We start from the raw sequence: 72,089 nt of genomic DNA on the forward strand, positions 1-72,089 counted from the left end.
GCAATTAACCCATCTGCAGCGCAGAATGACTCAAAATCCCTGAAAAGTCCCTGTGAACCCATTTTAGGCAGCTTTGGTGCATTCCATTTGCCCTGGGAACTCGTATTCCGAGTCAAATTCTGAGTTTTGAAGCCGGAAGTGACAACATGCACGCTCCCCTTTCTTAGAGATCCGAGAAATATCTCGGACAGAACAGAGGATCACAAGTTCAGAATCCAAGATGGCTGCGCCTACAGAAGGGAAAGTTGTAGTTTTATACTATTTAAGCACTACTTCTCATTTGTGGCATATTAAATTGGTCGCACACACTATACCATCCAACTTATCTGTGGACGTGTTGCTACAGAGATTTATACGTAAAGCACCACGCGTAATATGTTATCAACTGATATTGCTTACAATGGAAATTAACCGGGCTAGAATCGGATTTCATGATTAGTCGGATTATTTGTCGGATTTACGGTAGTTCGGGCTAATTGTAAGTGAACTAAGATAAAGACTATTTAAACTGAGGTACCTTAAATCCAACAAGTTGTCTGGCTAAGCAAAAAATCTTGCTTTTTGATATGGGTCCATGGTATTGCATCCGACTCGTGTTCAAGATGTTCAATAAACATGCTAAGTGCATATATATTCCCCTTTTTCTTGAGTCTGTTTTGCTCATGCAAAATGAAATGCGATTAATATAGATTAAAAATGAATGATATTTAGTCATGATTAATCGAAATGAATCCACAGCAACCCTGTGATTAATCTGATTAAAAATTTTAATCGTTTGACAGCACTAAAAAAAATAGATTGAAATTTGTGAAGGGTGGAATGCAACTGACGGCGACTGGCCGTCTGTCCCTGGGCCTAGAGGAATGCAGAGGTGTACGAGGATATCACCACTGAGACCATCACGCACCCGGCATGAAGAAAGGAGCCACTGTCTTAACCCGCTATATGCCGCGGATTTCCGGTCTGACGTTTCAGCCAGCTGCAGTATTTCCGGTACGCACTACCTATGGCGTTTTTCACTCGATCGCTGCAGGACCTGCCAAGGATAACTGTGAACGACGTTAATCGCATCATTCATGCCACATCCAAGACACCTATGTCAAAAAAGGACAAAGGCTTTAAATTGTATGTGTCCAGCTACATACACAACTATGAAGGTAAGTGTCTGTTTTGAGTTCTAAACTATCTCTGATACTTACTGTACTAGCCGAAGTTAGCACCTTGATAGAGTAATGTTTATTTACTAGCTAACGTTAGCATATTGATAGGTAGGTTAACGTCATGAATATGTTGTTTTTGTGCATTGTACTATCCTAACCCCAATGTTAATCTCAGTTTCAAACAAGGTGTCAGGAGAGGTGACAGTTAGGTCTGAGCGCTTCAGGTCTATGAGGAAAAGCGAAAAGCCTCACTGTCTGAGTGTAAGGGAAAGTCATCCTGCAGGTTCAGTTCAGTTCATAAGAAACAGGCTCCTGTTTGTCAGATCAAGTTTCTGAATCATTACTGTGAATTAAATAAGGTTTAAGACTCTCATTGAACTACATATTAGGGTATGAACTACATATAAGTTATGGAAAAGTGTTACTTTCAGTTTCTTTGTTCTGCGGAACCTGAAAATATTAACCTATTTCAAAGATATTTTGCATGTTTAATAACGAGGTCCAGTGACAACTTTTCCGCGCTATTGCAAATTGCTATTGGAAATTTAAATTTTTTCACCCCACCCTACTACATATTTCTATGTACTTGTTTTTTCCATAACACTTTTTAAAATTCACTAACAGAGTTCCACTAACAAAAGTTCACTAATTTATTATGTGAAGGATTGTCTTTAACTGTACTTGCAGCAGGTACAATTTGTTCTCTAACAGATTTTTTTATTGTAACAGATTGTCCTAAGGGATTCAACTCCTGTGGAGTTACAGGAGTGCCAGTGTACCTGTGTGGCTGGTACATCCTTGTGCAGCCACGTGGCAGCTCTTCTTTTTCAAACTGCCCACTATTCCCAGCTGAGGCTCACATCAGTTCCCCCAGTGTTCAGCTGCACAGAGACTGAACAAAAGTGGCATAAACCAAGGACTTTATTTATGGATATCTGTTCAATGTTTATAGAAAAACTGTTTTGTTTGTATACAGGGTATTAAACCTGGTCCAGTAAACAAGATGGTTATCCTGTCAGCCAGACCAAGAGAAAGAAGACTGGTAGAAGGAATCAGGTTTGTGTTGCTATCAATACTACCCACAGATACTAAAAAATTAAAAACTAATAGTGACTATGTTTGTAACACAGCACACCACAGCACACGGTGCACAGCGAAATTTGACTGTTGGAGTAGTGAGTGGGTACAGTACCTTACTCAAGAGCACCTCAGTGGCAACTAGGTGGGAAATCAAACTCACAACCCTCCAGTCATGAGTCCCATTCCTTGAAATGATAGGCCACCAATGCCCCACAGTGACATTTGGCATGCACAACTACACATGCATATGTATGCACTCTTGTCCCCATCTACCCACACACATATTTACATACATCTATGGACATAAACACACACTCAAACATGCAGACCCACAACCACACATGCTCACACGTAATACTCACACGTAATACTCATTGTTATATACATGCATGCATGCCTACACACATGGTTTTGCACACATATATTTCTTATTTATAGCACACTTGTTTCCTTTTTTGTCTTTTTCACAGAAGCAACTTACAGTATGTAAAAATACACCTTATGTTGATAGGTGTTAGCTCATCTCTGTCGGAAATATCAATGCTTAAAGTTCATGATGTGAACCATGACCTTCCTGCTGATGAAGCTCCCATGATCACAACAATGGCTGTTTCCAGTGATGTACCTCTGGTTGACTCTATGTTCGGAGAGGTGCAAGAGGGAAGTGTGCTGTCTTATCAGATGCCAACAAAGACTGTCCCAAGGACCCGTCCGCACACAGACGCCCCTTCTCCTCCACAGCTGCCACTCTCCGATTACAGCTTGGGACCCTCTACATGTGCATTAGTCTGCTCTGAACATCAGCACCATCACATGGCGTCCCTTGAGACATCTTTGGAGACAGCACACAAAATTGAACACTGCACACGAGAACAGAGTTTTGTGCTGAATGGCAGCAACTAAGGAGGTGCCGCATCACCTCTTCCAAATTCCGAGAGGTCTGTCACACCAGGGGGGAAAGCTCTGCTGAAAACCTTGCCAAAAGGCTTCTGAGACCTTGCCATCAGACTGCTAACATGCGGCGGGGGCTTGACATGGAGCCTATAGCAATAGAGGAGTACTGCAAGGTAAGGGAGGTGAACCACTATTCATGTGGGTTTCTGATACACCCTGATGCACCATGGATGGGTTCATCACCTGATGGGATTGTGTACGATCCTGAGGGGCAGCCTGTGTTTGGCCTATTGGAGATCAAATGCCCAAATGTAATAAGCTATGTGGACTGCCCTTACTTTCAGATCAGGGAGGGTACACAGACACTGAGGCGATCTCATCCTTATTACTGGCAGATCCAGGGCCAGATGTTAATTTCGGGGGGTGTGACTGGTGTGACTTTGTTACTTACACACAAGATGACATGTTTAGTTCCCCGTGACATGGAAGTCATTGAAACCATTAAAGAAAAAATTGACCGTTTTTTTTTTTATTTTTACCTCAATGCCTTCTTGGATAATTAGTGAGTTCATGGCAATGTAAATGTATTTGTAACAGTGTTGAATATAATAAAATGTGAGTAAAATGTTGCTGCATTGTGTTTGTTTATGCAAAATGACTGTAACAAATGACTTGGATTTAAGCATTTAGGTGTTTTGTACTGCTTAAGTAATCAAGGTAAATGACAAACTAAAAAATGGGTGATAACAAAAGCAACTTTAAGTTTTTAATAGGCAGCACTTTAAGACCTCAACTGTGTGCAAACAGATTTCATGAAAATATAAACAAGAGTAGGGAAAATATGAGTTAATATGTAAAGATAAATGCTGGCCTATTTAAGCCAGAGTACTGCTCAAATTTAAAGTATTTTAAAAATGGAGGGTAAAAAACATTGTATTTTCGTAATTTGTTTGCATATAAATATATACTTTATATACAGTGGGGCAAAAAAGTATTTAGTCAGCCACCAATTGTGCAAGTTCTCCCACTTAAAAAGATGAGAGGGGCCTGTAATTTTTATCATAGGTATACCTCAACTATGAGACAAAATGAGAAATAATCCAGAAAATCACATTGTCTGATTTTTAAAGAATTTATTTGCAAATTATGGTGGCCTACACTAAATACTTTTTTGCCCCACTGTATAGTAAGTACACAACAAAAATATAAACGCAACACTTTCGGTTTTGCTCCCATTTTGCATGAGCTGAACTCAAAGATCTGAAACATTTTCTACATACACAAAAGACCCATTATCTCAAATATTGTTCACAAATCTTTCTAAATCTGTGTTAGTGAGCACTTCTCATTTGCCAAGACAATCCATCCCACCTCACAGGTGTGGCAGATCAAGGTGCTGATTGGACAGCATGAATATTGCACATGTGTGCCTTTGACTGCCCACAATAAAAGGCCACTCTGAAATGTGCATTTTGATCGCACAGCACAATGCCACAGATGTCACAACCTTTGAGGGAGCGTGCAATTGGCATGCTGACTGCAGGAATGTCTACCAGAGCTGTTGCCCGTGAAATGAATGTTCATTTCTCTACCATAAGCTGTCTCCAAAGGCGTTTCAGAGAATTTGGCAGTACATCCAACCAGCCTCACAACCGCAGACCATGTGTAACCACACCAGCCCAGGACCTCCACATTCAACATGTTCACCTCCATGATCGTCTGAGACCAGCCATCTGAGACGGTGTCTGACAGTTTGTGCAGAAATTCTTTGGTTATACAAACCGATTGCTGCTGCAGCTGTCCGGGTGGCAGCAACAATCGGTTTGCATAACCAAAGAATCAAAAGACTTTGAATTATCTCGGCAAAGGAGAAGTGCTCACTAACACAGATTTAGACAGATTTGTGAACAATATTTGAGAGTAATGGGTCTTTTGTGTATGTTGAAAATGTTTCAGATCTTTGAATTCAGCTCATGCGAAATGGGAGCAAAACCGAAAGTGTTGCGTTTATATTTTTGTTCAGTGTATAATGTGTAGTAATATACATATATACACACTTCATTGTACTATATATTACTATATACATAAATGTTAATGCTACATATAAACAAATGTAGATAATCGGTACATATGAACAATTGTAAATAATTGCTATTTACAGAAATTGGAAGTCCTTTCTCAAAAATGGGGCTCTGTTGGACTAGTGTTAGTCTTCAGGCTTCTTTGCCCAAGCCTTTACCAATGGCCCATTTTCATAATTTGTTAGGAGACAAGCCACTGTGTAGAGCTGGCTGATGCTTCCAAAAAGGCGTAGGGGAATTTCAGAGTCAAAGAATTTGTGCTCCTTGACCCGGCGAATGAGGCGCTCCACATGCACCCTGAGACGAGCAATGGCCTGGGTCTCCCTAACTTCACATGCTGAGACCTGCCAGAGAGGAATGCTGGCCTGTAAATGTTGCATGGTACAACGTCATCTATAAGAAAACCTTAGTCTGCCATGACAGCCATCCCAGGTTTTAGGAGGGTAAGGAGACCACATTCACGTGTGATCTGCTTGTCGCTGACAGACCCAGCATACAGTGAAGAGACGAATGTCACTGCCCCATGTGGCACAATTCCAATGAGCCCTTTCAGAGTGCAGTGTGACTTGTAAGAGGAAAACACCTCACTCTGGAGGACAGGGGAAGACGGACATTGACACCTCAGCTCAGTGCAGTCAAGGATAACTGTAGTGTCATGGAAGTCCTTGAAATCTGCTGGCAGATTTTTACGTATCTGCTCCTGAGGTATCCAGATCCTCACTGAGCCAAGTACTGTGTAGAGGAAGTTGCTCCATAACATAATGATTTGACTGACCGTGGACTGATGGATTCTGTACCGGTCAGCAAGGTCCTGCTGCTTGGATCCAAGGGCGAGGTAATTCAAGAAGAGGAACAACTCATTGATGGGCTGCAGGGAATGGGCTGTGGTGGATTCTGTGAGAGTTCCTCTCTGCGCTTGCCGCACACTGACCATGGATGGTAGAGACGGCTCAATCAAGGCCCAGAAACGCATAAGCAGGTCATATGATGCAAACCTAAAGAAATAGAATACAGATATTCAAATAATAACTGTAAGCAATTAACTAAAAAGCAGAGGAAACAGAAATAACTTTGATGTATCTGCGTATAGTGTCAGTTATTTAATATCAACTGTTAAGAACTATTAATACGCAGAAGTAGTGAAGAATACTGTGTTAATAATGCATTTAGGCCATTGCATTGTACAAACACACACTTATGTGTTCTTAACTATCCGGACTTGACTTACCTTGTGAAGAACCGGATATCTTTGTCCGAGGCAGCAAAACGATGGATGCCGAACCTCTGCGTCAGCGTAAGGCTCTCGATATGTTGGCGCAGCAATCTAACTTCCTCTCGGAGAGATGCATTTTCTTCCAGCACCAAATCAACAACTGCAGGATCGGGACCCAAGGCGTAGTCGTGGTCCATGGGGGTGTCTGCATTGTCAGGTGCATTATCCTCCATGTCAACCTCTGGCGGCGGTCTTGGTCTTCGCTCCCAAACCCCCGGTCTTGGAGGTGGAAGGGAGAAATTATTCCACACGAATAACGCTGGAACAGCTCCCTTTTTAAGCAATCGCCGTCCTCTCTCTGATGCTGGCTCACGAATATCTTCGGCTTTAAAATGCCGGCTACACACCCGGGTGTGAGGCGTTATGGCAAACTTTTTCCTCCGGATAGCGACGATCCATTTACGCCTTATCTCCTCATCCGAAGGAAAAGTAAAGAAACTAAGTACACTGTTGTACTTACTAGAAGCCTGGCATAATGGCACACAGCAATGCTCAGCTGTTGTACCACACGTTTTCTGGTATTTAATTCTTATCATTGTTCACTAGCATAGACGCGTAGGCTAACGGAAGTATTCGCGGTGGCTGAAATTTAAACGGAAGTACGTCAGCCCAGGTGTTGGCATATAGTCCACTAATGGGTTATTTAGGAGAGTTACAGAAATGTTTAAGAATCAAGCCTCTTTTGCTCGGGGGTTCACTTCTTTAGTCTGGTGATACTCTGTTTCTTTGTTGTGACCGCTGGGCGCGCCCTGCTCTAATAAAGAAATTTTATCTTACTCAGGTAAATTTACTTCATACCTGGTGCCGAACAGAATTTAGAGAATGAAAAGAGTACAGTTTTTTTGGTTTTTACTTCCGCACTTACTATGTTTATGGCTGAAAAAGAATAGAGAAACACATGTGGGTTTCATCTAAGTGCACAAATTGGGTTACATATCATAAACTGCATATCTTGAGCACATTCTGGCATGGATGTATCAGAAAGCAAGCAAACAGAAACTACTTTAATGAGAGCAACTCATGGCTCAGATACCCCTAGCTTACAGCAATGGTAATGCATCAAACAGGGTCTCTGCACTAATCTTCCTGTTTCTTTTTTCTTCCACATTCTCTAATTTTGATTGCAGACTTTAACCTTTCATTTTGCCATTTGTGATAGTTTTCACTGATGAAATTTCATTCAAATATTTCTTCTATTCATGTTAGATTAACTTTAAATGCAGATAAGCATTTTTGTAAATTAAAAACGTCACTTATCTTATTTTGATCACTAGAGAGACTCATAGACCTGCCACAGCTACAGATGAACTTAAAACACCTGAGTTTCCTAATGTGTTCTCAGCCTGTTATAACTCTAGGCAAAGGGGAGTAGCAATTTTAATACATAAAAATGTTAATTTCACATTACTCAACACAATTATAGATCCAGAAGGTAGATTTATAATCATTAAATTATTTATACTTAACAAGAAGTTATGTATTGTTAGTATATATGGTCCAAATGTTGATAACCCTTCATTCTTCCACGTTTTCTTTACCGCACTCTCTGAACACCTAGATAGCGCACTCGTTCTTGGGGGCGATCTCAATTTCGCACTAAATAAAGAAATGGACAGGCTCAGTACAGCTGCTCAGCGCAATTGGGAATCCATAAATATAGTTAAGCAGTACATGAGCGACTATGGTCTTCGCGATGCATGGCGTTCTCTTCACCCCAACCGTAGGGAATATACTTTCTTCTCACACGTCCATCACTCTTACTCTCGTCTGGATTATTTCCTAATCAGTAGCTCACTGCTGAGTGACATTTCAGACACTGAGATACACCCTATAGCTGTCAGCGATCATGCTCCTGTATCTTTAACCCTAATAAATAAGAAAGCCATTCCACCAATTAGAAACTGGAGATTTAATACATCATTGCTTAAAGATGGAGATTTTATTAACTATTTCAAAAAAGAGTGGGCTTTATATTTAGACTATAATGACCTGCCTGGAACATCAGCATCTGTTCTCTGGGAAGCAGGCAAAGCTGTGATGAGAGGTAAAATAATCTCATTCTCATCACATAAAAAGAAAAGAGAAAACAAGTATATTCAGGAATTCGAAGAAAACATCAAATCCTTAGAAGAAGCTTATGTATCATCCCAGGAACAGGAAATGCTGAATAAAATACGTAAAGCAAAATTAGAATTAAATGAAATTATTCATAAAAAAACACAATTCTTAGCACAAAGACTTCGCTGGCAAAATTATGAATATGGTAATAAATCAGGTAGATTTTTAGCTAACCAGTTAAAAATAAATAAAGAAAAAACAACTATATGTGCTGTTAAAGACTCAACTGGGGATACAGTATATGACCCTGAAAGAATAAACAACACTTTCAGGGACTTTTACAAATCTTTATACTTACCACAGATAAACCCATCTAAAGACGAAATTGATCAGTTTCTTGATAGTATAACCCTTCCGAAATTATCAGATAATCAAACGATGGCACTGGATTCTCTGCTGACACCAGGTGAACTCCAGGAAGCTTTGAACAGTATGCCCAATAATAAGGCTCCAGGCCCAGATGGATTTCCAGTAGAATTCTATAAAGAATTCTGGACAATTCTGTCACCAACATTCTACAGAATGTTGCAGGAAACCAAGGAAAATGGTAGACTACCACCAAATATGAATTCTGCCAACATTAGTCTCTTGCTAAAACCAGGCAAAGACCCTATATTGCCTACCAGCTATCGTCCAATATCACTTATTAATGTTGACCTTAAAATAATCTGCAAAGCTCTCTCAAAAAGATTAGAGAAGATAACCCCTCACATAATTCATCCTGACCAAACTGGTTTCATAAAAGGGAGGCACTCATCAACAAACACACGTAGATTACTCAATCTGATAGACTATTCGTGCAATAAAAACCTTCAAATCATAATATTGTCTCTAGATGCAGAAAAAGCATTCGATAGAGTTAGTTGGAGTTTTTTATTTGCAACATTACACAAATTTGGTTTTGGAACCTCTTTTATAAACTGGTTAAAAATATTATACAGTTCCCCAACAGCATGTGTTAGGACAAATGACCAAACATCCTCTAGCTTCTGTCTCAAGAGGGGCACCAGGCAGGGATGCCCTCTCTCCCCCTCACTGTTTGCAATTTTTATTGAACCACTAGCAGCAGCAATTAGACAGGCTATAGTGATTAAAGGCATCAAATGCAAGAATGTGGAACATAAGGTCAGTCTTTATGCGGATGATGTGTTACTTTTTCTCCAGCATTCACAAACCACTCTCTCTGAGGTAATTACATTAATAAACTCTTTCTCAAGAGTCTCAGATTATTCAATAAACTGGTTAAAATCTACAGTTCTTCCAATTAACTGCTCCTTTCAGAACTCTTCCTCCACTCCACTGCAATCTGGGGATATTAAATATTTAGGTATTAATGTTTCACCTAGGCTGGCAGACTTAACTACATTAAACCACATCCCACTTTTAAAGAAGGTAGAGGATGACCTGGTTAGATGGAAGTCCCTGCCCATATCACTCATGGGAAGGGTTGCATCAATAAAAATGATGGTGTTACCAAGAATTAATTATTTATTTGCAATGATTCCAAGTAAACCATCACCTGACTGGTTTAGATCTCTGGACTCCGCCATTTCTAAATTCCTTTGGAAAGATAAACCACCGCGTATTAGCTTAAAAACGCTGCAAAGGACCAAGGACAAAGGAGGACTAGATCTGCCTAACTTTCACCACTACTTCTTAGCCAACAGGCTTCAAAACATCTCAGGATGGCTAAAACATACCCTCTTAGATGAACCTTGGCTAGACGTAGAACAGGCTCTATGCAATAACATAGACATTTCGGATCTACCATTCATTAGCTCAAACATTAAACGACATGAATGCTTCAAAAGCATCAGTATCAGCTCTTCTCTGACAGCATGGTGGGAGTTTCTTAAAATGACTGAGTCTTCATTAATCCCATGCAAACGTACTCCCATCTGGAACAACCCTGACATACTACTAAACAATAATATGATAAATTTCCCGGATTGGAGTTGTAAAGGTATTAAATACTTGGAACATATATTCGAAGAAATAGACTTTATCCCCTTTGACTTATTAGTTAAAAGACATGGGATTAACAAGAATAGATTTTTAGAATATCAACAAGTTAAATCTATAGTAAAAAGGAAATTCAAGTCTAATCAAATCAAATTACAAATACCACCAAGGGTGGCAGAATTCCTTAATCTCAAAACCCCCAAATTACTGTCTAAAATATACAGGACACTTTCCAAAATGGATGATTCAATATCCCTTCCTGTTGCAAAATGGGAGGCAGATTTATCAATCAGCTGGAACCACAATTTCTGGTCTAAGACATGCTTAAAAACCTTTGAACTGATTAGAAGTCCCAATTTACAATTAATACAATACAAAATCCTGCATAAAGTGCACTATACAGGGCATCGGATGTTCAGGATGGGTTTTACATCTTCTAACAACTGCTCACACTGTCAAGGGGATACACCTGACAATTACATCCATGCTCTTTGGTTCTGTCCACCTGTTCAGATGTTTTGGCGCAGGATTTGTGAGGACTTATCAAAGTGTCTGAAATGTACCATTCCAGCCTCTCCTTCAGTCTGCTTGTTGGGTGACTTAGATGGTGTCACTACCGAGATTAACACAACCCACATGGCTTTCACCGCTTTATGCATTGCTAAGAAGACTGTCCTCATGAACTGGAAAAATAAAAATAACCTTAATATCAACCAATATAGAGAGAGTTTGCTGGACCATATTAGTCTTGATACAGCTTCTGCCGCCACATTAGACCAATCTCTCTGGGCTCCTTTGATCAGCTCCATCACCTAGTGGCAGTGGGGGGTCGCAGGTTTGTCCCGCTTCGGTCTTTGTTGTTGGTGTGGGGGGGGCCTATGGGCTTGGGGTGTCTGGGGGTTCCCTGGGGGGGGGGGGGGGTTTCTGGGGGGGTTCGGCGCTGGGACTGCGGTCCTGGCCTGGATGGGGCTTTGGTGGCTCTTGGGTGGCGTCTTTCTGGCGGCTGCATGCAGCGCTGCTGGGGTAGCCTGTGCCGGTGGACGTAGGGTACCAGCCTGGCGGCCGTGCTGCTCCTGGGTGGGTCCGGGGCGGGCTTGGGGTTCTGGGGGCGCTCTGCCTCCGGGCTGGGGTTCCGGCTGGGCTGGGGGGGCTTGGGTCCTGGTGGGTGGGTCGCCGGGGTGTGGGCTGGCGCGTGCACTGGGGCCCGTCCCCGGCGCGGGGACCTTCGGCGCATTGGAGGGGCTGGGGGCCTCTTTAGCTGGTGGGGAGGTTGTTACCATCTGTCCGCAGGTGGTCCCTGCCTTAGGGGTATCCACTCTGCGGGGGTGGGGGGGAATCCAATAGAGTAGGAGAATGGACCCAACCTGGGTGTCTGTTGTCTTATGTAGTCTGGGAGTTGACTGAATGGTGGGGTGGGTGTAGTTTTTCCCTCTGTGGTGGGGTCTGGTTGGCTGCCCCGGGCTCTGTGGTGCCCGGTGGTGCCGCTGCTCTGGGCCCCCGGATTGGATGGGCCTCGGCTCTCCCGCCCTGGGTGGATTTCGGGGAACTGGGGTCCGTATGGGGGTCAGCGGGGGGGCTGGCTCCAGAGGGGGGGTACTTTGCCCCCCCCGATCCTTTCCTCCCCATCCCTAAATGCTTCCCTCCTCCCGCTCTGTCACCCCAACACACATTTAGGGCTTTGAGGTGCAGGTGCGTCGCTGGGATGCAGGGGAGGTATTCCTCCTGAATACCTCATTCAGTGACCACCTGTGTCTCAATCACACATCACAACTTAGACACTCTCATTACTTACTCTCTCATGACACATATATTTAGGGCCTTGGGGGTGGGCACAAGGAATGGCGTCCAGAGGGCGGTCTGTTCATTCAGCCTTACCTCTGGTGCCAGTGCCCACTTCTCAATTTTAAGTTGCACATAGACATTGAGGGTTCTGGGGAGGGGCCGAGCTGACACCAGCTGCTGATTGGCAGAGGGTGGTTAGCACCATGCCCTTCCCCTGTTTTAAAGCACCTTAGAACAACACGCACCAACACCACATATGAGAGGGCGGAGGGAAGCATGGGGTCTTTTCACACCCCCGTTCTCTGTTCACCATCTGGGGTCGGGGGCTGGGAGGAGCTGGCCGTCCGGTCGGGGTCTGGGCTGGTGGGCTTCTCGGCTGCTGTGGGGTCCGGGGTGGTCTTCTTGTCCCCATGCCAGAGGAAAAAAGGGATCCATCTCCGAGGTCTGGTGGCGGATTGCCCCTCTGGGAGCGGTGGTGCCTAGATCTCGGAGTATAGAGTATATATGGGGAGTGTGAATGTGCGTACGGCGTTCATTTCTGTGTCTTCATGTTGGGCGAATGGGTGAATATTTGTTTATGTGTGCATGAGGGTGGGAACGTATGCTTGTGTATGTGTACGCCTGTTTGTCTATACGTATGTGTCAGGTTGGGTCTTAGACTCCACCTGAAATAACATCTCAGGCTCTATTCCCCCCCGCCACACTCCCTGCTGGTGGATGAGGCCCCCGGCCGCCGATGCGTTGGTGGTTCTCGATGTCCGGGGCTGGATGCTCTGGTGTGTGCTGGCTCACACTCGGCGGTTGCCTGCCGGGGCCTGGCCCTTCCGGCTCTGTCGGGGCCCTGGCTGGGGGGTGGGGGGGCCCTTGGATCTCTGGGCCCGGGGTCCGGTCTGCCCTGGTGTGGCCGGCCGCTGGCGGGGCCTGTGTGCTCGCTGCCACGGCCCCCTGGGGCTCCTGCGATGTGGCTGCCGGATGGCCCCCCTCCGGAGCGCTCCTCTGCCCTTTTCTCGGTGGGGGCTGCAATTGTCCCTGCGGTGGTTCTCCTGGGGTTCCCGTGCCCTGGGGGGCCTCTGGATATCTGGGGCCCGGGTCTCCTCTGTGTCGACTTCATGTCCTGGGTGGGCGGGGCTGTGGCTCCCCACACACACTACTAGACAATTACATGGAGAAACCTTAGGAACACCAGCGCGCTGACACACAGGTGCTCACGGACACATGCTCACGGACACACACTGTCTTGATCGGCTGTTGTTTCTGGGCATGGGTTGTAAGGCTGGTTGTGTGTGCTGTTCAACAACATTTAACGTTTGATGGTCGTTGTGATTAGTAGAGATGTTGTATGTTGTCTTTCTCTTTTCAACAGACATGGAAGCAGATTATCTGTTTTGTTTTTTGTTTTTTTTTCTTTTCTCTTTTGTTTTTTTTTCTGTTTTCTTTCCATTCCTCTCTCTCCCTCTCTCTCTCTTCCCCTTCTCCTTTGTCCCCCCCCTCCCTCTCCTTCTTTTGAGGAAGTAAATAAAAATATAAAATAAAATAAAAAATAAATTAATAAATAATAATAAAAATAAAATAAAATAATTAATAAATAAATAGATACAGATAAAGTAGTCCCCCGCAGAGGGGGGGTGGAGGAGGGAATATAAAAAAAAAAAACAAAGAAAAAAAAATAAAAATTTGATCACTACTGTATTCATTGGTTACATCAAAAAGTACATAGATCACATGATTTGTGTCTCAAAGATCACCATGCATTCACAGAACATTCAGTGCACCTGCATAATACATTTATATTAAATGCATTCATAAGAATCATGTAACTATACCTTAACATGTCTTAAAGCATTGCATTCAAAGTTTAAACTACTCTTTTGAAAGGGGGGATGGGTAATGGAAGACAATCATTAGTAGTAACTGTGAGGTACTCCAGTTTCTATTAGTACCTAGAGTAGAAAGAATTATGGCAGGCTGCAGAGCATTCTCTTATAGAGCTCCTCAGCTGTGGAATAGTCTTCCAGCTGATGTGTGAGATTCTCAATATTCAAGTCTAGACTAAAAACACACTTGTTTAGTCTAGTCTATAGGGACACTATTCTTGCTCTAGCTAACTGCTCATTCCCAGTTAGACCTAAAGCAGGGGTCTCCAACTCCGGTCCAGGAGAGCTAATATCCAGTAGGTTTTCTATCCTACTTTGCTTCTGATGAACCACACCTGCTCCTGGTATTTATCTGAGAACATACCCTGGCTCATCAGGAGCCGGGTATGATAGAAAACCTACTGGACAGTAGCTCTCCAGGTCCGGAGTTGGAGACCCCTGACCTAAGGTGTGATGTGTAGAGCTGGGTGGGGATCGGTGCCATTGGCTTTGGATGAGCTGAACTGTCAGTCTGTCACTCTAGCTTCACACCCCCATGTGGAATTGCAGTGCTGACATTTCAGGGACTCCCCATGCCTGCGTTCCCACCTGCCTTTCCCTCCTACTTATGCTGCCATAGCCTTATCAGTTGGAGCTTACATATTGCACTCACCTGACTGTTTGCACTGCCTCTAGTCTCCCCTAATTTGGTTAATGCACTTTTTATTTGGAATACCTCTCCTGGGGTGTGCTGCCTGGAGACCCAGATCGACACTACTGACTACAGTGCCTCCTCAACCTGTGGCCTTTATCCAGCCTGCTCGCCCTTCTGCCTGTGACGTTTCTCCTGAATACCCTGCTCCTGTACCATAGTTCATCCAGCCATCAGACGCAGCACCCACTTGCCTGCCATTACCTGCTTACCCCCTGATTTGAGACTCAAATCTTAAAATTTGGACAGTGTGAATTAGGGTTTTACCATTCTATTCATTTGACTTCTGCCAGCCCCTGGAGGATGGGCTCCCCCTTTGAGTCCGGTTCTTCCTTCTAGGGAGCTTTTCCTTGCTATTGTCCCCTCTGGCTTGCTCACTGGGGGCATTGCTCAGAGATAATGTAAAGCACTTTAAGACAATGTAATGTTGTGAAAATGGTCTGCAATACTCAATCCATATTGTATTAATTGAATCATAAGCAGGAAGACAGGGCCATTAATGTAAATGTGACTTAATAATGATGTTGTATTTGAATGAAATCACTCTGAAATCATGTCTAAACTGCCCGCTATTCTCCCATGATCCCCTTAGAGATTTTTGTGTCCCTTCAGGATCTGATCCCACAGGGAGACGATGCTACTGACTGGCTATAGTGTGTCTTGGCATATTGTGTTGTTTTCTCCTGCTGAGGATTGTCAAAGTGCTCTTTGCTTATAGGATGATTGTTAATAATACAGTGGAGGAAATAATTATTTGACCCCTCGCTGATTTTGTAAGTTTGTCCAATGACAATTAGTCACCCTCATTAAAGACACCTGTCTTAACTAGTCACCTGTATAAAAGACACCTGTCCACAGAATCAATCAATCAAGCAGACTCCAAACTCTCCAACATGGGAAAGACCAAAGAGCTGTCCAAGGATGTCAGAGACAAAATTGTAGACCTGCACAAGGCTGGAATGGGCTACAAAACCATTAGCAAGAAGCTGGGAGAGAAGGTGACAACTGTTGGTGCAATTGTTCAAAAATGGAAGGAGCACAAAATGACCATCAATGGACCTCGGTCTGGGGCTCCACGCAAGATCTCACCTCGTGGGGTGTCAATGATTCTGAAAAAGGTGAGAAACCATCCTAGAACTACACGGGAGGAGTTAGTTAAAAACCTCAATATAGCTGGGACCACAGTCACCAAGAAAACCATTGAAAACACATTACACTGCAATGGATTAAAATCCTGCAGTGCTCGCAAGGTCCCCCTGCTCAAGAAGGCACATGTGCAGGCCCGTCTGAAGTTTGCCAATGAACACCTGAATGATTCAGAGAGTGACTGGGAGAAGGTGCTGTGGTCAGATGTGACCAAAATTGAGCTCTTTGGCATTAACTCAACTCGCCATGTTTGGAGGAAGAAAAATGCTGCCTATGACCCACAAAACACCGCCCCCACCGTCAAGCATGGAGGTGGAAACATTTTGCTTTGGGGTGTTTTTCTGCTAAGGGCACAGGACAACTTCACCGCATCAACGGGAAAATGGACGGAGCCATGTATCGTGAAATCCTGAGGGACAACCTCCTTCCCCATGCCAGGAAACTGAAAATGGGTCGTGGATGGGTGTTCCAGCATGACAATGACCCAAAACATACAGCAAAGGCAACAAAGGAGTGGCTCAAGAAGAAGCACATTAAGGTCATGGAGTGGCCTAGTCAGTCTCCGGACCTTAATCTAATAGAACACCTATGGAGGGAGCTGAAGCTCAAAGTTGCACAGAGACAGCCTCGAAACCTTAGTGATTTAGAGATGACCTGCAAAGAGGAGTGGACCAAACTTCCTCCTAAAATGTGTGCAAACTTGGTCATCAATTACAAGAAACGTTTGACCTCTGTGCTTGCAAACAAGGGTTTTGCCACTAAGTATGAAGTCTTTTTTGTTAGAGGGTTCAAATACTTATTTCACTCAATGAAATGCAAATCAGTTTCTATCTTTTATTTAAAGTAATTTTTTCAATTTTCCTTTTGATGTGCTATCTGTCACTGTTAAAATAAACCTACCATTGAAATGATACTGTTCTGAGACTTTTCATTTCTTTGTCATTGGACAAACTTACAAAATCAGCGAGGGGTCAAATAATTATTTCCTCCACTGTATATTTACACTAGTCCCATACTTTTAAAATACATAATACTTTTTTTTAATCTAGCAGAAAGAAATGGGTATTTTCATTGCTGGTATCTTGTCTTTGCTTATATATTGATTGTATGCTAAAAAGTATGTATGCAGAAACAGAAATGAACCTCATTTCACACATATGATGCTTTAAATATCATATAGACTTCAAATGTGTTAAGTGCTGCACATTACAGATCACAAAGCAGTACAGAGAGGAGCAGTAGTACTGCTGGTTGCTGCACATACAGACTAAAGGCAGAAATTCTAGTGATCGGTCTAGATCAGTACAAACTATAAAATGAATGAGGATATTTATGCTAATGCAGATATAATTGAAATACATACAAAATGCACATCCAGCCAAAGAGAACAGACTCCAAAGCGGACTCAACATTCAGGTAAGGACACACACATAATGATTATTAAGAGTACTGTGAGTTTGTGTAGTAAAATGCAGGTAACTCCAGTTTTGTCTGCAGTTGGGTCGGCAGTACTCCAGACATTTATGTAATTAATGTAAATGTGACTTAATAATGATGTTGTATTTGAATGAAATCACTCTGAAAGCATGTATAAACTGCTCTCTATTCTCCCATGATCCCCTGTGATGGAGATGTTTGTGTCCCCTCAGGATCTGAGTCCACAGGGAGACGATGCTACCGTCTGGCTATAGTGTGTCTTGGGATATTGTGTTTTCTCCTGCTGACGACTGTCATAGTGCAGTCTGCTTATAGTAAGTTTGTTAATAATACATTAAGACTTGTCCGTACCAGCTTCGTCGGTGAGGCTGGTGAAAATTATTATAACACTGTTTCTGGGTACCTGTTACTTATAATGCAGTACAAGTTGTGGGTATCTATTTCTCTTTCACTCTTTTTTTTCTACAGACAACAGACTCAGAGGGGAAGCTAAGAGGAACAAAGCTAAAATGGCTCAGATATTTTCATATCTCACCTCCAATTACAGTGAGAAACTGGAGCTGCAAACCAGCTACAGCACCCTCACTGCAGAGAAAGAACTGCTGCAAACCAGCTACAGCACCCTCACTGCAGAGAAAGAACAGCTGCACACTAGCTACAGCACCTGCACTGTAGAGAAGGAACAGCTGCAAACCAGCTACAGCACCTGCACTGTAGAGAAGGAACAGCTGCAAACCAGCTACAGCATCTGCACTGTAGAGAAGGAACAGCTGCAAACCAGCTATAGCACCTGCACTGTAGAGAAGGAACAGCTGCAAACCAGCTATAGCACCTGCACTGTAGAGAAGGAACAGCTGCAAACCAGCTACAGCACCTGCACTGCAGAGAAAGAACAGCTACAAACCAACTACAGCACCTGCACTGCAGAGAAAGAACAGCTACAAACCAACTACAGCACCTGCACTGCAGAGAAAGAACAGCTACAAACCAACTACAGCACCTGCACTGCAGAGAAAGAACAGCCACCAACCAACTACAGCACCTGCACTGCAGAGAAAGAACAGCTGCAAATGAATTACAGCACCTACATTGAAAATACTAGAAAAGAACGAGGTGAGTAAAATATTAATAAAAGAGCATATGCTGGGGAAATATTAAGTTAAGGAACAGTATTTTAAGGTAATGTACCAAATAATTCATTTTTACGGAGCCCCTCTGGTGACAAAAGAGGAAAAAATATATATTGCGTGGCCATGAGATAATTAAGTGGTGGCCAAATTAATTGGTTAAAGCGGGATGTTGTACGCTGGTCTAATGCACTTGTCGATAACGCCTTTATGAAGTTAAAAAATGTCTTCTCACAATTATTTTATCAATTAATTGTCCACTCTCGAAGTTGTCCATGTGTTTCCAGGCATTCGGAAATCTCTTGGCCACCACTTAATTACCTTGTGTCCATGTGTTATACTGTAATTTGTGGTCACACAATATATTTTTTCTCTCCTATGTCTGAGGGGCTCCATGCATTTTTAAGCATTTTCCCAAGAAAAGTTTTTCAATGTTTAAAATATAATTTATTTTACCCCAAAAGATAAACACAGTTTGATTGACATGCAAACACTTCCACTATTTCACTCTGCTGCAATCTGACCAAAATGGTTAGTTCAAGGTTTTCAACATAGGCGTCAGAAGCATTTTGAATGTGGGGGGGACACACTGGCATAAAACTAATATTTCATGTTAAATGTGGGGGGGTCCGAACGAATAATTATGATATGTGATGGGGACACCTCACCCTCAGATTTAATGGCGGCGACGCCCATGGTTTTCAATTGTTATACAGATTCAAAGAGACGAAGAAAAGTCTGTCTTTGCCATTGTTGTGGCTCCTGTTGGCTCATAAAGCTGACATTCACTTTTTTCTTTTTTTCAGTCAGATTCTATCCCGGGGGATGGACAAGGATTGGGACTCAGTTGTACTACATCTCCACTGAGAATAAAAACTGGCAGGAAAGCAGAAAGGACTGTAAAAATAAAGGAGGAGATCTGATTATCATCAACAGTCAACAGGAACAGGTTAGACATGAAAGTAGAACTAAGTGATATATCTGCTGTTATATTTTACAACTTTAGCAAAAAAAAAATAATTAAAAAGTAACATGTCCAAAATTGCTGAAAAAGGAAATAAATAAGAATTATCCGGAGGAACTTCAAACTCTCCTTTCCAAGAAATGAAATAGAATCACCTACCTAAATTACCTAAATCTATGGTTAATATTCAAAATACTTGATTATTTTAACCAACTGCAAAATGTTCCTTTTAAACATTTTCTCTTGATTTTCTCCCACTCCTGAAAATAATATTAGAGAAGAGAAATAATGAAAGGATTGACCTGTACACTTTATAATTGTCCTCACCTGATTCAGTTCTATATATAATGATTGTAGACAATTTAAGTTAATGTTTTGATGATTTTTTATGTCACTCAAGGACATTATTCTTGGTATCGATGCCTGGATCGGTCTGACAGACATTGAGCATGAAGGAACCTGGAAATGGGTGGATGGGACACCATTGACCACAAGGTAAGAGAGGTTATATATGCAACATCATTATAGACACAGAGAAGGAGATGCAGTGATGTTCATGCAGCAGAGTTGTAGTATGTGTCACGGTGGGGGTCGCAGAAAATAAGGAGGACGCGATAGCGAATCAGTCCAGGGGAAAAAAGATTTATTATCTTCTCCGTCAAACGAGGGGAGAGAGAGCAGTAGGACAGAAATGAAAATCCAAAAACCGAGGAGATAGAACAGGCAGTGGTCGGCAGATCAGCGTTGGAATCCAGGGGGACAGGCAAGGCTCGGAATCCGGGGACAGGCAAGGGGTCAGGCGATCAGCGTCGGGTAGTGAGAGGGCTTGGCTAATAACCAGAGGTCGAAAAAGGCAGAACAGAGGTCAGGGGAACAGGCAGGCAGAGTGCAGGCAGGCAGGGAATAAACGCTCGAACTTAGCATGGAAGGCTGAAGGCTCTCCAATTACCCCGACGGGCATCAGCTGGTAGAGGAGGGCATACGGTAACCGGTCCTGCCGGTTCTCGGGACCGGTGTAGTAGAAGCGCTCCGGCCGCTGCTCAACTCCCACCTAGGGAAACCCCGGGGGCGTGGCAGGGGAGCTCCGCGTGACATCATAGAGGCTTCCCCTGGGCAATCCATGACAGTATGCTTCTCCTATTCATTTTGTATTTACACTGCACCCCCTTAAAATGGTTGTTGATTTGAGATATTTTTATTTAATAACGTGTGTTGTCTTTGGTAAAATGAATCACCTTTGTTTGAGGATAATGCTTATTGTTATAAATGTTGTTTATTCTTGTTGGTTGTTCAGTTACTGGAGGAAGGGAGAACCTAATGACATTCATGATGAGGACTGTGCATATAACGTGGCAGGAACAAACGCCCTGATTGGCTGGAATGATGCAAACTGCGCAGGAAGAATGTTCTGGGTGTGTGAGAAGGAAGCTTAGCGCACACACAAATATAGACACAGACACACAAATGCACACATGTTTGTAATTATATCTTTGTGGGGACTCTCTATTCATTTCTATGGGGACAACATTAATACCAACATGATGACCTTAACTTTTGGCATTCACTTTTAAAACAATTTGTTAAAGTGCATTTAGTTAAAAAAGTTACTTAAGTAAGTGTATTGTGTTTGTGTGTGGATTATGTTTATAGTACATTGTGGGGATCAAATGTGCTCGATGAACTTTGGCCATTGTGCACTGTGACGGATAATCATGTGGGCAATAGAAACGAGGCATCTTGCTCTGAACCCAGCGGCCAGCACAGCGCAGACCGTGTTGTGTGTGAAAGTCCCTATGAGCACAAACCACACCCAAGATCAATTTCACTGAATCACAGAATGAAAGCGCAGCTCCAAACTGTAGCATGAATTACAGATAAACGTAATCACAATTATTATAGTGACGGTTATCAGTACTATCACTGTATTCTTAAAATGTGCTGAAAATGTTCAGAAAGTACTGGTACACAAATTCAAATAATTTCACCAAGTTTTACATTGAAAATCACATACAAAATTAGTATCGCCATGCACCTTTTGTTTGCACAAACATTACATTAATAACATTAATAACATTGCAGGAGAATAACTTGTAAACATATGAAAACCATATCAAATGCATTAACATATATTTTTTTAACTGAACGAGTTTATGAACATACCAGTGGCATGAGTTGTCAAATAGCATTAAGCAGGCTTCCCGTGGGGTCTTAAAAAGCCTTAAAAGGTCTAAATTTAAGTTCAATTTAAGGCCTTAAAATGTCTTACAAATGCCCAGATTTTGATCCTAGGTCTTAAATTTAATTTATCCAAGTCTTAAAATTCTTACCTCCGTTCATTCCCAAAAAGTGTTGTCCACAGAAAATAAAATAGTAAAAAGCTGTAGAATTAATCCATTGGTTGTGTTTTCTGGTCTGCACTGGTGTCTGCGAGGTGATAAAACTACAAGTCCCATTGCGTGATCACTGCAGCTAGGCAACCATGCAGTTTGAGAAGGGTCTGGCTGCAGAATGTGCACTCTCAGCCATATGCACGCTCAGCCACTGACGTCAGGTGCACGCTCAGCCACAACAGGAACTGCAGGGGAATCAAGCGCTAACTTAGTTCTTGAGGCCAATGTGAATGGTATGTTGTTTTATTATTTGTATTACTGAATGATATAGTTACAAGTTTATTTATTTCAAGCCATACATTATTGCAATGTAAATGTTTTGATATACTGTAGTGCGTTAGAAACTTTTTTCTCTGATGACTGGAGTGAATTTTTTCAGTTAAGGCAACTACTAGTCAGTTGGCTCATGTTATCTTACTGTAAAACAGACACATTTCTACTTTTACAGAGCTTTTTGTGAATGTCTTAGCTTCCAGCATATAGTTTTTAGTTGTTCATGTGGTCTTGAGGAGAACGTGTCTCGGTCTCCTTATGGTAAGGCAAGACAAGTTTTTATTATCATACACAGGGGTTATTTAATGTGCTTTATAAAAACAAGATTTAAAAAAGTTAAACCAAGACAAAAAAAGTAAAATATAAATGAAAAAAAAACTTACTTGAATAAAAATTGCTTAGAAAATCTAAAAAATCTGATTAAAAGTGTAGTACTGTATGTCATGCCCCACTCGTCCGCTCCTCCCATGTGCCATGTCCCCTCGTTAACCTCCTGTGGAATCCCCATGTCCTCAGCTGTTTCCAATTGTTTTCATTAGTCTAACGTATTTAAGTCTGCGTTAGGTATGTTTTTCCCCAGTCTGTGGCCTGTACTACAAATGGGGTTACTGGTTTATCGGTGTAACTTGTTGGATTTAAGGTGGTCTGGGCAAAATGTAGGTGAACGAATATGAAGTCCATTTAAACTGCGGTACCTTAAATCCGACAAGTTACCCTGATAAGCCAGTAACCCCGCTTCGTAGTACAGGCCACCGGTCATTGATGTCCATCTTACATTTCTTTGATGTTCCTGTTTTGTCTCCCTTCTAATAAATCCTCGTTCACCCAATCTCACAGTGTCTCTGTTGCTTCTCCGGCGAAAGGCGTGACACAGTAAATGTACAGCTAAAAATCAGACACAGTTAGAGGTTTTATATTATATCACAATTTTTTTATTGGTTTGTTTAGTTTTTTTAGGCTGGTCATATCTGAAAAAAATAAACATTTGATTCCTGATGTGTCCAATGTTCATTGTTTTTTTTTCCATCCAGCTTTTATTAAACACAGTTTGGTACCTCATGGCATATGTAAAGTGTACGACGTATTACAGTTCTGACAAGATTATTAATAACACGGAATTGTACTATTTTTCGATTCCATTTGACTATTTATTCACACACACATAAATACAGGGTATATATATATATACTGTATAGCGATCCCCCGCCTATTGCAGAGGTTACGTTCCAGACCCATCAGATAGGTGAAAATCCGCGATATACTGTAGAAAGACCATATAAATAAACTTTTTTTTTTTTATAGTTTAAGCCTTAAAATACCCCTCCCACATGCTTTAAGCACATGTAAACTTATTAAAATGCATTTTGTAAACACATATGATATGTGGATGTTGGGCTAAGGATATGAGTGACATAAAATATGTCAATTTCTGGTATCATTCGAATGTTTCTAGTAATGCATCGTGTTGGTCTTAAATTTTACTCATAATGGTCTTAAAAGGTCTTAAAAAGGTCTTAAATTTAACTGAAACCTGCAAGAACCCTGATTAAGGTAATACAAAAAAGGCAACAGGCGATTGGATACATTTCAACATTAATACTGTACAGAGAAGGAGGGAAAAAACAAGATACTAGGAATATTTGTGCAGCTCTATTTCATTTAATAAATAATGATTTTCATCCATCCATCCATCCATCATCTTCCTCTGGATCCGAGGTTGGGTCGCGGGGGCAGCAGTCTCAGCAGGGAAACCCAGACTTCCCTCTCCCCGGCCACTTCATCCAGCTCCTCTGGGGGAATCCCGAGGTGTTCCCAGGCCAGCCGAGAGACATAGTCCCTCCAGCGTGTCCTGGGTCTTCCCCGGGGCCTCCTCCCAGTGGGACATGCCCGGAACACCTCACCAGGGAGGCGTCCAGGAGGCATCCTGACCAGATGCCCGAGCCACCTCATCTGGCTCCTCTCAATGCGGAGGAGCAGCGGCTCTACTCCGAGTCCCTCCCGAATGACCGAGCTCCTCCCCCTATCTCTATGGGAGAGCCCAGCCACCCTGCGGAGGAAACTCATTTCGGCCGCTTGTACTCGCGATCTCGTTCTTTCGGTCATTACCCATAGCTCATGACCATAGGTGAGGGTAGGAACGTAGATCGACTGGTAAATCGAGAGCTTTGCCTTTTGGCTCAGCTCCTTCTTCACCACGACAGACCGATGCAGTGCCCGCATCACTGCTGACACCGCACCGATCCACCTGTCGATCTCCCGCTCCATCCTTCCCTCACTCGGGAACAAGACCCCGAGATACTTAAACTCCTCCACATGGGGAAGGACCTCCTCCCTGACCCGGAGAGAGCACTCCACCCTTTTCCAGCTGAGGACCATGGTCTCGGATTTGGAGGTGCTGATTTTCATCCCAGCCGCTTCACACTTGGCTGCGAACTGCTCCAGTGAGAGCCAAAGGTCATGGTCTGATGAGGCCAACAGAACCACATCATCTGCAAAAAGCAGAGACCTAATCCTGAGGTCACCAAACCGGACACCCTAAACGCCCTGGCTGCGCCTAGAAATTCTGTCCATAAAAGTTATGAACAGAATCGGTGACAAAGAGCAGCCCTGACGGAGACCAACACTCACCGGAAACGAGTCCGACTTACTGCCGACAATGCGGAACAAGCTCTGGCACCAGTTGTACAGGGATCGAACATCCCTTATAAGGCAGCCCGGTACCTCATACTCCAGGAGCACTCCCCACAGGACTCCCCGAGGGACGCGGTCGAATGCCTTCTCCAAGTCCACAAAACACATGTAGACTGGTTGGGCAAACTCCCACGCACCCTCCAGTACCCTGCCGAGAGTATAGAGCTGGTTCACTGTTCCACGGCCAGGGCGAAAACCACACTGCTCCTCCTGAATCCGAGGTTCGACTATCCGACGGACCCTCTTCTCCAGCACCCCCGAATAGACCTTACCAGGGAGGTTGAGAAGTGTGATCCCCCTATAGTTGGAACACACTCTCCGGTCCCCCTTCTTGAAGAGGGGGACCACCACCCCGGTCTGCCAATCCAGAGGCACCGCCCCCGATGTCCACGCGATGCCACAGATGCGTGTCAACCAAGACAGCCCTGCAACATCCAGAGCCTTGAGGAACTCCGGGCGGATCTCATCCACCCCCGGGGCCCGGCCACCGAGGAGCTTTTTAACCACCTCAGCGACCTCTGCCCCAGAGATAGGTGAGTCCATACCCAAGTCCCCAGATTCTGCTTCCTCATTGGAAGGCGTGTTGGTTTGATTGAGGAGGACTTCGAAGTATTCCTTCCACCGACCCACAACATCCCGAGCTGAGGTCAGCAGCGCACCATCCCCACCATAAACAGTGTTGATGCTGCACTGCTTTCCCGCCCTGAGACGCCGGATGGTGGACCAGAATCTCCTCAAAGCCATCTGGAAGTCGTTCTCCATGGCCTCGCCAAACTCCTCCCATACCTGAGTTTTTGCCTCTGCAACCGCCGAAGCCGTGTTCCGCTTGGCCCGCCGGTACTCATCAGCTGCCTCCGGAGTCCCACAGGCTAAAAAAGCCCGATAGGACTCCTTCTTCAGCTTGACGGCATCCCTCACCGCCGGTGTCCACCAGCGGGTTCGGGGATTGCCGCCGCGACAAGCACCGACCACCTTACGGCCACAGCTCCGGTCAGCCGCCTCCACAATGGAGGGGCGGAACATGGCCCATTCAGACTCATTGTCCCCCACCTCCCCTGGGACATGGGCGAAGTTCTGCCGGAGGTAGGGGTTGAAGCTCCTCCTGACAGGGGATTCTGCCAGGTGTTCCCAGCAGACCCTCACTATACGCTTGGGTCTGCCAGGTCTGACCGGCTTCCTCCCCCACCATCGGAGCCAACCCACCACCAGGTGGTGATCGATTGACAGCTCCGCCCCTCTCCTCACCCGAGTGTCCAATACATGTGGCCGCAAGTCCGATGACACGACCACAAAGTCGATCATCGAACTGCGGCCTAGGGTGTCCTGGTGCCAAGTGCACATATGAACACCCTTATGCTTGAACATGGTGTTCATTATGGACAATCCATGACGAGCACAAAAGTCCAATAACAAAACACCAATCTGGTTCAGATCGGGGGGGCCATTCAACTTGAGTTTACCAAAATTATATGAATTACAACTTACTTCCACAAAGTGAAATGGAGAACTAGTGCATATGCAGAGGGCATACTGTGTAGTAGTGAGAAATGTAATGATTAGAACAACTTAAGACAACAAAAAAAAGTTTGGAAACTGCATATGTTTACCATTAGCATGAAGATACCGCCAGGGCTGGACTGGGACCAAAAAATGGCCCTGGCACTTTTTGGTCATGGCGGCCCACTATGATTATTTATACGATATGCAAAAGCACATGACATACCAGAGGATATATATGCACGTTGCATGATGTGAGGGACCAAGCGCTAAAAGCAGGAGGAGTCACAGGAATAATTAGAAAAAATATGTTTCTTTTTTATTCTGACCCAAACTTAATTTAACAAATATTACATGTTGAGCCCGGGAAAAAAAACTAAGTAACAAAACTAAACTCAGGAATGTGAATAAACCACCTGGCTGCACAACAAACATAACTAACTTCTCTGGACATGACACAAGGGCATATATATATATATATAATGGCTGATCAGACCAATAGAAACAATAGGGGTACCTAAACACAACACAACACTAACTATAAGACACAACACCGCAGTCCAGTTTGTTGATAAACTAAACATTAAAGAAGAAATCAAAATAACTAAGCTTTAATTACAAATATCTAGCGAAATAAACACTAGTTTAAACTAAACACAAATTTCCCCCTCTCCAACAGGAACTGGTGGTACAGTCCAATTAACTTCAGGCATTTAAGTGCTCTGAGCCCTGGCCACCATCTTTTGCCAGGCCACTCCCAGGGATCACAGCAGGTAAATAAACTGGTAAAAGAAACAAGAATTAGTCACACTAATCACAACAAAAGATAAAAATGAATTGATACAAATACATCAGTAAACTAAATGTGCGTGCTTACAAATAGAACAAATGTATTTAAACCAATGAATAAAGTTATTGCAAAGTGTTAAAATAAAAGGATAAATGAAGATGTGTGTGTGTTCACCCACTTTACTTAAGTGTGGCCTGGTGTTTGGCCATCACACACCCCCCCACTTCTTGGTCTTCACTATGGCAGCGAGAGAGGTAATCAGCAGTGACGTTCTCTTTACCAGGGATGTAGAGAATCTTGAACCGGTATGGCTGCATAGCAAGATACCATCTAGTAATTCTCCCATTGGTGTCCTTCATCCTGTCCAGCCACTGCAGGGCTTTGTGGTCGGTTTGGAGAATAAACTCTCTTCCAAGCAAATAATACTTGAAGGAGTCAAGGGCCCACTTAATGGCCAAGGCTTCCTTCTCCACAGTCGCATAGCACCTCTCCCTTGGCAACAGCTTACGGCTGATGTAGGCGATAGGATGTCGGTCCTCTGGTGGTCCCTGTAGAAGCACTGCCCCAAGACCCCTCTCAGAAGCATCAGTTTGCAAAACAAAAATCTTTGTAAACTCAGGTAAGTGTAAAACTGGGTTCTCACTCAGAGACTGGCGAATATCCTTGAAAGCTGCTACGGCCTCTGCTGTCCACCGAACTTTGTTGGGACATCTTGAGCCAGTCATGTCTGTTAGGGATGCTGCCCTTGCTGAGAAGTTAGAAATAAATCTGTTGTAGAATGCAGCCATCCCAAGAAAAGATCGCAGCTGCTTCCTAGTCTGCAGAAAGCAGTCGATCCAGGACCTCCCTTAGGTGCTCCACATGTTCCTCCCAAGTTCCATTTTTGAAGGTTGGATGATTCCTAGAGACAGCATGAGGTCCACCTCCTCCTTCAGCACCCCCAGGCGTATGTAACTCATACGCCTCACAACTACATCAGGTTTCAGGACAATGTTGTGCTCCACCAGGCCGGTACGACCTGGGCACTCTTGAAATATACTTAAATTAATCAGAGGTGTTACCTGAGACCATTGCCCACTGGTAAGATGGCTTAGGTCCATGGCAGAGGATGTTAACAAAGGCAAATAGTCCTTAACTTCTTCCTCCTCATCCACACTGTGAATAAGCAACACCTCTGCTTCATTCTCAGAGCGTGGAACCCTTCAGACCTACCACAAATACCAAAACAGTGGTCTCACCCCAATTTTGTTACGTCCCGGTCTAGGGTCAGGCGCAACAAAAGGTGGAGTGAGACCACTGTTTTGGTATTTGTGGTAGGTTTATTAATGGTGGGAACCACTTCAGGAGCCGACAAGGCCAAAATAACAAACAAAACACCTCTAACTGGAACCTAAACAAGATACCACTTACCTAACCAAAACAACAGAAAACAAAGGTACACAAAACTAATCTATCTCCCTGACTAATTCCAAAACAGTGAGAAAACTTAATCAAAGCAAAATGGCGTCATGCTCCCTACTTCCCTAGCTACCCACGGAGAACCTCAATGGGTGCAGATAGGTACAGAAATTTACAAATGTTTACAAAACAGAATCCACAGCAACCAAATCCAAAGAAAAGGGCTAGGCAGAAATCAATCGTCAAACAGCAAAAAGGGGTCAAGCACAATAAATCATCAATCATATAGCAAATAACAAGCCAAGTACAAAGCAAGAGGCCTCCTTCTTCTTGGCCTGGACAGGCCTTATAAAGGAAGTGATAGGAGGAAACCCGGCCAATCAAAGCAGAGGGGAAGGTGATGCAACAGTGGGCAGGGCCAGGAACAGAATGACACACCCCCCCCCCCCCCCCCCCGGCAGAAACATCCGCCCCTATAGGGAGTAACTTGTCCCTGGGGGTCGTAACAACCTGGTGTTGAGATTCTGTAGGTAGTAGGTCCAAGTTTATTCTGCACTTTAAAAGGCCCCTGCCACTTTGCCAGCAACTTACTGTCAGAAGTTGGCAACATAACCAAAACCTCCTGGCCAGGGACAAAACTTCTGTGACGGGCTTTTTTATCAAACCAAACCTTTTGGTGTTGCTGAGCTGCCGCCAAATGACTCTGAGCCAGTTCACTCATCTGCTCCAACTTATCCCTCATATGGACAACATATGAAATAATATTAACAGGTTTCTCTTTTCCTTGATCCCCTTCCCATGTCTCTCAGTAGGGACAAAGGGCCCCTTACCTCACGGCCATAAAGGAGCTCAAATGGGGAGAAACCAGTGGAGGCCTGAGGAACTTCCCTATAGGCAAATAGGAGGTATGGCAGCCACTGGTCCCAGTCAGACCCTGTATCATTGACAAACTTACGGAGCATTTGTCTGAGAGTTTGGTTAAACCTCTCCGTTAGCCCATCTGTCTGCGGGTGATATGGGGTTGTCCGCACACTCCTAATGCCCAACAGCTTATAAACCTGTTTCAACAGTAAGGACATAAAATTAGTGCCTTGATCAGTCAAAATCTCTTGTGGAAATCCAACCCTTGGAAAAAGTTGAATTAGTGAAGAAGCCACGATTTTTGCTTTAACAGTTTTTAGTGGAAAGACTTCAGGATATCTTGTAGCATAATCTGTAATGACCAACATAAAGCGGTTTCCAGCTCTACTCTTTTCCACAGGACCAACTATGTCCATTCCAAGTCGTTGGAACGGAGTGCCAATGATTGGAAGAGGGTAGAGTGGAGCTTTAGTGGGGACTTTAATTGAAGTCTTCTGACACTGAGGGCAACTTCTGCAAAACAAAGCAACATCCGAACATAAACCAGGCCAGAAAAAGTGCCGCTTAATGCGAGCAGTGGTCTTATGTTTCCCCAGGTAGCCAGCCCAGGGAATGGAGTGCCCCAAAGTGAGCACTGTTTCTCAAGCCACTTTAGGGACCACTAACTGCTTAACCTGGCCATGTTGATGGTATAAAATGTCATCTTGCAGAATGTACTGTTCTTTATTTGTGTCAGACTATGACAGATTCCTCCTCCTTAGCCCTCCGCAGCATGACAGACAAAGTTGGGTCATCCTGCTGCATTTGTCTGATGTTTGTGGGTATTGAAAAACCCAAAGGCATATCAGGAGCAGCCTCCACTAATGTCTTCTCTGTGTGTCGAAATTTTTCACATCTTCTTTGACTGCGTGGCTTCCGAGACTTCCCGGGTCCCGTCTCCAGCTCAGACTCAAAGAAGGGTAAAGTACTGAGGGTTGCAAAATGCTCATCCTGACTTTTAGCTTGAGCTCTTGTTACAACCATATTACAGCTTTGCACTTCCCTTAATACATCATAGATGACTGGCAGATCCTCCCCAAGAACAACAGGATAAGGTAGGTTATCAGCTACCCCAACCTTTAACAGATAGGGAGCCCCCTGCACCTCAAAAAACAGATCAGCAGTGGGGTATGATCTTTCATCACCATGTACACAGCAAACTGATATAGTTTCAGCAGGACATATATAGTAATCTGGTACATATTTGCTGTGCACCAGAGTCTGTGTGCTGCCAGTATCTATTAAAGCATTAATTTCTTGTCCATTAATCTTTACTGTGGTGATTTTATTTAGCTGCTTTTCCTCAGGTTTCATATCCACATTCTGGTGAGGCACAAAACACATCTGAGTTAGCTTGCTTGGATTCTGAGGACACATGGGCTTGGTGTGACCTTCCTGTCCACAGAGGTAACATACTGGTGGCCTTTTACCCAGCTTATGGGTATTTAGAGGCAGGTTTTCCCTTGTCGGGAGCTTACCCACACCGGTTGCTGGCCTCTGATAGAACTGAGAGGGTTGTGACCGACGAGAGTCTCTGGCAGCCCTCCATGCACTGTTGCTCCATGGCTGACTCCTACTCCGTGCAGCTACAAACACATCAGCCAGGGTGGCAGCTTCTACAGCAGACTTTGGATTATGCTCCTTGATCCAAACCTGAAGCTCAGGACACAACATTCTTAAAAATTGTTCCAAAATAATCAATTCACCAATTTCCTTTACAGTTTTATCTTTAGGGTGAATCCATTTATCATAAAGCTCTTTCAACTTTGCATACACCTCCTTGGGACTCTCATCAAAAACCTCAAGGCAGCAAAATCTCAGCCTGTAAGTCTCTGGACTTGTATCATATTTTTGCAAAATAGCAGCCTTTACCTTCTCATATTCCAGTGAATCATCCACATCCATGTTAACATAGGCACTTCGAGCCTTACCAGTCAAAAGAGGAATAAGGTGAAAAATCCAGTCTGATTTTCGCCAACGATAAGCAGCTGCAATTCTCTCAAAAGTGGTCAAAAAGTGTTCAATATCATCTTCAACAGTTAATTTTTCCAATTTGGGATGATGAATGTGCACAGACTGACCTGTCGAGCTGGAGGCTAAGCCAGAACCCTCAGGTTCAGATGTTGCTGGAGTCTGATAATCAGCTGGAATTCCAACCAGCTCCGGATCACTTGATGTGGGCTCAGGGACTGGGATCGTTCTTACCTGAACTTCCATCTGTAACTGTCGAAACTGATGTTGCAAATTCTTATAGCGTTGCTCTTGCCGTACAGAATCCTCTTTCTGCTTTTTATCTCGCTCTTTCTGTTGCCCCATCAAGGTCTGAAGAATTCCAGCAATATCAAACAGTGTTGGCTCCCTGATATCTTCACCCTTAGTGTCTCCAGTTATGGCCGAAGCTCCTTCCTCCATCTCCTTTTCCATCTCCATCTCTGGCTGCTGCAAAGCCTCTCTGGTCTCCATTCTGTTTTCCTTCCTTGGGCGCACTCCACTCTGCATGGCTCAAAGTCTCACAAAAAAACTAAAAAATATGAAGAAAAAAAAAAATCCTGTCTCCTCAACTCAAAAAATAGTCCCACTTCTGACACCACATGTGAGGGACCAAGCGCTAAAAGCAGGAGTCACAGGAATAATTAGAAAAAATATGTTTCTTTTTTATTCTGACCCAAACTTAATTTAACAAATATTACATGTTGAGCCCGGGAAAAAAAACTAAGTAACTAAACTCAGGAATGTGAATAAACCACCTGGCTGCACAACAAACATAACTAACTTCTCTGGACATGACACAAGGGCATATATATATATATAATGGCTGATCAGACCAATAGAAACAATAGGGGTACCTAAACACAACACAACACTAACTATAAGACACAACACCGCAGTCCAGTTTGTTGATAAACTAAGCATTAAAGAAGAAATCAAAATAACTAAACTTTAATTACAAATATCTAGCTAAATAAACACTAGTTTAAACTAAACACAAATTTCCCCCTCTCCAACAGGAACTGGTGGTACAGTCCAATTAACTTCAGGCATTTAAGTGCTCTGAGCCCTGGCCACCATCTTTTGCCAGGCCACTCCCAGGGATCACAGCAGGTAAATAAACCGGTAAAAGAAACAAGAATTAGTCACACTAATCACAACAAAAGATAAAAATGAATTGATACAAATACATCAGTAAACTAAATGTGCGCGCTTACAAATAGAACAAATGTATTTAAACCAATGAATAAAGTTATTGCAAAGTGTTAAAATAAAAGGATAAATGAAGATGTGTGTGTGTTTACCCACTTTACTTAAGTGTGGCCTGGTGTTTGGCCATCACACATGATTTCAAAAATTTAAATAAAGCACAGCAGCCTACAAGGAAGAGAGTAACTATGTTAAAAAATTGATTTGCTCTTTCATTACTCAGAGATTCATCTTGGGAGAGATGACCACAGTGTCACAATTCCCACCTTGAAGTGAAAGTGGATGTCAAAGAAACAGAGAGAGAGAGAGGCAGGAAAGTTAACTTCACTAGTGTTATTTCTCTGGTAACCTATCAATGATAAATCATCCATTTCAGCAAAGCAAAGTTTTACTAATATTACATGATAATAATAACTCCACCATTGCCTGGTCCCAAGTCCAGGATGAGAAAGGAGGAGGGTTGGGCGTGGGGCTAGCAACTCTACCCTATAAAGAAAAAGCCATGCTACAGAAAGTTCAACAGCAAGCATATCCCAACAATTGCCTGGGCGGGAAGACATGATAATAATAACTGTAAGCTGTAACACCTGCAAACTGTAACATTATGGCAAGTTAAAATACCACTAAGTTGGACACCAAATCTACTCATAGCATTATTTAAAAATGAAGGCTATAAAGGCAATTCTGTCTCCCATACACACAGAGTTTGTTCACAAAACTGTAGTTTTGTACACAAATGACACATAACTCTATAGGCTAATATTATTATGCATGTTTTAGGTCTAAAATAAGTCTTGTAATAATTTCCTATGTTGAGCATTTGCATACTATTGGCCCAGATACTATTTAGTGAAGATGTGTGTCTAATAATTTTTTATCATTTTAAATTGTATTGTAGCACCGGCGGGGCGCATGTCCCAGCATGCCCCGCATGCAAGTTGTAAATAGCCATTGTATTGTTGTTGTTATTGTTAATGGTTATATTCCTTATTGTCGCGCGTGTGTTTGCCCGTGTCTTGCGTGTACCCTGTCTGATCCTCGTGTGTAATTAGCTTCCGTGAATCTCCCACCATGTGTGTATCTTAGAGTTCAGCATCTGACAACCCTGTGTTTCTCATGCGTAATCGTTTCGGTGCTCGTTGGCTGCTTGATGTAGTCTTTTTTCAGGACTAGCAATAAAGAGCGGCAAGCAAGTTCCCTGTAGTCCACTGATCAAAGCACACTCCACCAGATGTGCCTGTCTTGTCTAGTTTTAAAGATACTAACCCATTCATGTATTGTCCCATTGCACCCCAGTCAGCACAAGTACGTCGGCGCTACGTCTCTGATACGTTTTTTGAAAGGTTGATATCTACAGTAGTAGCATTTCAGGTGTTTGCACATTGGCACTACGTAGCGACGTAGAAACAGCTCCTCATTTGGACTAGACATCAGCGGGTTTCGTAATGCAGACTCTAAAAAAACAGAACAGACACAATTCACTTACATTAGACCTTATTAAATGGTAAATGTCAATCATGAACAGGTGAGTTTATTGTTGTTCCTTTACCTTGTGATTGTTACCTTTTTATCTGCAGTCTGAAAAAAAGCAACTTTGGCCATTAAAACCAATGAAAATTATGGGAAAGAATTATGTAACGTGCATGGGGAGGTTAAATCCATAATGTGTTTAGACCTTTAGGATAAAAACTTTATACTGAAAGGTCAAATTTTACTTTTGCTTAAACATTGGTTTACTTACGGATAATCACATCTATGATGTTTGTATTCCTCATCGGTGTTTTGTCCCCTTTGCCACACCAGTTAAAATGAACTGCCAACTGGGGAGCAAACACCTTTCCACAGATCCTCCAGACTGTTTTCTTTAGTGTTTGACCCCAGCCAGTGACAGTTTCGAAACCTGGAGGTGACAACAGATGTTTGGTCATACAAAATTTATTACATAGTTTTGGGTATAGTGTGTGTATGTATAATTATAATATAATATAAGTATATATTATATTTCTTAGGACCCATGTATTAGCTATGTACAGTGGTACCTCAGAACTCAAACTTAATCCGTTCAGAACTCCGGATCGAATCCTAAAAAGTTCGAGTTCTGATCGAATTTTCCCCATAAGAAATAATGGAAAACCAATTAATTGGTTCCCGGCCCCAAAAGCTGACACCTAAACATGTTTTTTTTTTTTATCATTTAAACACAAAATGAACCGGATAAAACAAGAAGAGCATATACTGTAGTAAACACATCTACTGTAAGCACATTTATCAAAACAGTAATTTGTAAAGTAAGAAAATAAATGTATCCAAACAATGTGTAAAGTTAAAAAAAACAATGTGTCCTGCTCTGATTGTCCGCTCCTCCCGCTCGGCACGACAATATTATTATAATTAAATGTATTAATGGTTTATTATTAATATTAAAACAATTAATAAGAAATATTTATTTTTAAATGTATTTTATTATAATAATTACTGTTACTGTCTATCATTGTATAAATGTATTTTTACTGTCTAAATATATGTATTCAGCTAGTGTAAACATGCACAATGCTATCACAGCGAATGCAATGCTGAGACTGAAGCATTACCCTTTGTTTCCGCTGAGAGACGTGCCGCGTGACTCATTTCCCCGCACGTACAAGTTATCTTAGGTCAGCGTTCACGGTTTGAATTCTGAGATTCAGATCAAGCTCTAGGTAATTTTTTTTTTAATTGATTGGTTTGACTTTTAAGAAATTCGAATTCTAATGAGTTTGACAACTGAGGTACCACTGTATTAGCCTGATAGGCAAATATTTATTTCTGAAGGCTGTTGGAGCTGCGGGGACTGAGAGGGCAGGAATAACACCAGACTGCTGGACCAGACCAGGCTGTTTGTAAATGTATAGGCTTATTACTTTTACTAGTATACTTCTCCTAGGATAATTCCTGGGAGTTATCAAAACCAAATTCTTTTGGATAGGGATAAGGATAATGAGATCTTCTGTATTGATTCTCATTTTGTCATATGTCCAGACCATGACCGTGTGTTGCATACATGTTAGTAACATTGATCCTGGTGGCTATTCGTATTGACGCGGTAGCGAACCATAATGGTCATAGAAGTGTTATGAAGGCAGTAAGCCCCAATTATGGAGGGGTAATTCGCACTCTGACTAAAAGGAACTGGCAGCAAATAAATATTTCAAAATACAGCCCTATAAAATATACAGTATTTTCAATAGTATTCTTACCATCAGCATGCTTTGTTCCACTCAAATTCAAACAAAAAAGTGCTCTCTCTCTCTCAGAATACTCTTTTTGTGCATTCTTCCTTTGATAAAAGTTCCCCACAGTACTCCAAGACAAAGTTGCCCTGTTCAATTGGCTCATTAGTATACACTCCTCTACCTATCAATATAAAAATGTACATTTGCATAAATTAGTTACATCACCCATCCATATCTTTATATAGCAGGTCAAGGAATCTTATTCAGTGCAGCTTTGAAATTTTTTTAAACAACTTATTCCTACATTATTACAACTATCTAATAGCCAAATTCATCACTTACACTTTATCCTGGTCAGGATAAACAAAACATGTTGGCTTATATAGAAGAAACTTTTTGGAAGAACAAATATCACACAAAACATATATACAATACCACATTGCAAACATAAAATGAAAGACAAACCTTTATAGGCACTGATGAATATTTCTTTAATTAATATTTTGTCCTTGGAAGATAGAATGTGACTTGTTACATCATCATCTGGTCTTATTCTTGCTCTCCTTTTTGACATGACCAGTCTGCAAAGATTTTAAAGAAAATCTGTTTAAACATATATTTAATAAAACAATGTATTACTGTAAAAATTCAATGATTTCTATGGTTAACATAACTAAAAATGTGTATGTTACAATCCACCCAATAACTAAACAATTTAACCTACCAAAGTCACATTTATTTTATAGCATATCAGCTTGTAGAAAAAGTATATTACAACATATAACAGACTTCAGGCTTCTGTATCAACCAAGATGTCTAGTCTCCACTTATGACCTAATATAACATGAAAAATGCAACAGTAAAACCACACGCTGCTACTACTTTGCTATGTATTCTAGCAACTGAAGTAACCAAACTCATAGTCAAAAAAGCCCAGCATAGATTTCAATATTTCTTGCATATGGATAATGTCTTTATGTAACCTCCAAAATTACTTTAAATGCTAACGCTAGCGCTTGTAGTCTATCTACCCCAGTTATTCGATGTTCTCAATACAACAGAATTTCGGCTACAACGCGCTTTACGTGGCCCTTGGTAAAATATATATTTTTGGATTCCTCGCGATGAGTAGAATTTGAATGAACTGTACCCATGTTCATTTCCAAAGTTGATCATGTTTTATTTTAATTTTACAAAATTATTAAATATTTCAAGAGCAATGCTACCTATGGAGCGAGTTTAGAAATACTTCATGATCACATCGAGAGCTTCGCAAGCAGCCCAGTAAAGTGTAACGCAACCGTATTTTGTCATCTAGCCTAAATACATTACTTTTATTTTTAAATGGAGGAAAACTACCTTATTTTGCTTACCTATCTGTATTATTACAACCTGTTCATTGATGTTCCAATGCTAGTAGGTAGTAGCTAGGCGAGCTAAAGTTAACCGTTCTTATCCTGTTCATAAGCTACGATAGCATGTGCTAATTCATTGCTAGTGATTGTTTTTTAACACAAATTGTTTGCTGGCTGTAGGTAAATTGTCCTCTCTTGTTACAAAAGCCACTACACTATCTTAATATAACTACTACCTAAATTATGATTTTAAAAATTATATTTATGCCAATTATAAATACAGAGAATTCTTACCTTCTCTCACTGCGTGCACACCGTGAAGAGATCTGCGGTATTGAGGTACACGTCACAGCAGTTTCACAATAAGATTCATCAGTTTATTAGATAAGAAGAGTATGATCGTCACGAGAAAACAGGACAAGGTTTTTCATTGGTTAAAATGCACACACTTCTGGTGTATGTAAGTTGTAGCTGCAATACCACATGAAAACGGAGGTTGACTATGAGCTCAATTGACACACAACTATACACACAAAAACTGATTTTCCTATCTATCTGGGGACATCAACAAAAAATCACTAGGCCCATCAGGGGAAGCTCCTGGACTCTGCTGCACTCATTTAAATGAAAAACCTTGTGGGGACCGTCATTTCAGACCTCACAAGGTTTTCGGTCCACAAATGGTGACTAAGCTTCCGACTTCAGGACCTCAAAAGATAGAAAAACAAGCACACACACACACACCTACCTACCTACCAGTGTGTCCACACACTCAAATTCTGCTACACTTTTGGTTTTCACATTGACTTCACCATCTGTGTCCGATGTACTGTATCTTGTTGTTGACCTACGAGAAAACACCTGGTGAGTGACATTTTGATGGGTGACAAGCCTAAAATCAAACAAATCAATCTGCTTTGCCTAAGACAAACAACTCGTATAACGTACATAGCATATCACAGCCTCGGGACCCGAGTGCGTAATAATAGACAGCACCCGTGCGTATTACATGTGCAAAGCAAAGGTAAGCGTGGGGTATGCCACTAGATGGCAGTCTGACCCTATAACATCTCCCTTTCTTTAAGACCGTAAAGAACAATGTCAACTTTTCAATAAACAAAAGGGATTTATCAATTCTTCAGCATTATTTATAACTAAGTTATTAAGGTGGCTAACCCGTGTGCATTTCACAATTGCTTATCTAAGAGTCACTCTTGAAGCCATTTTGGTGTTTGAGATATCCATCCACTCCGGGTAATGGTGCAACCCTGCGGCAGGGTTGGAGTGCCGTTTGGAGCGTCAATAAGAGGGGTCTTCAATGTAGTGTCCGAGACAGAGACTCTGCAATCCACAGGACACGATACAGCAGCAGCCTGAGTGGAGGAACAGCTGTCCGGATTCCTGCCATGTTATGAGAAAGCCTGGAGGGGTCCTGGACATGTTTCAGATTCAACGGGCCGCAGGTCGACTCGGTTGCGTCGATAAAAGGAACCATCCACATCCACCAGATAAGAGCGGGGGGCAACCTTCTGCACACAGGTGCCCAGCTTCCAGATGCCCGTATGATCACCTGGCAGGGGTTTCATTCTTATGCGGGTGCGTGAGGCCAGCTCAGGAAGATCTCTAGCGGTCTTGTCGTAGATCAGTTTGGAGCACTGGCGTTTGTGGCGTAGGTCCTCTAGAACATCAGTCACAACACATGGCTCTAGGAGCTCCGCGGAAACTGGAAGCATGGTTTTGAGACGCCTGGCCATCAGGCGCCGAAACGGGCTGCTTTTCATTCCTTCAGTGGGTGTGCTGCAGGATGGCTTTCCATGGATCCTTGCCCTCCCGCAGTGCCTTTTTGCAGATGTTTTTTTGCAATTTTAACAGCTGATTCCGCCTTGCCATTTGCTTTGGGGTATCTGGGTGACGACGTGAAGTGAGCAAACTCCCAGTCCGCCGTAAACTGGCGGAACTGTTGACTGGCAAACTGGAGGCCATTGTCAGTGATCACACGGTCCGGAACGCCATAACAGGCAAACTGGGCTTTACAGCGTTTGATTGTAGTCTCCGCAGACAGATCTGGCAGCAAGTCGATCTCCCAGAAATCGGAATAGTGATCCACCAGTAGCAAGAAGTCCTTGCCGCCGTACTAGAAAAGGTCCATGCTGATGATTTGCCATGGCCTTGTAGGGAGTTCATGTGAGTACATCGACTCCTTCTGCTGTGCAATGGCATACTCATTGCAAGCAGTACAGTTGCTAACAAAGTCTTTGAATGCATTTTAGAGAGAGATAGAATGCCGGATTCGTCAAAATGACAGGTTGGGTCAAAGGTCACAAAGGTCAAATAAATCAAAAAGTGACAGGTGGGGGCTGCAAGCCGGGTGACGTCATGAGGTAGTGGGAGGGGGGGTTTTTTTTTTTTTGGCTGTGAGCCAGTTGAGCGTTGGGATAGGGGTTTATTTGTATATAGTTTATTATAATTATTATAATTTAATTATGTATTATTATTTAATTATTTATTATTATTTAAGTATTATTTTATATTGAGTAGAGTGCTTATGAGTGTGGTGTATTGTCTGCATCCACCGGGTGCCGAGCAGGGGGACTGAGCAGGGGGGTTGTTGTGTTAAGGTCCCAAACACTGGGTCTGAGTGGGTGGGTTACCTGATGGAGTGTGAGCGTACGCTGTACCACCGTGGTAAGGTCCGTGGCTTTGGAGAATCTGTAGAAAAGGGCTCTGAGAGAGCGATGCTGTGTCTGTTGCGGTACCGTGGTAAGGTCCCATGGCTTTGGATAATCCGCAAAGGACTCGGAGAGAGCGATGCCGGAGAGCTGAGAGTTGTGCTGCGCGAGACTGAAAGAAATCCTGTGAGAATGACCAAGTTGGAGCTAAGAATGAGAGGAGGAGCTGGGTCTGACGTCCAGTAAAAAAACGCTTAGCAGTAGTTTGACCGTCTGTGTGTGTCTGTGTGTGTGTCTGTGTGTGTGTGTGTGTGAAAGCCGACACCCCCCTGCAGCAGTAGCAGTTTGGCCTTGTGTTTTTCCTCATGCAACCTATGTACATCCCGATAGGTCAAATCCCGGTCAAACTGTAATTTCGGCCACAGATCAAGTTTGACACTTTGTATTTCAGTAAATTTTGGTTGAAGTTTTGTCTTTTCCCCCCGACTCCCCGCCACACATCAAGTTTGACATTTTGTATTCCAGTAAATTTTGTCTTTTCCCCCCGACTCCCCCCATACCGTCTACGCAGTTAAAACGTACATCGAAATAGACAACAGATAAAACTTGACAGGCCGTATATTTCTCCTTAAATAAATCCTAAAAAGTAAGCAACCGCTGAAATTTTTAGTATGCCGAGAAGGGTTTCACTCCTTTGGTAAAGAGACACAAGTACCCCCACCCAGTATCATCATCATGGCCTTACCATGCGTGCCACGCCCCCCACCATCAGGCCGTGGAGAATATAGGGAGCTTTGCGCTGTAGGGCCAACACTGATTTTTTAAGAAACACAGACATGTCTGGCACTATGGAAATGAACGATTCAGCCTCACCACCACCTAAGACTCAGCAGGAGCAGGAGGAGGCTGTTATGCGGCCTCCGGGGGCTCCCAAGAAGAAGACTCCTACGAGGCGTAGACGGGTACTTTTGATGCAGCCGTCTGGAGACCTGAGAGGTACCTGGGAGCTGCCCAACGGGGATAAAGTGGTCTGCCTCTTTGACAATGTTGCGGAGGAACTACGCATCTTTCAGGTCACCGGAGATGCCGCAGACCCGGGGAAAGATGACCCGCATCTGGCATGTTTTTCTGAAATGGAATGGGGAAACTTGAAGACTGTCGTTATCCCGTTGATGAAGGAGAGCACCGACCCCGACTTTGAGACAGAGACTGCTAGAATGGAGATGCACTATAGAGATGCTGACACTGGTAAACAACGGAGCACCTTTATGAAGTGGGACGCGACCGGGGAGCTGGACAAGAGAATGCTGAATATATGGCAGCTGCCTAAATGCGACTGTTGTGGAATGAGAATTCCGTTCATGATTTGGATGCGGCTGATTGAAGAAAAGAGCGATTACTTCCAAGCGCTGTTCAAGGAGAGTCGGATACAGTAAGGAGATGCAAAAACCTACGCCCTAAGGATCACCCCCCTCCCCTCACCCTCCGCCTGTATATAACTGGACGCCTTTACAACCCCCTTTCACAAACATCATCATCATCATCATCATGGCAGCAGCAGCAAATTACAGCGACAAACTGTTCTCCGACGACGAAAGCGGGGAGGATGAGGCCTTTTCACCCCCTTCACCAGCAGCATCACAGGCCTCTGATGCCGGAGAGCTCCCTCCGACCCCTCCACCGACACCGGCCTCTGTTCCTGGAGAGGTCCCTCCGACCCCCTGCACGCTTCGCTCCAGACCGGCTTTGTGCATAGGGATGCTCAGCTGCATAAAAGCCATGATAGTGGGGCTTTTAGCCTCAGTCATCAGGAAGCATCAGCAGAAAAACTGCTACGGCTGCGAGGTGGATCATCCCAGTCAAAGACAGCACCCTTGCCTGTTTCCCGCCGGCAGGAATTACTTTTACATACACTTTGACTCTGTGCTGAGTGACCTGTGGACCAGCCGGCTGACACCCGCCTTGATTCACGTTCTGACGACCCTGGGCATCCAAGCTTCCATCGGCAGGTTGGAGGGGACCGTGGAAGCTATCCTGTATGATCTACGCGAGGCCCGCGACGGAATGCTGGAAATCACTCGCCTGGAACAGGATCTGTTTGAACAGACCCCCGCGCTTAAGCAGATCCTGGAAGAAGAGTTTCTGAGTCGTTGGGAGGCCCAAGACTAAAACAAAACGCAATTTGTAATGGGGAACGGTATCGGCAGCGTTTTACGGCGGTTTATGTTAAATGTTTTTTTAGAAAAAGTTAGCCCACTGTTGTTGCATGCTATCGATAAAAAGAAAAGCGATTGTCGGGATGATTATACTTGTTGCTGCTTTCATAGACTGATATTTGAGATTGCTCAAGTCGGAGAACATTATCAGCGGGGAATAGTTTTACTTACTCAGCCGATGGCAGAGAGAGAAGGACAATCGTCAGAAAGTCTCATACGCGCGTGTCTATCTTGTATTCCCGACGATGAATTTGACTGTAATCACATTTTTATATTTTATGCTTTAATCGTAGATGTAGTTGCCTTTAAATTTCATAATAAGCAGCCTTTCGATGTTAATCAGATGCTTTCTACTCTGCATACATGCATCGCTGAAAAGGCCTCTATACGGACCTTACTGCATGTGACATCGCTAATCTACCTCAACAACTGTCACGGCTGTAACTACCTGTAATTGTGTGCCCTTGTAATAATGTTTTTAAACTATATCTACCTCAACAACTGTCACGGCTGTAACTAATTGTATGCCCTTGTAATAACGTTTTTAAAACTATATCTTTCACTAAATGTGTACCCTTGTAATAGCATTTTTAAAACTATATTTTTCACAAAGAAAATGTATACCAGCATTTTGAAAATGTATCTTTCACTAAAATGTATGCCCTTGCAATAAAATTGAGTTGAACAACATTGCAATAGTCTTTGTATATACATGTTTGGCAGGGTGGCCGAGTGGTTAAGGCGATGGACTTAAGATCCAATGGACGTATGTCCGCGTGGGTTCGAATCCCGCCCCAGCTAAAACTCTTTTCTAAACTCTTTTCTAAACTCTACACATATGGGGAAAAAAACACACAATTTCATTAATGTGTTCACTCACCCCCCTCCCCAGACAGCTATAAAACGCCGCATCCCTGCTCTCACCCCCCACACTCTCGCTGTGTGAAAAGCATGTCTGTTGCCAAGACTACAGCTCGTGTCTTGAGCCGCTCGTACTATGACCCCAGCCAGCCGGGGTCATACGGGGGTGTCTCCAGACTGCAGAGAGCTGTGGAGGATGATACTGGGAAAAAAGTGGCTACCGATGATATCAGAGAGTGGCTGTCTACGCAAGACAGTTATACTTTACATAAGCCGGCTAAAAAGAATTTCCCCAGGAACAGAGTGTTTGTACCGAGAGCCATGTATCAGTGGCAGGCCGATTTATGCGACATGCAAGGGCTGGCCACGTACAACGACGGGTTAAAATACCTCCTTACGGTGATTGATGTTTTTTCTAAAAAGGCCTACGCGCGTGCCATAAGAAACAAGACGGGGGTGGTCGTAACGGAGGCCTTTGATGCTATTTTAACTGAGGGGGGTGTGCCCCTCAAGTTACAGACGGATGCCGGTAAGGAGTTTTTAAATGGGACTTTTCAGAAACTTTTAAAAAGTCATAAAATCACCCATTTCACCACGGGTAGTGAACTTAAAGCTTCAGTCGTAGAGAGATTTAACCGAACGTTAAAAGAGAGGATGTACAGGTACTTTACGGCTAAAAACACACGACGATACGTGGATGTGTTGGACGATCTAATAAAGGGGTACAACCAGTCATTTCACAGCGCTATTAAAATGAAACCTTTCGAGGTCACGACCGATAATGCTCATCTAGTATTTGATAATCTATACGGTCCTCTGAAGAAGAAGAAGAAAAGCAGACGGCCACGTTTTAAGTTTAACATAGGGGACACTGTGAGAGTCTCCAAGCACAGTCAGATATTTGACAAAAAGTACGAGCAGACATTTACTGACGAGTACTTTGTCATATGCGAACGTGTACCCAGATCCCCGCCGGTGTATAAATTGAGGGACGTGCGCGGTGAAATACTCAAAGGGACATTCTATGAAGCTGAGCTGCAGAAAGTCAAAATATCTCCGAAACGCGCGTTCAAGGTCGAGAAGGTTATAGGCTCAAAGACCGACGAAAAGGGGAAAAAGTGGATTTTAGTACGCTGGCAGGGTTGGCCCTCGAGGTTTGATTCGTGGATACCACGGTCGGACTTGATACGGATTTAATTTTTAAAAGAAAAGGGGAAAAAATGGAGGATCGCCCCTCTTTTTACCTCACGCTACCGTCAAACTCTTGTCTCTCCATCTTCCCCGATAACCAGAGTTCGGATTACACCGTGATGCTCTCGCGACCTATAGAGCTACGGGGGCCTTACGAAGTAGGACTGGCTGAAATCATGTATTGTTACACGTGGCGTAATATTACACACCCCGAAAATACTTTTGAATTGCGGGATACGGAGGTGCAGGCAAGAAGAGACGCCGATCCTCTAGTGGATTTGCCTTACCTGTACCCTCGGAAAATTAAAGTCGGATATTATGAATCCGTTTCACAGATTGTGTCAGAAATCAACGCTTCGTTAAAAAAGTTAGGTACGGAAGTTTTCTTTGCATACAACGAGATTACGCGAAGGGTTAATATAACCGGAAATCAGAAATACAAGATCAAATTTAAACCTACTTTGGCCTACATGCTGGGCTTTGAGCCCGGTGCCTGGTATAACGTAGGAGGTACCATGCCAACCTCACCCTACCCGTCCGACATTCACGCGGGATTCTATAATATGTACGTCTACTGTAACATTGTGGATCCGCAGCACGTGGGGGAATTTGTAGTGCCGCTCCTGAGAACCGTTAAAATAGACGGTGGGTTCGGCGACGTAGTCACTTTGCCGTTCCACAAGCTGCACTACGTACCGGTGAACAAGCAGAGCCTCCAGAATTTGCATATTGAGATAAAGAACGATCAGAATACTCTGATTAATTTCTCCTACGGAAAAACGATCGTCAAGCTGCACTTTCGCCCAGTGCCAAAGATCCCCGTTTAAAAAAAAAAAGAGAGAAAGCTGAGGGGGGTGGGAGAGCATGGCGTACCACAATTCGCAGAGATTTATTCAGTATTACACCAGTCAGGCGGGACATGGGCTCCCCGGTTTTGCGGGGAGCCCCGTGATGTACGGGCGTGGGTTGGGCTCCATGCTCAGTAGGGCTTTTAGATTCGTTTTACCCTTTCTTAAGCGTGGAGTTGATTTAGCGAAACCTCATTTGAAATCGGCGGCCAAAGGAATAGCTTCGGATCTCGCCAGCTCTGTAATCAGCGGCCGTTTTACAAACACCGGTGACCCCAAGCAGGAAGGCTCTGGTCTGCTGTTCCTATCTCAGAGGGGTAGGAAGAGAGCCCCAGCGCCTTTACCCAGGCAGCACGGTCATAAAAAACCTCGCAGCAGCAGAGCTGTCAGGATTCCCAAGTCTCGACCTTCAAAGAGAAACAGGAAACCCCCCGGGGACATATTTTAAGAGCGTAAGGAAGAATGGCTCTAGCTCACCGCCTCTCGGCCGAATGCACCAAATCTGAGCTGGACCTGTTTGCGGCCCCTATGACGCAATTATCCATAGATCAGACCAATTATGTAGAAATCAACCCATTAAATTCCATTACCGATCAGGATGTTTTGGATTTCCTAATACCGGGGTCGGGCAATTTCTATCTGGACCTCAACTCTACACTGCTATATCTAAGGCTCAAGATCGTTAGGGCGGACGGCGCCCCCCTGGTTGACGCTGACCCCTGCGGTATTATACAGTATCCGCTAAACTGTATATTCTCTCAGCTGGACGTGAGTCTGAACGACGTCCTGATCAGTTCCTCATCGGCCACGCACCCCTATAGGTCATTCATAGAGACCCTGCTCAATTTTTCTACGGATACGCTAGAGAGTCAGTTTTCGGCAGGGCTCTGGTACAAAGACGGCGGAGCCGACTTGGATAGCGTGGACATCACCCCCCAGGGCCCTAACGTGGGGTTGCAGAAGCGAGCTGCCTTCTGTAGTTTAGGAGGATGCCTGCAGGTCCTTCGGACGTCCTGCCCACTCGCCGATTGGTCGCCCGCCCCCTCGACTCCGCCCTCAGGACCTGCCCCCGCCTCCCTTGCCCTCGGAGCTGTTTCCGGTTCACCGGCTGAAGAGTTCGCCGCTTCGTCCCTTCGTTGCCCACTACTTGCTTCTCGCCTGCTAGCTCGCTCTCTGTTCGCTTTTGCTTTGTTTGATTGATCGTGTATGACTGTTTTGCCCTTGACTTCCGATTCTCGCCTCGCCCTTATTTGTACTTTCGCCTTTGTTTCTGATTGCTTGATTGGTTTTGGACTTTCGCCTGTGTTTCGACTTCGCCTCTCGGTTTTCCCTTTTGATACCTTTGCCTCGGCTTGGTGTTTCGTGTTTCACTAGGTGTGTAGGGAGTGTCTGCCTTTTTTGGTTTATTCGTTAACGTGGGGATTATTGTTTGTTTGGTCAGGGAGATAGATTTAGGCATTGTTGTTTCGTTTCACCATTTTCTTTGTGTTCACTTAGGTAGCTCAGCTTGGGTTACTCGGTAGATGTGCTTTTGTTTGTTTCTTTGGCCTTTGTCACTCCTGACGTTCGTTACACCTAGTGTTTGTATTGTGTTTGTGAAAAACTATAAAAAAAACTATAAAAAAAGACTCCCTCTGTGTCCCGTGTTCCCTTCTCCTAGCCCTAGTTGTCCTGTCCTCCCCAATCCCTCCTTCCCTTTCACTTTGTTGCGGTCCAACCCTAGACTGGATCGTAACAAAACTCTCGGGAATTCTCTCTGATAGGCCCTGTACACGCTGATATTTTTTTCAGCGAACGAATGCTGTTAAACAATGTGGATATACGCTTAAAGTTTGTAAAGGCTAAAAGCGATTTTAGTCTCATGTGTAGAAATGACGCCGATTATGAGCTGAAAATACTGAGGGCCAGCCTGTTTGTGAAAAAAGTGGACGTCTCCCCGGCGGTGTCACTGGGTCACTCGGCCGCTCTCATGAAAGCAAACGCCCTGTACCCTATAAGCAGGGTAGTCGTTAAAAATTACACGCTGCCCGCGCAGTCGCGGGTCTGCCCGCAGGACAATCTTTTCCTGGGCAACTTACCGCGCTACATCGTTTTGGGGATCGTGGACCACGCCGCGTTCGTGGGCACGCGAAACAGAAACCCATTCAGGTTTCAGCATTGTGACCTGGAATTTCTGAGTCTCTCTGTAAACGGTCGACACATACCCAGCAAACCGTTCCAGCCCGATTTTAACGCGAGGCAGTCGGTCAGAGAGTTTTACAACCTTTTCCTGGCTACAAACAGGCATTTAAGGGATTCGGCGCTATGCATTAACCGTGAGGATTTTGAAAACGGATACTCGCTATTTGCTCTCAATCTCTCCCGAGACGACGAGCTGGACGGAGGTGCCCTGTCACCCGTCATCAGCGGCACGTGCCGTCTGGATTTAAGGTTCAGAGCCCCGCTACCTCGAACAATGAGTCTCATCGTCTACGCCTGCTTCGACACCGTGATTGAAATAAACTCCAAGAGACAGGTTTTGGTGGACTTTTAATCATGAACACTCACCAGCTGGAATGCCTTTTACGACCCCTGCTGGGGGATGCTTTTGGAGGTGTGTGGGCTAGCGATTTATTACCCACCAGCGTACAGACGAGGCCCACTTTTCTGGTCGCAAACACGCACGACAGCAATAGAGAGGGTGAACACTGGATCGGGATAATTTTGGAGCCCCAAGAGGGGAAAGCCTCCTTCTTTGATTCTTACGGTTATCCCCCCGATTCCCCTTACTACCCTAAAAGTTTTATGCGCTTCTTGGGGAGGCACGCTAGCGAAATAAGGTATAATACGCGTCAAGTTCAACACGACTTTTCCTCCACGTGCGGGGCCCACGTCTCCTTTTTCCTCTACCAGCGCTTCAAGGGACTTTCATTTCAAGAGACTATGATGCTGTACTCTGATGACTTGAGGAAAAACGACGCTCTAGTGTCCAAGTTTATCAAGAAATATTCAAACTGTATTAGCCGTGTTAATGCCGATAAACTTTCAAAGCCGCAAAATGTATGTTCCTTAAAACTATTTAAAGATTGTTATAGTTGTTAGATTATTGTAGAGGAAAAATAAAAAAAAAAACACCGTGACACCATTTATTCAATAAAATCAACATTTTATTAACCATCTTTTTTCGTTGTTACAGGCGTCTTTTTTTTCCCCACACGCATAAAACACTTAATCGCTGTAATCTATCCACGGAGAATAAGGGGTACCCTTTAAAGGCCATAAACGATATTCAGGGGAGGAATCACGCGGTGTGTGAGGGGTACCCACAAGCGGAGAGTCGTCCGTACTAAATTTTGCACGTCTCTTGCGCTTCTTTTTCACAGGAGGGGGCGAGGAGGGTGGTGGGGGACCCCTCGCCGTGGCGTTTCCAGCGCCGTAATCTTTAAGATGGCTTAGGGCTTTCCTAGCTTGAATGTTACCGACGGTCGTGAGGGGGATGTTTAATTCGGATATTACGTTTAAAAAGGGTTCCCAGCCTTTAGGATATCCGACGGCCTGGGATTTCGGCTGGGATAAAGTTTTCATCAAATCCAAAATATGGGAACCTTTAATGGGACTATCTCTGATGATGAGTTCACCCGACTGGGTCCAACGTACTGCCCCGTCGGAATCGAGCAGTTTCTGCATGATGTACCCCACGTTCTTTCTAGCCCTGGGCGCCACTTGCTGGACAACTTCCTGTACAGATTTGTCCCTAGTCGCGCCGCCGGGCTGTCTCTCCTCCTCCTCCTCCCCCGGCACATCACTCTTTTCCTCATCCGTTTTTTCTTTCCGCTCGGTAAGGATAATTTCTCGCCCCTGATTTTCCTCTTTTCGGACTAAATTCAGATACCTCTGTAGCAATTGGTTGTATCTCTTTACTTTTTCGTGCGAGTTCATACCCGGCTGATTTAATAAACCGTGCATCTGGGTTTCAAGTTCACCCAGGGCCGATTCCCCGATGGTGGTGGTATGCGGGGTCGCCCTCTGGGTCAGCATACGGAGTTGTTGGGGGCTCAACAGGAACATTTTTTTTACCTCGCTCATGCCGGTGGTGGAAAAAACAAACACACAAAAGCTAGTTAGCCGTCTTACTGGTGAACAGGCTTGTGATGAATGGCAGAGCCACTGACAGCAGCGGTAACAAAAATCCTCCTTTCTGAAGCACGGCCTTGCGTTTCCTCGCGACGCTGTTTTTCTTACAGGCGAAAAGCTTAATCAGCCTTTTCTGCTTCTTAAGCTTGTTAAATTGAGCTACGGATAAAGGTATACGGCCTCTTATAAGATTGAGACAGATTTCGGAGAGAGCCAAAATTATGTTATTAGATGGGTCCGAAAGAATCTTTTTACGTTTCACCCCCCTCATCCTCTGTAAAACTTTAAGGGTCGGCAGTTGTTTCCTGAGATGCTCGGACATGGCTCAGTAATGTTAAATCAATCAATCAATGGCTCGCTGGTAGAAAGAGGACGGGAAGCGTCCCCGGTAATAAACCGGTCCTGAGTCGGAACTCTTCTGGGCACGTGGCTCTTAAATCGACCAATAAATACCCGTGTGCGGGTCGAGTGGCCTCTTCATAGGCATCTAGAAAAAACTTTTTCTGCCAAGGAAACATTTGCTGAGCTAAAACTTTGATTTGCATTCTGTCCCGCACATTCTTAAACAGACAATAATAAGTAGTATTTAGACCTATAGTCCTACTGTACTTGCCCTGGTGAAATACGTTCTGCACTAGGTATATGACCGAGATTTGACGGTGATGTCTGAATCTCGTGAACGCTTCTGCCACGAGTTTATTTTCGGACGCGCTGTCCATCAAATCATCGATGATTATCAAGGAGCCGGAGGGGAAACGCTCCTCATCTTCCCAGCTTTTAGGCAGCCCTTGTATAAATTCAATTTCGCTGATCCGATCACGCAATTCATCATAAAGCGGCTGATGGGAAGCGTAACACCACACAATTTTTTTAACGGCTCCCCCTATGAAACAGTGACTCTGATTTAACAGCAATTCTTTAGTAAAATAGGTTTTCCCCGAAGAACTCGCCCCGGCGATTATCGCCGTAAACGGCAATTCTAAACGGTGATCAAAGTCGACCTCTCTCACGTCGCTACCCATCATCTTCCAAAAAAACACTGATGAAACGGTAAACACTACCCTATTGTTTTAAATCCTTTCCACACACACACACACACACACACACACACACACACACACACACAAACCCAAAATGCGTGTATAAAAGTTTTTATAAAATCTTGTGATAAATGTACAAAACATTTTCGTACACAAGTTACATTTTAAAACAAATGAACATCTTTGAAAAAAACAACTTTAAAAAACATCTTACTTTCATGATACATTTTAAAAAACTTTCACTTTAAAACATCTTACTTTCATGATACATTTTAAAAAACTTTCACTTTAAAACATCTTACTTTCATGATACATTTTAAAAAAACATCTTTAGAAAAACTTTCATTTTAAAAAACAAATGTACATCTTACTTTGAAAAACTTTTCATTTTTAAAAAACATCTTACTATGAACATTTTAAAAAAATCATCTTTGGAAAAAACTTTTAAAACATCATACTATGAACATTTTTCATTTTAAAACAAATGAACATCTTTGGAAAAGCTTTTCATTTTAAAACATCTTTGAACATTTTACATTTCAGTAACCAAAAGGCAGAGTTTCCCCGCTAGTCAACAATCTGCGTTTGTCATAGACGACCCTGACCTTTTTGTCTAGAGGCCTATTAAACAGGCGAAAACTTTTCATGTCGCGGTCGATTTTGTTGTAGTGCGTCATTATAGGGGGATCATTCCTACATCCACCGATGTAGTTTTCAATCAATCCAATCATACTGTCAAGGTTTACCTTTTGACAGGTTTCATAATTTAGAGTTATACCCTTACATTTCAACTGTGTTTTCCCGTTGTTGAGTCGGTAACAGTAACTTTTTGGTCCCAGCGCACCCCACGAAGCAATGTATTCGTCGGGGGCTAATTCGGACGTGAGCTCCCCCAGGTAATTGCCTAAGGCCGGCTCATATTCACCCGGCCTGCTTATGTACACGATGCTGTCTGTGTCGTGATACAGCACCCTATGCCCCAATTTTTCCAGTTCTTTGTAAAGCATCAGCCGCCCCCACGCGGTAGTTTGACACGCTATGAATATGTTGGTCTTTCCCGGCGGCACTTTGTAGGAAGACCTGTATCGCCAGCGGATGAGGGCGACCTCGTCGTTGACAAACGCGAAGCTGGAAATCTCGTACAGCTCCGAGCATAAAAAATTAAAAAACTCCCCCGGGTCAGACACTATACATGTCTGGAGCATGTTGTTCCTCTTCGCCAGTTTACCCCACAAAGAGTTAAGCAGAAGCTTGGCCACCTGCCTCTTACCACCGTTAGACACTATCTTATCGGGCTCCAATTGGATCCCCTCGCGCTCGAGATAGTTTTCAATGTAGTCCCTGCGACCCGCGTCATCGGTCGCGTCGTCGGGGTAGCCCGAAGCCTGCTGCTTCACTTTGAGAAAGGTTTTAATGTATTCTCTAAACAGGTCGCCGCTGGTCTGGGGAAAATGCCACACTTCGTGCACCTTCACGACAGTATAGCCCCTGTCTAAAGCCAGATTGAACTCCGGAGAGACCCACACGCCGGTCAGCGCACGCTCTGCGTCAGAATGGGGGCATGCCCCCTCTTGCCTGTTGTCGATCGCGCACGTCCTGCACAGTGTAAACACGAGTTTCCCATTTGGCAGTCTGGTGGGTAGGACGGGGAAAAACAGCTCGCGCGGGGTGTTCACAGTGGCTTTGATCAGGCCAAAGTATTCATTCAGAGGTTTAAAATTTGAATGAATGATTTCCGGGTGCCCCACGGGGAATTCACATTTAGCCAGAGTGTACGGGTACAGCGACGTGAAATCCACGTAGTGGACGCGCTCTTCCCCCGTGACGTCGTAACGTAGGCGAATCGCCGACGTCCGACCCCCAAACAGCGCTTCTCGCGGCCTAAGGGGGTCAGGGGGCTGAAAGTCTGACAGGAAACTCTGCACTTGTGGGTCGTGAGTTTTAGCATGAGCCCATTCGTGTTCCCAGATGGATTCTACGTTCATATTAAACTCTTGGCGCAACACCTCGAGTTTTTCCCTTGTTTTAACGTACAGGGCACCGAAGCTCTCGCGGGTCAGGGGGCAGACATCGTGTTCATTGTTGCACTTAGGACAGCCGTGAAACTGGCAGCCTAGAAACTCGAAAGCCCATTTCTCTCCCTCTATCTCAGCGTATCCGTCTAGGTGAAAGCGCCCCACGCGCACTTCACCCCCGCGCAGCGCGTGTCGAATTTCTATGCCGCGCGTGCGGCCCACGAATTCCAGCCACTGGATCGAGACGTTGGAATAACTTTTGTATTGCCTCCTGTAATCCCAGACGTCCGGGATCGCGATCGTATCTCTGGGCAGGAAATTTGTCCTGTAAACCAGCAACGCGGCCGAAGCGATGGTCGCCGTGGAGAAGGGGTCGCAACCCGTGAGCGTTTCAAACTCCTGCAGGAAGCGCAAGCAGCCCTCTCTCAGAATCTCCACGTCGTTCTTACAGTAAGCGATCATCTCTTTGTGAAAATTAAAGGTCTGGTGCTTTACACCGTCGTACCATTGATAAAACTTGTCGCGTTCTTTGCAGGGCATTTGCTCGGGCCCATACTGATCGGGAGGAGGGTAGGGCCCCACGTAACTAAACTTTTCCATGTCTGTGAAATGATGCGGAAAATAGCCTTTTCGCATCTGAGTCGAGCACCCCATTGCATCGGGGATTTTTCTCAACGGCATGCTTAGAAAGCAGTGACTGTCGATGTACCTTTGCTCAAACACGCTGTCCAGGATGAGAATGATTTTATTCCCCTGTGACACCACACGCGGTTCCACTCCTTCCTTCACCATAGCGTTCAGTATTATGTAATTATCAAACGCCTTTCCATAGTGACTAATGAAACACGTCCCTGTATAGTAGGGCGTCCTGAAATGTCTGAGAAAGTGCAGCGCGCAGTCTGGCCCCTCGGCGGTCATTGTCTCATTCTGATCGGAGATGGCGCACACGTAAACCGGGATATGGGTACCCGAGCTCTGGGATGTTTCAAAGTCAAAAAACACATATTTGGGGGGCTTTTTACTGCCCTCGCCGCTTTGGGCGACCGCTTTCCCTTTGTTAGATTTCTCGATTGGATTTAAATAGCAGAGATGTGGGGTGGATATGTCTGATTCTGCTGACTGCAACTTAGCGTCGCATATATTACATTTTACTGTTTTACACGAGTGCGGTTTTGGGTTCTCGGGACTTTGGTAGTAGTTGAGCCCGCAAGCTTTGCATTTTTTGAACTTGTCACAGGGGCTAGCAATCTCACCCCTAACGGGGCAGACCCTCGGCGTACGGTGACGCTCGAAGCACATGTTATTTAAGCATCTGAGATTACACCGCTCACACACTATCCCCGGTGTGATTTCACCTTCTTTACAATTAGTCTGACAGACGCTGCAAAATTTTTTACAGCGATGAGAATGAGGCGAGTCGAACCCTTTGAAACAGCTAGTGCAAACGTAGCTCGCCCCTAAGAAGCCCTTGGCGCTTTTAATGCCGTAAAAATGCTGTTTGTGTAAAAAGAAATACACCACCCGTCTATCGTCGGTAGGTGTGGGTGTCTGGTAAATTTGGAGATTGTTTGAATAATGTTGTTGATAATACACCACTGCTTTGCAATCAATGATTTTCTCAAAATTGATAATGTCATTCAAAGCGACTGCGTAGTCGGGGGTGAAACCCGCTTTCTCCTGTAACTCCAGGCCGAGCTTTTCAGCCTCTGCGTCAGTGAAGTTTTCGTGCAGCAGATGAGCCAAGTTTATAGCGAAACACGCTCTGCTGTCGTTCTGAATGATAAACATGTGTTTGGCTTTTTTAGAAATTATTTCTGAAGCTAACATGGTCTGTAGTTTACGTTTGTTTCCAACGCCGCCACCGCGTGGGATATTTATTACGTCTACTATTACTTCTAGGTTGGAATCGTTTAAAATCTCTTGATTAGACTGAACCAGGCGATCCAACAATTGCTGGAAATCTGTCAGCTCCCCTTCCCCATACCGTACAATTTGCGACAACTCGTCGTTTAAAAAGTCACCGCGCAGGGTGACCTGAATATAAGCTCCCCATGCGGCGTAAGGTATCGCCTCATTCACAATATTTTGAAACCCCTCGATTACATTTTCATAGTACTCGCGGAAATTGGCTTCGTTTCTAGGTCGCGGAATATTTAGAATCCGCCTAATCTGTACATTATTGAATCTGCGCCGATGCACGACCCCGTCAGGCTGGTGATCCAAGTCACCACCGCCACCGTCCTGTTCAACATTTTCAAATTGCCCCAGTCCCAAGTCATTTTCAATCTCCTCGGCATCGAGAAGAAATTCTACGTCTGACAAGACTTCCCACAATTCAGAATCCGCGGGGGACCACGCGACCTCGTCGTCGAGCAGCACCGCTTCTGCTTCAGAGCCCCTTTCATTTAACATGCTTATTAATGTCTCTAAGGACGGTAGGAAACAGGGCTCTTGGACCCTGGATTCACCAGATGCCGCGGGTGGCGAGTCGTGTTGATAAACCGCATCATTTTCATCATTATTAGCGTTGTTGATGATGTCTATTTCATTTAATAACGCTTCGGGTATAGGCGCTGGTGGTGGTGCTGGCGAGTCGTGTTGATAAACCGCATCATTTTCATCATTATTACCGTTGTTGATGTTGTCCATTTCATTTAATAGCGCTTCGGGTAGAGGAGGGGGTGTTGCTCCGTCCATATCTGATGATTCAGGTCTTGCGTAGATTTTCTCTTGACCGGTCCGCACCGTCTCTCTTGTACATAAAATAATAGAGAATACCTATTATTAGAATAAGTTATTTTTAATGAATAGCGTTTTTATCACACGTATAAAAGAAATAATATACTCACTATATGGAGTTTTCTATCCGCAGCGTCTCCCGTAGAGAAAAAAACAAACCCAAAATAGCTGAATCTCTAAAAATAAAATAATTATTTTAAGTTATTTTATTGTATGGTGTTTATCATAAAACACGCATAAAAGAAATAATATACTCACTCTATGCAGGTCCCGAGTAGTTTTCTCTTTCCAGTAGGGCAAGGCCTTGATGATACTGGGTGTGGGGTACTTGTGTCTCTTTACCAAAGGAGTGAAACCCTTCTCGGCATACTAAAAATTTCTGTGGTTGGTTACTTTTTAGGATTCTTTAAGGTGAAATATACGTCCTGTCAAGTTTTATCTGTTGTCTATTTCGATGTACGTTTTAACTGCGCAGACGGTATGGGGCGAGTCGGGGGGAAAAGACAAAATTTACTGGAATACAAAATGTCAAACTTGATGTGTGGCGGGGAGTCGGGGGGAAAAGACAAAACTTCAACCAAAATTTACTGAAATACAAAGTGTCAAACTTGATCTGTGGCCGAAATTACAGTTTGACCGGGATTTGACCTATCGGGATGTACATAGGTTGCATGAGGAAAAACACAAGGCCAAACTGCTACTGCTGCAGGGGGGTGTCGGCTTTCACACACACACACACACAGACACACACACAGACACACACAGACGGTCAAACTACTGCTAAGCGTTTTTTTACTGGACGTCAGACCCAGCTCCTCCTCTCATTCTTAGCTCCAACTTGGTCATTCTCACAGGATTTCTTTCAGTCTCGCGCAGCACAACTCTCAGCTCTCCGGCATCGCTCTCTCCGAGTCCTTTGCGGATTATCCAAAGCCATGGGACCTTACCACGGTACCGCAACAGACACAGCATCGCTCTCTCAGAGCCCTTTTCTACAGATTCTCCAAAGCCACGGACCTTACCACGGTGGTACAGCGTACGCTCACACTCCATCAGGTAACCCACCCACTCAGACCCAGTGTTTGGGACCTTAACACAACAACCCCCCTGCTCAGTCCCCCTGCTCGGCACCCGGTGGATGCAGACAATACACCACACTCATAAGCACTCTACTCAATATAAAATAATACTTAAATAATAATAAATAATTAAATAATAATACATAATTAAATTATAATAATTATAATAAACTATATACAAATAAACCCCTATCCCAACGCTCAACTGGCTCACAGCCAAAAAAAAAAAACCCCCCCTCCCACTACCTCATGACGTCACCCGGCTTGCAGCCCCCACCTGTCACTTTTTGATTTATTTGACCTTTGTGACCTTTGACCCAACCTGTCATTTTGACGAATCCGGCATTCTATCTCTCTCTCATTTTGCATACCTGGCCAATACAGTGATTCCCGAGCCTGCCTGAAGCAGGCATCTGCACCCTAATGACTGGAGTGGATGCGGATCAGCAGCTCATGGCGCAGAGACCTAGGGATAACAACCGTTGGCCCCTTGAAAATAATGCCATCCTGGACACTAAGTTCGTCTCTGACTGCCCAGTACTCTCTCGTGCTCAGACTCGTGTCCTCTTTGCGAGCAGGCCATCCATGCCAGACGAGGTGTTCAAGCTCTCGATGTGCAGCATCTCTGTGTGTATGCTCCTGGATTCTCAGGAGATGTGCATCAGTGACATTGAGGTATTCACACTGAGCAATGTGTTCAAGGTCTGAAACCTCTTGTGCCAGACTACAGATTATATGGTGTCCATGCATCGAGATTGGAAGTGCGCCGGAAGCAGTAGCTCTGCTCAAGGTGTCACTGAGGTGCATCTCAGGGCCCGGCTTGTACACAACTTCCAGATTGTAGTTCTGTAGTGCAAGGAGCATGCTCTGTAGGCATTTTGGTGCATTAAGCAGAGGCTTGGTGAAGATAGAGACAAGAGGCTTATGGTCCGTTTCAGCAGTAACCAAGTCGCGTCCATAGAGATAGTGGTGGAATCTCTGGCACGCAAACACGATGCTCAGACACTCTTTCTCAATCTGAGTGTAGCTTTGTTCAGAAGGCGACAGAGCTCGAGAAGCAAAAGCAACCGGCTTACCCTCCTGCATGAGACAGCAGCCAAGTCCATGCTGACTGGAGTCACTCTGGATTGTGACAGGCTTGGAAACATCGTAGTATTGTAGGACCGGGGTAGATGTGATCAGACTTTTTATTTCTTGAACAGCTGCATCGTGTTTTGGGAGCCAGTGCCACACTGAGTCTTTACCAGTAAGCCTCCTCAGAGGCTCACATACCTCTGACAGTCTGGGCATAAATCTTGACAGATAGGTGACGAAGCCAACAAAGTGTTGCACAGCCTTGATGTCCTGTGGTGGGGGCATTTCAAGCACAGCTTTTACCTTCTGTGGGTCGGGCTTCAGACCACTGGAAGAGAGGATGTGGCCATGGAAGCATACTTTAGACACTTTGAACTGCAGATTCTTTACACTAAGTCTCAGTTTGACACGTCTGCATCGTTCCAGGAGGGCAAGCAGCTTGACATCGTGGTCATGTTCTGCTGCTCCCTCCGTGTCACCGCACCCCACAACAAGAATGTCATCTGCTATGGGTTCCACACCTCTGAGGCCAGACAATAGTTTGTGTTGCTTTCGCTGGTAGACTTCCGGCGCCACTGAAACACCAAAAGGCAGTTTGAGCCACCTTTTCTGCACCCAAGGTATCCAAAAGGTTGTCATAAAGCTGCTTTGTCATCAAGCTTGCACTGCAAGAATGCGTCCCGTGCATCCACTAACGTGAAAATCCTTGCTTTTGGCAGTTTGTGCAACACATCTTCAAGTGTGGGCATGATGTAATGAGAGCGCCGGAGGGCCTTATTGAAGTGCTTCGGATCTATGCAAATTCATAATTTGTCTGGTTTCTTGACTATGACCATGTTACTGATCCAGTCACTGAAGTGATATGGCCATCAGCCTCGTACTGGTCAAGCTGTGCTTGCACTGCATCCTTCATAGCAACCGGGACGTTCTGAGGTGCGCACTGCATAGGCCTAACTGATGCATCCAGATCAAAATGTACGATGCCTGGAATGGATTCTATGGGCCCATGGAACGCATCCTTATACATGCTGATAAGTACCTCTTTGTTCAGAGGGCTATAAGACATGGTAACATCTGTTGCATTGATGGTGGTCGGGACGGTGAATCGAATAAGTCCAAGGCACTCACATGTGGAGCCTGATAACAAAGGTTGTTGGTCGGTATCCACAATCTCAAACTGCAATGTGTGTGTCTTCCCCTTAAAAACACAATTCGCGACAAAGCGTCCCTGTGACTTTATAAGCTGTCCTGAATAGAGTTTTAGTTTAGTGGAGCTCGGTCGCAGCCGGACACCACGAGCAAGCCACATCCTGACCCTAGAACCCATAACATTGCAGGTGGCCCCTGAGTCCAGCTGACACTGCTGGAGCTTGTTATTAATGTGTAGGGTCGCGAACCATTTCTGGCCAGTGGTTTGCATAGAATCAATGCATTCCATAGTGAACAGTTCACAGTCCTGCTCTGTTCTTGGTGTTTGATTTACACTGTCTATAAGGTGGAGCTTATTGTCTGACTGCTTAAGTCTACTTTTCAGACACACACGTGAAAAGTGATTTTTTGCTGGTCTAAAATTTTCCGCAAGGGCGTACAGAATGGCGGTCATGTCGTTGCGCTCCTCAGCGGTCAGTGTTAGGTTGTGCCGGTACACATGGTGGCATTCGGCACCCATTACAGTGCGTAGAGTTGCAGCCTGTACAGGTTTGTCCTTTTCCTTGAGCCCCGTAACGAGCACATAATCCTCGAAGTCTGCACGAAACGTACCCAGTTCGCACCTAAGTCTCCTGCGAGCTTCATAGCAGCCGGCGGGGTAATGGTCGGAGCGGACATATTTCCACAATAGAAAACGAGAACGGCAACGGAAGGAAAAAAAAAACTCACCAAGCATGCAGCGTTAAAATCATCAGGTGCACCGGCAGGAGTCACAGATAGCTCAGTGGGCTAAGCCTGTGTGCTTATAATGAGAAGTTCACCAGTTAAAACTCAACCTCAGCACATCTGCGGGCCCTTGAGTAAGGCCCTTAACCCCCAGCTCCCTGGGCACCGCTATGGGTGGCAGCCCTTCACAGATAACTTACTCTACATTGAGCAAGCTAATGGAGGCGTAAAATGATTAACAACGAACTATCATCATTTTTTAATTAAATGAATTAAAATATTCATAGGTCCGGCCTCAGTTTCCCATGTAATGAACCAGGCAGTTACCAGATAGCATGTTGGGTTATCACATGCTAATTGTTTTGGTAGGAAAAATACACGTCTGCTGATGATTATTCTTGAACATTTGTTTTAACAAGAAACATAAATGATGGAAGTAATCATTTTTGTTGTGGTATGCATTACATTAATTGTTTTATTCAAAACGGTAAAATGCCTAAATCCTATTGCTGTTTTGAGTATTTGCATGCTACACTAAGCTAGAATGCCTTCCGAAAAGAGGAGGATTTTGGAGAGAGAGAGAGGCAGCTCAGGGAGGCAGCAAAGGGGAGCAGATCCTTGCAGAGTTGGTTGCAAGCAAGTAAATCAGCTGGTGAGACAGAGACATTGTGATAGAAATGGTAATCGCTACATTATTTGGTGCGAAATAGAGAAATAAGCCCATATTTTCAGACTTATTTCAGACTAATTGTAATTAGTAATTTTGCACTTTCGAACTATGAAAGATCTTGCCTGTGCAGAACAAAAACAACAACGACAACAATATAGTACTGCTTCTAATGGGCCAATTATTATTATTATTGTTGTTGTTGTTGTTGTTGTTGTTGTTTTTAACATTGGACAGACAAAGAGCCAGGACCAGACCAGAACAGTACAGACTTAGAAAATAGGGAAAGGAGAGACAACACAGGAGGCCAGGACAGGATGCCAACAGGGGAGAATACTGAGATGAAGAGTGAGGCAGAATCCATGAATACAGAATTGGATTTTTTGCTGAGATTGAGTTATCCAACTGATCCAGCCCATGTACAGAGCAATAATCTTGAATACAATCAGGCATTTATTAAATTTTCACATTCAGTTGGGCCTTGCCGTCCTATTGTGAAGTTATCAAAAAATGCAGAAGGGCGCTCTTTTCAAACCCACTGGTATGATGATGACCCCTGGCTGGAATGTTTGCCACAGAATGATGCCATGTACTACTTCAGCTGCAGGGTTTTCATGAATGAGGAAAGGTTTCAGAACAGGACAGTATGGAAGTCTGTGGGGGTTAACATGTGGAGGCAGGCCAAAGTCAAAATAATGGAGCAATGAATCACATATGCTAAGCATGATCGGGTGGAATGCATTTAAGAAAAATACACTGCAGATGGCTTTTGTGGTAGCTGATTCTCAGATGCAAGTGTAGAGGGTCGAAGATTATAACTGTCTGTGTGCAGATATTGTATATATAAAAAAGATTGACCCCTCATTCACAAATTAAAAAATGTATGAGGAACAATGTCACATCACTAAATTCATTACTGACTCCAATGTATTTTTGGGTTAACCCTGAAATGGTCATTTGTGCCTCCTGTAGAGGGCGCTTAGCGCTTTTGAGAGGTGGAATTGAGCAGCTCAGGTCAGAGTTCATAAAACCTCAACAGAGCTCGCGGCAAATTCATGTGTCTGTCGTACTTTTCTGCAGTGTATTCCACTTACCTCTTCGGGTCTCTCCAGCCTGAGACGGGTAACACAAGCAGCCAAAGAAAGAGAGAGGCAGGCAAACAGAGAGATAATCTTCTGTTTAATGGATATCACATTATTTCTGGCAAGACAAGGTTTGGCCTTTAGGGGTAATGCTGAAAGTTCAAACACAGGAAATTTTCCAAGTCTGGTGGATTTGCTTGGCCAATGTGACAGCGTACTCAGGCTTCTTCTTGATGTAGTCAAGGAAAAACAAGAATCAAACCAAAAGTCCCAGGTGTCTCTCCTGTCCAATAGAACACAAAATGACCTCATAAAAGCACTTAGTGTTTATGTGAAACAAATCGTACAGAAGGAAGTGACAGAAGCATCACCATTCTCTATTTTGCTGGATGAGAGTTCTGATGTGTCACATATTGAGCAGGTGTCTTTTGTTGTGAGGTATGTGCACAACATGACTATAAAAGAACGCTTCGTCCAACTAGGTGACGTAGTGTCAACAACGGGAGAGGCACTGGAGAATGTAGTGATGAAGTTACTTGATGAAAATAACCTGAACATACATGATATCTGTGGACAGGGATATGACAGACCCGCCAATATGAGTGGACATTACAATAGGCTGCAGTCCCGGATTCAGAGACAAAACGAGAACGCATTGTATGTGCATTCCCAAGCACATTGTTTAAGTCTTGTTTTAGTGGAGAGTGCAAAGTCCAACAAACACTTTGGGGATTTCCTCACAGTCATCGAGAAACTTTACACCTTCATTGCAAACTCCACGATGTGCCATGCAGTATTTGTGGAGACACAAATGGCAATCAATCCAGACCAATGCGTCCTTGAGCTATAGAGGCTCTCAGACACCCAGTGGAGCTGCAGGGAAAATGCCTTGAAGACAATTAGGAAGGTCCTCCCTGCTGTCCTACAGTACCTAATGAATTTGAGAGAGTGTGACCCATCCAATCTGGCTGCAAGTGATGCTAAAATGCTGTTGAGCAGCATAGGTTTTGAATTTCTCTGCTTCTTGAAATAGCAACACTAGTGTTCATGGAAACATCAATTGCCTCTAAAGCTCTCCAGCTGGATGACCTGGACATGGCTGCTGCTTACTCTGTGTTAGATGGTGTCCTGAAGCAAGCAGTGGAGCTAAGGAGAGACTACCAATTCTCTCAAATCTATAATAAAGCCAGGAAAACAGCAGAGGATAACGGCATTGAAATACCAACAGAGATTCCAGGTAGACGAAGAAAAGTCCCTGCAAAACTGAAATACTCCTCCACATCAGCAACTGAAGATGATCAAGTCCAGATCCTGGAGGAGTATTGCAGGGGAAGGATATACTACAGTATACCTTTCTGGACAGACTGAGGCAAGGGCTTGAGAGGAGATTCTATGGGGAAGGGCACACTCGGGACACTGTCATGTCACTGCATAGCCTTACTGACCCAGAACAGTGGAAGGATTTCGGCTAAGGTTTTGCTATAGCGCATTCACTATGCGCGTTTTTTGGTCTTCAGGGGGAAGAGACCAACCTTTAGACAGAGCTGAGAGTATTCCACGCGTCATACAAGTGTCCCAAGAGTCAAGTAGAGGTAGACCGATATGTGTTTTTCAATAGCCGATGCCGATATTTAGGAGTCAGGGCCAGCTGATGGCTGATATACTGTATGCTGCTGATATTTTTTGGCCGAAAATTGGATGTTTTCCCCTCTATTTGTATGATAAAATATCACACTAATAATAACAAAGGATACACTAAATTTAGCATTTATTGAATACTGACTTGTGTAAATTTAAATATGAACTTAACAAAAACACAATACAAGTTATAAACAATAAAAATAGCAGCATCAGAATCTCTTTTAGTGCACAATATAGCAGCAAACTTCTTCCTCAGCTCCCAAGCTCACCAGCCTGCTGCAGATATTGCACCTGGCTTTTCCTGGTGTTGGCTTGGTGAAATGCTGCCATACAGGATTAGATCTTTGTTCAGCCATCAGACAGCAATTACTAAAACAGAAGAAAAAATACAAGGTTAGCATTTTTATTATAGTGCCTTCATCTTCAATTCATTCTACAAACCTAGTATTCCATGCACATTAAAACAATTACACTCTAATACATTTTGAAAGAAAAAAAAACACTATTAACTAAGTGCATCATGGTATGTTGAGTAGTGTAGAAGGCCCAAAACCTTTCACTAGCATGTTGTTTATGTTGTTAGCAGACAGATAGCTTACAAGCCAAATTCACAATCAGAATCTAGTGATCGCAGAAAATAAAATAACTATGTCGGAAACTCGGATGCTTCGTTCCACAACCCAAAAATATTTATAAAAAAATTATCAATACAAAATATAAAGTAAAAATACATAAAACAAATTAATCTGCACTATACCTTTGAAAAGAATCGTGGATGATATGAGGGAGACGAGAGAGAGGAGAAGAGGAGGATTATTTTGTTCACTATAACTAATGGAATCACTGCTATCTTTTTCTTTTTGTGCGACTTTAACAAGGAGCCTATCCAATGACAGCCGCTTTTGCCTCCATTTCGATTTTGCGGAAATGTGACATTGCATTGTCAGTAAACAGATTCATCGCTCGCACTGCTACGCCCTTAATCGGGTGGTGCTTTTCTTCTAAATTTTGACTATACGAGTGAGTCACGCCAACTGAGACTGAGCATGGGAGATGATCACCCACAATCCCGCAGCGAGAGAGAGAGAAGAACCATCAGGTCAGTTGTGATTACGTGACATTAGGCAGACAAAGCGTATCTATTATACTCGTATTGCAAGACCTCGCTCGTTTATCAAGTTAAAATTTATTTAAAAATTTTGCTCGTCTTGCAAAACACTAGCAAACTAAGTTACTCGCAATCTGAGGTTTGACTGTAAATGGTTAAAAAAAATAAGAAATATTTTCATCGGTTTGCAGCATTGGTCTTGTGTAGAGCTTGGTGAATTTATTTTGCACTTTCTCTGTATACCTCACAGTAATCATGACGAAAGTAATACACTATAAGTGTTTTAAATTTAGCACATCAGTCTGTAACAGGTTAAAAAAAGAGTTGGATTATACAAGCAATTTGTTTTTTGTTATGGGGACAAAATATACTTTTTATAAATTAGTATATAATTAGTGTGTGGTTGGGATAACTGCCAATCCTACATTTGTAATCAGCTAATATATGGTTTGCCTCTGTAGAATAAAGATAATTTTTTGTCAAAATTATTATTAAATTGTAATTTACAATTTAATTGTAAATTGTCCCAATGGCATTGATCTATCATTCATCATATTTTCTTCACAGATATCAGTAAATATAAAGATATAAAGATGACCCATCAGTACTGTAAGACCAGGCAGACAGAGAAGAGGTGGACCCTGGAATGCGGGAGAACGGGACTTTAATGGGAGAATCAGGTAAACCAAATGCCAAAGGGAGTCCCAGAGAGTGGTTGGGTCGGTTGCCAGGGGTCAGATGCCGGGGAGGTCAGTCCTATGATTAATGATGAGACGTGATGACGACAAGACGGGTGGAACAATTACTGTAGGACCGGTCCAGAGAGAAGGGCGAGGGAGGCAGGCGGGCAGGGCAGGCGAGACAGGCATGGAATTCGGGGAAGGCACAAGACAAAGAAAGGCTCATATGCATAGCAACAATACTTCGCAATATGTGTGAAGTGGTTTCTGCTTTAAGTAGCGGAGTGATTACTCGAAAATTGAAGGGCGAGGGAGGCAGGTCGGGCAGGCAGGGCAGACAAGACAGGCAGGGCAAACAGGGAAGACACAAGACAACGTAACACTCAGTACGTTTACTCAAAAATTGGTTACAGTCTGCCGGAGGCCAAAGGTGATGGGGCGGGTGACCCCGTGGCTGTGGCGCGGGCTTGGAAGGGTGCTTGCGGTGGAAAGTGGACACCAAGTCGGGATCCGGGATGTTCCCCGCCGGCACCCATGATCATTCCTCAGGACTGAATCCCTCCCAATCCACAAGGTACTGGAGAGCCCCAGCACGTCATCAGGAGTCTAAGAGTGCCTGAACCTGGTAGACTTGAGACCCATCCTGTAGGGTGCGAGGCGGTGGAATTGCCACATCTGGAGAGGGGTCACTGTACCATACAGGTTTTAGGAGCGAGGCATGAAATGACAGGCAGATACGGTATATGCTTGGTAACAAGAGACGAAAGGTGTTAGGACCTACTTGCTGTGAAATATTTTTTATTTTTATTGATTTTCAAAATATTTTCCCCACAGGGGGTTAAAGAAACCAAATGTACATCTTAGCAGATCTGAACAATTATTGTAATACACAAGTAATCTAAACATTGAAGCATTTTACAATAATTCCCCTTTCCCACCCAGACATATCCCACCCACAGGGAGGAAATAATAATAGTCTTACTAAAATAAAGAATTTCATAAAAATAAACAAATCATTTACAGTAATTTAACAAAGATTGAAAAATAAAAATAGGAAAGGAAAGGAGGGGAAGGAAGAAATTCCTCTCATTGCCACCATTGAGTATTTATGATGCTTATGTCATGAACTATCAAGGGGTTCTTGTAAGGAGTCATAGAAATTGAAAAAGGGCCTCCAAATCCTAATAAAGGTTTGAAGAGACCCTTTGAGTGTATATTTAATTCTTTCTAACTGTAAAAAATACATAACATCTCTGATCCATTGCGAGAAGGATGGGGAAGTACATTGCTTCCATTTTAACAGAATTAAGCATCTTGCAAGAAGAGTGGTGAATGCAATGACTATAAATGAACTATTTGGTAAGTGAGCACAAAATTCTTCTGGCACTAAACCAAACAGACCGGGTCAGGATCAAGTTGGGTTCCAAACATATCTCCCAAAGCTTTAAAAATACCTAACCAAAAGGTGGAAAGATTAGGGCACAGCCAAAACATATGTATTAAATTTGCTGGTTGGCCACGACATCGAGGGCATGATGGGTCAACGTTCGGATAAATCCTTGCTAGTTTAGCTTTTGTCAGGTGAGCCCTGTGTGTAACTTTCAGCTGTATTAGGCTATGCTTGGCAGATGAAGACGAAGTGTGCACTAAGTCTAAAATGGAATCCCATTGGTCTTCTGACAGATCTAGTCCAAGGTTAGAGCTCCAAGCCTTTTTCAAATGTTCAGTTGAATGAAGGTTGATATTGTTAATTTGCTTATAAATCTGTTATAAGTCTTTTACGGTCTGACTTTAGTTCAAAGATATAATCATTATGTGATTTTATGGGCTTATTCGGAAAGGTGTTGAATGTCCTTTGTACAAAACTCCTTATCTGTAAGTAATAGAAAAAATTATTTTTTTTTGGTAAATTATAGATGTGTGACAAGGATGCAAGCGTGTCTCCTATGTACAGGTTATGAATTGCTCTAATCCCTTTATCAAACCATACAGAGAATATAGAGTTCATGCAAGAGGGAATAAACATGTGATTTGACTTAATAGGAGAGAGCACAGAAGGTCCTTGCAACCCAAAATGTTTTCGGAGCTGAGTCCGTATTGTGTTTGATTGATTCACTATAACATTTGGAGTTAAATTGTTGCTAGAAAGTTGTAAAGCTGCACACACCACCGAACCTAAATTGTATTTGCAAGATTTGAACTCCAATTGCACCCAGTCCGCCTTTTCCACCACTGATACATCTTCAACCCAGTGTATAAGTTTTTGGACATCACATGCCCAGTAGTAAAAAAATAACATTGGGCAGAGCCAAACCTCCGGACTGTTTCGGTCTTTGGAGATAAGTCTTGCTGATTCGACTCGGTCTATTCCCCCATATGAAGGGAATAATATTGGTATCCAATGTTGTAAAGAAAGATTTTTTAATAAAAGTAGCGATATTCTGAAAGAGATATAAAAACTTTGGTAACACTATCATTTTAATTAAGCTAAACCTTGTGAGGTTTCTGAGGAAGTATTTGTCTCTAGAAAAAAATTAATTTGGGCTGAGATGAACTCTACAAATTTATCATCCGCCAGTAAAAGAGGGTTGGAGTCTCCAAACTCTGCTCGGGGGTGGCCGACTTGGGAATCAAGCACAAATAGCTCTATGATCAGATATGACTATACTATTATAAGAGCAAGTCTTAATCTTGGGTAACAGTCTATTATCAAGTAGAAAATAATCTATTTGTGTACAAGTGTGATGCACATTTGAAAAAAGAGGAGTAAGCTCTGGTTTGAGGAAACTTAAACCTCCAGGAATCTGAGATACCATATTGATTCATAAAGTTTTTCACAATTCCTGCAGATTTAGAAAGATTCTGGGGAGTATTAGATGACCTATCCATAATAACATCTAGTATGAGGTTAAAATCACCTCCTACTATAAGAAATCCTGTATCTAGTTTAGGTAAAATCAAAAATAATTTCTCCAAAAAATTGCAGTCATTAAAGTTAGGGGCATAAAAGTTTATCAGGATCACCTTGCTAGAAAAGAGATATCCAGTGACAATAACATATCGTCCAATTCGATTGGAGAGGATTGGGAACATACAACAACTGGGGGCATCCAGCCAGAGGCCCAGCACACTCGTTCGTGACCCGGATTGCTTCCTCCAGGGACTAGGTAATAGTGGCTGTGAAGCAGGTTGGTGCTAGAATAGATTCAGATTGGTTGACGGCTTCGGGAGCGTCATACTGTCTAGACAGGGCATCGGCTTTCACATTCTTCTTTCCAGGAAGGTAGGTCACCTTAAAATGAAAGTGGGCAAAGAACATAGCCCAACGAGCTTGTTGGGAATTAAGTAAGTAATCTAAATAAGTAAGTAATCTTTATTATATAGCACCTTTCACAGGCAAAAGCCACAAGGTGCTTCAAAACATAGTAAACAAAGAAAAATACATAACATAACAAAAAAGCCAAGACCACACAAAAATCATAACTGCCCATAAATAACTATTTGAACGCCTGGACAAATAAATGAGTCTTTAGTTCTCTCTTAAAATTGACGACAGATTCCATTAAGTGCAAAGAGGAGGGAAGATCATTCCAAAGCCTAGGAGCTACAGCCTGGAAAGAACAGTCACCTCTAGTGCGAAAATAAGTGCGAGGAACTTTCAACAAATTTTGATCCATACACCTCAAAGCACGCGCAGAGGTGCAGGGGTGGATCAAGTCGCTAATATAAGACGGAGCCTTTCCAAGTAAGGCTCTGAAAACCAGAACCAGAATCTTAAACTTATATCTAAAAGACATAGGCAGCTAATGAAGTTGTTTTAACTCTTTCACTGTCGCCGCCTAGTGGTTCGGACGCATACGTCCGAATTTTCAATAACAAAAAAAAATGACGTTCAATAAAAGAAACAAATGTATCAAATCAACCAAAAACGGCTTGTTACACTACAAAAAACCTTTCAGATAATATCTGTAGAAAGTTGCGCAATGTTTGTGCCATGGTTTTTTTGTAACAAGTAAAAATAAAATGACCATGGTAGCCATCTTTAAACGGGTCGAGTGTCAGGAAGTAAAATACAAGTGTTAATAAAATGAAAACTAAGCACTTCAAACTATTTCTTTCACGGCCAATAATTCATAAACTGTCACAGTATTAAGACAAAACACGCATTTTTCCATAAATATGACTGTAATGCTCTCAAATAGGTTGCTCACTCATCGCGGAAAAATGTCAGTCTGCATTCTGTACATTCGTGCAATGTTTTTTATCTTCGGAGTTTTAGAAGAAAACCAGTGAATAAAATGACAAAGTTACCCTCGTTTGAAAGCTTGATCTCTTATGTACATAAATCAATCACTGTAATCCTTCATTGTCAAGTATTTTTTCAGATATATGCTCTGCTTCCCTGCTAGCACATTATTTTTTACGCACTGAACCTTTGCCCATGGTTATGTTTCACCATAATAAACTTTTTACATGAACATCAAATTACAGTGTCATTTGCTTCATCCAATAGAGGTGTGTCTAAGGTTTGCAAAATGGTATGGGATGTGCTGATTGGGCATTGTTTTTCGCGCTTGGGACATGAATGCGCAACTTATTCTCTGCAGGTGCAGTATTTGTGGGAGTGTCTCGAGTACTCATTGCGCACGTAGTCTCCATGAGTTTACCCAGTTATTTTCGGACAACAACTTTTTTGACTGAAGAAAAATGGCTCGGATGACTTTCACTGTTGAGAAAGCACAGAAGATGATTTTGAAGAGTGGTTCGGGGGAAGAAAGTGTCGCTTTTATCCATTGATTCGATGGAGGAGGACGCTTTTTTGCACGGAGAGGATACAACGCTCGACATAAGTACATTTATTTACATTTTACTCTTTTATTCTATAGATTTTTATAATTCCGTGATTCAGCAAATTACAATTAACATTTGCTTTGGTAACACTTGTATTGTGGTACATTGGGTTCCGCATCGCTTTTGTCAAGCTTTGAAGTGTGCAAAGTAATGCAGCGCTTTTGGCTTTCACTTGGGCAAAGTTACGCGGGGCACTTGTCGGCCTTGTTTGAGCAAAGTTATGTACAGTACTTGTCGGCTTTGTTTGGGCAACATTATGTACGGTACTTGTCGGCTTTGTTTGGGCAAAGTTATGCGGGGCACTTGTCGGGCTTTGTTTGGGCAAAGTTATGCGGGGCACTTGTCGGGCTTTGTTTGGGCACAGTTATGCGGGGCACTTGTCGGGCTTTGTTTGGGCACAGTTATGCAGGGTTAGGGTTAGAAACAAAATGTTTCTTATGACCCATAAGTGGTAATGCATTTAGAAAGAAAGACGCTATCCCAAAACACTGCTAGTTACACTGCGGCCATTTTGGATAGGTTTTGGATAGGTTTGGCACAAGTCGTGTGAATAAAATATAGATTTTCCTACAAATGTGTGGTGATTTTGTGTGACAAAATGTTACTTATGACCCACAAGTGGTAATGCATTTAGAAAGAAAGACGCTACCCCAAAAAACACTGCTAGTTACACTGTGGCCAGTTTGGATAGGTTTTGGATAGGTTTTGGATAAGTTTGGCACAAGTCGTGTGAATAAAATATAGATTTTCCTACAAATGTGTGGTGATGATGTGTGACAAATTGTTACTTATGACCTATAAGTGGTAATGCATTTAGAAAGAAAGTTGCTACCCCAAAAAACACTGCTAGTTACACTATTGCCATTTTGGATAAGTTTCAGATTAGTTTAGGTTAGGTTTTGGATAGGAAAGGCTCCCAGTTGCACCATTTGCTCTTTCCTCCGTAAAACCTGTTGGGCTGCATCAAATGATATGAAATTGGGCCTATTCCATCATGTAGTTTTTGAAATATTTACAAAAATCCAAGACACAAAGACAGGTTTTTGTATTTTTCCAGCTGTTTTTGTTATATTCGCATGTCCATAAATTATACACAGGTTATTCATTTCGTTATTGAACTTCCTACAATCAATTGTAAAGGGGTCAACTTTGATTTTAGGTATCAGGCATGTGTCTGTGACTTTTATATCTGAAGTTATAAGGTAACTATTCCAAAGAGGGAAGAAATGCCCCCCCATGCAAGGGGCCCCTGGTGCCCTCCATAGAGTTAAAGACCACATTTCTTTTGGCCATCCCAAGGCTAATGCGATCCTCTCAAACGCAGTAAAATAGGCATCTACCCCGGATTCTCGGAACTGAGGAATTAAACGGATCGCCCTCGATATCTCGAAATCCGTTTTGACGGTCGAAGGATGAAAAGGGCGATCGGTACCTGAACTTCCCAAAGGGGACGTTTCTCCGTACGGAGGCGTCACGGCGGACCTGGCCGCTTCCAACTCTAGCTGGCGAAGCCGAACCTCCTTGTCGGCTTCCACTTCAAGCCGACGCATTTCTAGGCGCAAGTCGCAGTCACGCAACTGCGCTCTATCTCTCGCTTCCGCCTCAATGCGAGCCAGACGGACTCTCAAACGGGCGCTTTCCAAGGATGCAGAGGGAGGTGAAAACGGCTGGAACGGGGAAAGACCCGCCGCGACGGGTGGAACCACAGACTCGTCCGCAGCGGCATCCCCCATCTCCGCCGACGGCTGCACCGCCTCGGCATTCCCCACCATGTCCGCGCACTCCGCCGAACTAGACGCTCCCGAATCAGGTACTTCCTCACGCCTCAAAATATCCAAGGCTACTAACCGGTCGAACACTGCCATTTTAATCTCCTGTTTTCTTTTTGCCCTCGACACCGCAATCCCGAAGTGTACAACGAGCTGCATAAGATCATCCTTCCTACACCGATCCAAAACAGAAACAGAGGGATCCTCCAGAAAGCCCTTCACCGTGAACAGCACCATTATATAACCACCAGTCGTCGTGCCCCTCACCTGCGTACGTAGGCGCCCCTAAGGAAGGTTATCCCGGACGAGCCCCCACTTGTTACGGCCAGGGATATAAGAGGTGCACCCACGTACACAGGGACAGGGACACCCGACACACCACTCTAACACGGCTTTTAGTAAACCATCTGTATTTCATGGCAGACAACAAGTGAATACAGAAGCACAAGGTATTTACGGGTTGGGCCCAGACGACACCAAAGAAATAAAAAGAGTAAAACAAAACATCCCTACCTACCCTTAGTTTTGTTTTCTCCACTATCTAATGAAAGAAACAAGACAAACAAAAACCTACCTACCTACTCTAATCCAACTATGAAAACAAAACATACAAAAGTGGTGTCCGCCTGATCTAATATATCTAACATAATAATAACCTATGTAATGCCCAGAGTCAATGTATTAATCAGAAACGAAAACAAACGGATTGCTAATATTTATAATAAAGTGGAAGATACAACAAAAGACCGATGAAAATAAAGAATAAAACCTGACCCAACCTGCAAATGTCCCACAAGGTGAGTGGTACACAATTTTTGTTAAAACCGCGAGGTACACAAGCGATATATATGCATATACACAATTAACAAGTTTCAACGTAAACCCTCTCCAGCTACCACTCTCTTGCAGCCGCTGGCGGCGTCTCTTTAAAGAAGCCGGTGGGCGGGAGTTCCGGTAGCAACGCCACTGGGAGGCAACGACGATGATCGGGGGCGGACCTAAGGATCAAAGAGAGAGAGAGAGAGAGAGAAACCGAAACTGCGCGACCGCAGCAGAGAACGTAACATAAGTAACATTTTGTCACACAAAATCACCACACATTTGTAGGAAAATCTATATTTTATTCACACGACTTGTGCCAAACCTATCCAAAACCTATCCAAAATGGCCGCAGTGTAACTAGCAGTGTTTTGGGATAGCGTCTTTCTTTCTAAATGCATTACCACTTATGGGTCATAAGAAACATTTTGTTTCTAACCCTAACCCTGCATAACTGTG

General features: G+C 43.6%; 1 protein-coding gene, 1 long non-coding RNA gene and 1 other non-coding gene across 3 annotated transcripts; 2 read left to right on the forward strand and 1 right to left on the reverse strand.

Moving 5' to 3' along the window:
- The first annotated feature begins 17,377 nt into the window (after positions 1 to 17,377).
- LOC140583147 (uncharacterized) lies at positions 17,378 to 21,093 on the forward strand. Its single transcript, XM_072707784.1, has 6 exons — positions 17,378 to 17,477; positions 17,711 to 17,812; positions 17,967 to 18,611; positions 19,432 to 19,574; positions 19,990 to 20,084; positions 20,884 to 21,093. Exons 1-6 carry the CDS (start codon positions 17,378 to 17,380, stop codon positions 21,020 to 21,022), a joined length of 1,224 nt encoding a protein of 407 aa, XP_072563885.1. The 3' UTR covers positions 21,023 to 21,093.
- A 13,188-nt stretch (positions 21,094 to 34,281) lies between these two features.
- Positions 34,282 to 36,488, reverse strand: LOC111840618 (uncharacterized). The gene is made up of 3 exons (XR_002837470.2): positions 36,404 to 36,488; positions 35,963 to 36,119; positions 34,282 to 34,626 (listed from the first exon to the last, which is right to left on the reverse strand). It is a non-coding gene; the product is annotated as an uncharacterized lncRNA (long non-coding RNA).
- A 6,408-nt stretch (positions 36,489 to 42,896) lies between these two features.
- Positions 42,897 to 42,979, forward strand: trnal-uaa (transfer RNA leucine (anticodon UAA)). The gene has a single exon. It is a non-coding gene; the product is annotated as a tRNA-Leu (tRNA).
- The last annotated feature ends 29,110 nt before the right edge of the window (positions 42,980 to 72,089 follow it).

This window comes from Paramormyrops kingsleyae, chromosome 25 (assembly GCF_048594095.1).
Source record: "Paramormyrops kingsleyae isolate MSU_618 chromosome 25, PKINGS_0.4, whole genome shotgun sequence".
In the NCBI taxonomy this organism is placed as follows: domain Eukaryota; kingdom Metazoa; phylum Chordata; class Actinopteri; order Osteoglossiformes; family Mormyridae; genus Paramormyrops; species Paramormyrops kingsleyae.

What these genes read in the sequence shown, in the direction of transcription:
- LOC140583147 (XM_072707784.1), top strand. Translation starts at nt 17,378, where the DNA reads ATGAATGAGGATATTTATGCTAATGCAGATATAATTGAAATACATACA. An exon ending in CATAGTGCAGTCTGCTTATA is followed by an intron (nt 17,813 to 17,966) that starts GTAAGTTTGTTA and finishes TTTTTTCTACAG; the next exon opens with ACAACAGACTCAGAGGGGAA. An exon ending in TCAACAGTCAACAGGAACAG is followed by an intron (nt 19,575 to 19,989) that starts GTTAGACATGAA and finishes ATGTCACTCAAG; the next exon opens with GACATTATTCTTGGTATCGA.